At 41.6% G+C, this 72,089-nt stretch overlaps 1 protein-coding gene and 1 pseudogene across 1 annotated transcript in view; one reads left to right on the forward strand and one right to left on the reverse strand.

Moving 5' to 3' along the window:
- Positions 1–32,803: 32,803 nt before the first annotated feature.
- On the reverse strand, positions 32,804–33,475 carry LOC118653410 (annotated as a pseudogene).
- Positions 33,476–67,861: 34,386 nt separating this feature from the next.
- SERPINA7 (serpin family A member 7) overlaps positions 67,862–72,089 on the forward strand; it is a 5,212-nt gene continuing 984 nt past the window's right edge. Inside the window, exons 1-4 of the mRNA XM_036305807.1 lie at positions 67,862–67,903; positions 69,360–69,995; positions 70,991–71,264; positions 71,999–72,089. The exon at positions 71,999–72,089 is cut by the window's right edge and continues 57 nt beyond it. Of these exons, the coding sequence (XP_036161700.1) occupies positions 67,897–67,903; positions 69,360–69,995; positions 70,991–71,264; positions 71,999–72,089 (1,008 nt within the window). The 5' untranslated portion in view covers positions 67,862–67,896. The remainder of the gene's footprint in view (positions 67,904–69,359; positions 69,996–70,990; positions 71,265–71,998) is intronic.

Here is a 72,089-nt window from a genome sequence, read left to right on the forward strand (position 1 = left end):
ACACACAGAGCAGGGCCCATGGGGCGGGAGGTTTGGGGCGCCGCACCCTGTCACACACAAAGCCGCAGGGCGATCAGGGGCTTTGGGCGTTGACCCCTGTCATGCTGATCCTGGTGCCGGGAGGCCTCGCAGCTCCGCTGATCTCTGTCCTTGGAGGCATATTACCCTTTTACTATATAGGATAGAGGCCCGGTGCACGGGTGGGGGCCGGCTGGTTTGCCCTGAAGGGTGTCCTGGATCAGGGTGGGGGTCCCCACTGGGGTGCCTGGCCAGCCTGGGTGAGGGGATGATGGCAGTTTGCAGCTGGTCACACACCCTTCAGGGTTGGGGTCCCCACTGGGGTGCCTGGCCAGTCTGGGTGAGTGGCTGAGGGCAGTTTTCAGTCTGGTGGGTGACTGAAGCTCCCAACCACTCCTTTTTTCCTTTTTTTTTTTTTATTCTGGGCCAGCTTTAGCTTGAGGCTTGGCTCCAGCTCTTAGGCCTCCGCTGCTGAAAGTAGGTTTCTGGCCTTTGCTTACAATGTTGCAATCCTGCTGGCTGAAGTCCTGTATTTGTTACATAGTTTCTTAAACTGCAGGCTCAGAGGCCTGCAGCCGCAGGCGGGGAACGTTGGTTTCCTCCGTCACTGAGGCAAGCAAGCCTCATGTTAGTTTCAAGCTGCCTGGCTGCTGGCTGCAATCTTGGCTGTCAGTTAATTTGCATATCTCGCTGATTAGCCAATGGGAAGTGTAGCGGTTGTATGCCAATTACCATGTTTCTCTTTTATTAGTGTAGATAAGTTTCCTGATTAAGCACTTCTTCTTACCCCACCCACCCCCACCTTCCCTTTGAAATTCTTCAGTCTGTTCCATGCTTCTCCAGTACTATGTTGAATAAGAGTGGTGATAGGGGACATCCCTGTCTTATTCCTGACCTTAAAGAAATGCTTTAAGTTTTTCCTTATTGAGTATGATGTGAGCTGTAAGGTATTCAGAAATTACTTTGTTATGTTGAGGTATGTTCCCTCTATCACACTTTACTGATAATTGTTATCATAAATGGATGCTGGATTTTTCAAATATTTTTTCTGCAGCCATTAATATAACCATATGATTTTTATCCTTTGTTTATGTGGGTATATTATTTTAATTGATTTGTAGATGTGCTTGTATGCCAGGAATAAATACCATTGATCATGGTGTATGATCTTTTTAATGTATTGCTGAATTTGATTTGCTAATACTTTGTTGAGGATTTTTGTGTCTATGTTTATCAGGGATATTGGCCTATACTTTTATTTCTTTTTTAGTGTTTTATCTGGTTTGGAATTATGATAATGCTGGCTTTGTATAATAAAGTTGGGCATTTAATTGTTTTCTAGAATATTTTGAAATAATTTGAGAAGGATGTGTGTTAATTCTTTGAATGTTTGGCAAAATTCACGAGCAAAGCCACCAGGGACAAGACTTTTGTTGTTTGAGAGTATTTCCATTACTGTTTCAATTTCATTCCTGGTACTTGGTATGTCCATATTTTTTGTTTCTTCTTGATTCAGTTTTGTAATATTGTATGTTTCTAGGAATTTATATGTTTTTTTCTAGACTGTGTAATTTGCTGCCAGATAGTTGTTCATAATACTTTTTTTAAATACTACCTTTTGTATTTCTGTGGTGTCAACTATTATTTCTCCACTTTCATTTCTGATTTTATTTATTTGGGTTTGCTATTTTTTTCTTGATAAACATTGTTAAAGGTTTATCAATCTTGTTTCTCTTTTCAAAGAACCAGCTCATGGTTTTATTTTTATATTGTTTTATAGATTGTATTTCATTTATTTCTGCTTTGAGATTTATTATTTCCTTCCTTCTACTCACTTTGGGCTTTGTTGTTTCTTTTCTAGATACTTTAGGTGTGAGGTTAGATTGTTTATTTGAAATTTTTTCTGTTTCTTGAGGTAGACCTGTAATGCTAATAATTTCCCTCAGGAATGCTTTTACTGTGTCCCTTGACTTTGGGTTGTAGTGTTTTCATTTTAATTTATCTCAAGGTATGTATCTTTTGATTTCATCATTGATCTCATTGTTAACTCCTTCATTTTTAAAAAAATCTTTATTGTTCAGATTATTACAGATGTTCCTCTTTTTTCCCCCCATAGCTCCCCTCCACCCATTTCCCACCCCAACCCAGGCCTTCTGCCCCTCCACTGACTTCATCCATAGGCGTAAGCTCTTTGTCCAATCTCTACGAGCACCCCCCACACCCCCTTCCCCTGAGAATTGTCAGTCTGCTCCCTTTCCATGCGCCTGATTATATTACATTCACCAGCCTGTTCTGTTCATAAGGTTTTTTATTCATTTGATTTTTAGGTTCACTTGTTGATAGATATGTATTTGTTGTCACTTTGTTGTTAATAATTTTTTATTTTTAACTTTTTCTTCTCCTTCCTCTTCTTAAAGAATACCATTCAGCATTTCATATAATACTGGTTTGGTGATGATGAGCTCCTTTAGCTTTTTCTTGTCTGTGAAGCTCTTTATGTGACCTTCAATTCTAAATGATAGCTTTGCTGGGTAGAGTAATCTTGGTTGTAGGTTCTTGGTATTCATCACTTTGTATACTTCTTGCCACTCCCTTCTGGCCTGCATAGTTTCTGTTGAGAAATCAGATGACAGTCATATAGGTACTCCCTTGTAGGTAACTAACTGCTTTTCTCTTGCTGCTTTTAAGATTCTCTCTTTGTCTTTTGCCCTTGGCACTTTAATTATGATGTGTCTTGGTGTGGTCCTCTTTGGATTCCTCTTGTTTGGGGTTCTCTGCACTTCCTGGACTTGTAAGTCTATTTCTTTCACCAGGTAGGGAAAGTTTCCTGTCATTATTTCTTCAAATAGGTTTTCGATATCTTGCTCTCTCTCTTCTTCTGGCACCCCCATAATTTGGATGTTGGTACTCTTGAAGTCGTCCCACAGGCTCCTTATATTATCTTCATATTTTTGGGTTCTTTTTCTTTTTGCTTTTCCAGTTGGGTGTTTTTTTTGCTTCTTCGTATTTCAAATCTTTGACTTGATTCTTCGGATCCTCTAGTCAATTGTTAAATCCCTGTATATTATTCTTTATTTCAGTCAGTGTATGCTAATTTCTGAGTGGCCCTTTTTCATATCCTTGAGGGTCTCACTAAATTTCTCGGAAGTTTCTAGAAGATTCTTGAGTAACCTTATAACCATGGTTTTGAACTCTATATCCAGTATTTTGCTTTCATCCATTCCTTTCATTTGTGACTTGTTTCTTTGCACATTTTGGCTGGTTCCCTGTGTTTGTTTCTATGTACTGGGTAGCTGCTAAGTCTCCTTGAGTTGATAGAGTGGCCTTGTGTGGTAAGTGTCCTATAGGGTGCAGTGGCTCCGCTTCCCAAGTCACCTGAGATGGACTCCCTTGGTGCACCCCTTTGTGGGCTGTGAGCACAGTCTTGTTGTAGGTAAACCTTGATTGCTCTTGGTACCACTTGGAGGAATTGACCTCCAGGCCAATTGGCTGTTATGACCAGCTGTGTCTATACTGGAAGATATGTTGAGCAGGAGACACCCTTATAGGGCAGGACTTGCTTCAGTGGGGCTTTGGTGCTCACTGAGTCTGTCCCTTTAGTGTGTCTCTTATGGATGTGAAGAGTTGTAATCTGGTATGGTCTCACTCTGACCACTGGGTACACTGGTTCTTGGATCTCTAAGGAGATGCAAGGTCAGCCACTGTCGGGCTGCCCATCTGGAGCTAAAGAGACATATGCATATTCCTCCTCTTTGTATGGAGTTTTGAAGTGCCCAAATGAGGCCCAGCTGTGAAGCAAGTCAGGCTGCTGTTGCCAGTCCTTGGGCCTTCTTTTGGAAGCTCTGGGGCTCTCTGACCCAGCTACTGTTTGACAGGTTTTAGGTGGAGAAAGGACTGGCCATTCATATGCAAAAGTTGCTGTGCACAGCTTGGGTGGGGTTGTAAATTGGGTGGGGCGGGATCTCTGGGAATCACCACAGTAGAGCAAACAGGAATGGCTGCCAGTCAGCCCTGCACCAGAGAAGTCCCCAAGTCTCCACATCCTGCGCCCCATGCAGGAACAATGATCTCTGCGAGCACCTCTGAGAGAAAGCTGCCCTTGCTTCCTGTCCCAATGACAGACAGTCCCATTTCTCCCCATATGTATCTGGGTCCCCCAGAGTCTCAGCTGGAACTGTAGTTCAGAGCAAGCAGGAGCTTGTATCTCCCTCCCGATTAAAAGAGCAGCACATCCAAGTACCAGCACTTTCCGCACCTCGGCACCTCTTACCAGCCTCAATGTACTTTCTTCACCTCTCTAGTTGTGGAACTTCCACTCAGCCTGATTTCCCATGGTTCTGCATGGTAGTTGTTCTGCCTTTTAGTTGTAATTTTGATGTGGTTGTGAGAAGCAGCAAGTATAGGTGTTTACCTATGCCGCCATCTTGGTTCTCCCAGGAGACAATCAACTCCTTCATTTGTTAACCTCCATGTCTTTATGTGTTTCTTAGATTATTTTTTATAATTGATTTCTAGTTTCTTACCATTGTGTTCAAAGAATATGCTTGTTATGATTTCAATCTTTATAAATGTATTGAGATATGTGATCAATCTTAGAAAATGTACCATGTGAACTCGAAAAGAAGTACTTTGGGTGAAATGCTCTGAAGCTATTAATTAAATTCATGATTATGTAATGTCCTTCTTTGTCTCATTATATTCTTTGTTTTTTAGTTTATTTTTTTGATATATTAAGTATTGCTGTCTCAGCTATTTTCTGTTTTCATTTGCATGCAATATCTTTTTCTATTCCTTTACTTCTAGTCTCTGTGTTTTTTTCATTCTGAAGTGTATCTCTTGTAGACAGCATCTATATGGGTTTTGTTTAGTTATACATTCAGCTACCCTATGTCTTTTGAGTAGAACATTTAATTTATTTGCGTTTAAAGTAATTATTGATAGTTTCACATTTATTGACATTTTATTCTTTATAATTATCTTCCTCTCTTTTTCTTTCTTCTTCTTAAGGAAGTCACTTAACATTTCCTGTAATATTGGTTTGGTGGTAATGAAGTCCTTTAACTTTTTCTTGTCTGGAAAGCTCTTTATTTCTCCTTCAATTTTAAATGATAGCCTTGCGGGGTAGTCAGATGTAGGTCTTTGCTTTCATCATTTTGAATATTTAATGCCATTACCTTCTTGCTTGAAATATTTCCATTGAGAAATCAATTGACAGTCATGGGTGCTTCCATGTAGGTAACTAAATTCCTTTTTTTGTGGGGGGGAGATTCTATCTTTGTCTTTAACCTTTGACCTTTTGATTATAATGTATCTTGATATAGGCCTGTTTGGGTTCATCTTGTTCAGGACTCTCTGTACTTTTTGGAATTGTGTGTCTTTTTCCTTTTTACTTCCTGGATTTGTGTGCCTTTTTTCTTCTCTCTTTCAGTCATTATTTTTTCAAATAGATTCTCAATCTCTTGCTTTCTCTTCTCCTTCTGGTGCCCCTATGATATGGATACTGTTACACTTAATATTGTCCTAGAAGTCCCTTAAACTATGTTAATTTTTAGAAATTCTTTTTACATTTTGATATTTTGATTGCTTTCTGCTACCTTGACTTCCAAATCACTGATTTGACTCTTGGCTTCAGTTACCTTGCTGTTATTTGATTCCTTCTAGTGTGCTTTTTGTTTTGTTTTAGATATTGCATTCTACATTTCTGACTGTTTCTTTCATTGGGTTCTATGTCTTTTTTATGCTTATTATCTCATTATTTAAGCTTTTACTGAGTTCATTGATTCTCCCTCTAAGTTCCTTGAGCATCCTTCTAACCATTGTCTTTAATTCTGTATTTGGTAGATTTCCTGTCTTCATTTCTTTTCATTCTTTTTCTGGGAACTTATCCTATTCTTTCATTTGTGGTATCTTTATTTGTCTCCCTATTTTGGCTGCTCCTTTGTATTTGTTTCTGTGTATTAGGTAGACCTGCTATTTCTCCCAGTTTTTCTATGTAGGCCTTATGTAGTAGGAATCCGGTAGGTCTCAGTGGCACATACTCTCTGATCATCTGAGTTAGGCATGCAGTGATGGCGAACCTTTTGAGATTGGCATGTCAGCATTTTGAAAAACCCTAACTTAACTCTGGTGCTGTGTCACATATAGAAATTTTTGATATTTGCAACCAGAGTAAAACAAAGATGTATATTTTTGATATTTATTTTATATATTTAAATGCCATTTAACAAAGAAAAGTCAACCAAAAAAATGAATTTGCATGTCACCTCTGACACGCGTGTCATAGGTTCGCCAACACTGTACTAGAGGAACGTCTTTTGTGCGGATTATGTGACCTTTCCTGTTTTAGTTGAGCCTTGATTGTTGTTGGCCCATCCATGTATGTTGTTGATCCTCAGGTTATCTGTCTATGAGTACTGACCCAGATCACAACGTACATACTGCTGTGTGGGGGTCGACCTCATGATGCAGAACTCACCCCAGCAGTGTCTGGTGCCTGCTGAAATCCCCCTTTGGATGTGTTGCCTGTGAAGCCTATTGGGTCCTATTCTGATGTGGTCTGAAGCCCACCACTGGATGCGTTGGTTCTAAGGCATCTTGCAAGGGACTCTGGTGCAGTTCAATGCAAGGTGCTGCCTGTGACCAGTTCTGGGCTACCTGTTTAGAGCTACAAAGCAATCCACTGTTTATGGCTGTCTCTTCTTGGCCAAGCTACATAACAAGGCTGCTTCCACCAGCACCGTGTAGAGTTTGGTCAGCAAAAAGCGCAAGACACCCCAACATCCACGTCTGCCTGCTAACTGCCTATTTAAGGCTCAGTCAGCAAAATAGCCCCTGGCAGCATGCAAATTACACAAGGCAGATTCTCAGTAAGTCACAGGAAAGGGTGAGTGGGTTCACCAAATTGATACAGGTTCAACCTTGGTGCCTGTGTTGGGTGTGAGACCACTCAGTAAAAGTCTCAGGATACACCAATGTCATCCACCATCTTTTGGGGACCTGTGGACATTTGTCTTGGGGGGGTGTTGTCTCAGGGAATTTTCAGGGTGAGGTCAGAAGAGTCCATCAAGCCAAAACAACCAATATTTTTCCTTGTGCATGGAAGGATCTGCAAAGGAATGGTAGAGTTAATGAGCAGTGCAAGAGAAAAATGACTGCTGCCCTAGAGCTGCACATCTCTGTGTTGGTCTCTGCCACCCTGAGTCTGCCCACCCCTTTTTTTGAGAGCCTAAAAAGAAGTCTACACGGAAGGCCTAGGCTGGCCGTAGCCAGTAGACTCATCTGAAAGGCATGAGCTCATCAGGGTGGGGCAACAGGAAATTGGGAGGGTGAAGGTAGTACATTTCCTCAAGCTGGTAACATTTGGAGTGGCATGCTTGATCCAGGAAAGATGTCATCTATGGCCAGTGTGAAAGAGACTCAGCACAGGGACCTTGATGCCTACCTCTACAGCCTTCTCCCCATAGTCAGCTACCCAGGCTTTCCCTGTATAATTGCAGTCTGCTCTGTGCCGCCATCTCTGTGATGGATCCCAGAGTGAGTGGTCACAAATGAGATTTTGTTCATGAGCTTTTTAAGAGAGTGCTTGGGTTTCTAGCAGACTATTTGCTGATTTTCACAGCCAGATATTATGTGGGCGCTTTTTCTAGCTCTGATGATCCAGGATGGTGAGCCTGGCATGGGGTGTGACTCCTCACTCCTCAGGGTGGACATTTGAAACTGAGATATCCCTCTGGATTCTCAATTGGTGGACATGGGTATAGGGCCAACCTTTTTCTAGTCTCTGCCCTTTCTAACATAAGAAGTCTCTATGTGGCTTCTTCTGTAAATTGTTGCTTATACGATTTCTGTTCAGCTAGTCTTCAGGTTATTCAGGTTGATTGTTCTGTAATTTAGTTGTAATTTGGGTTTGGTCTGAGAAGAGGTGGATATAACTTCCAGCTACTTCACTACCATCTAAGATCTACACCAATGTACTTTTTTTAATCCTCACCCAAGGGTATTTTTTCCGTTGATTTTCGGAAAGAGTGGAAATGAGAGGAAAGGAGAGAGAGAGAGAGAGAGAGAGAGAGAGAGAGAGAGAGAGAGAGAGAGAAATTAATTGGTTGCCTCCTGCATTGAACCTGCAACCCAGGTACATGGCCTTGACCAGAATTGAACCCATGACCCTTTATCTCACAGACCAACACTCTAAACACTGAGCAACACCAGCCAGGGCTCTATCACTGTACTTTTAAGATCAGCTTATGGTTTGATGCTGAACTCTATAACAAATTGAATGTTTGACCATGGGCCACCAAAAAAGTCATGTGACCTGAAATTCCCATGATGAACTGAATATTGCTTAACACACTCAAACATAATGTCATGGGCAAACAGTAGCACTTCTTCAATAAATGACAGTGGTATAACAAAAAAGTAGATTAGGCTTGTGCAAGTCCTGAAAAAACAAGAAAATTGAACAAGTGTGATATAATAGGAAATATATATTTAGTCTTTATTCCTAGTTCCTGGTGCTGAAATCCTTGGCAGTAAATGTTTAATAGATATATTGATATCCCATCTATTTGGATCTTTAGAAAAGGATAAGAGGATATGGAATGCCCTTGCAGGGTATGATACAAGAGAACAAAATGCCAATATTATAAAAGAAATGCATTCAATTGAAGGAAGGATGCAGACAGCCTGATTAAATATATGGAACAAATTACAAGTGTCCCTTTATAGAATTACTGTGTTGAAACTCCAAATGATTAACTTGGCATATGTAATCCAAGCTGGGATTATCCTGCCCCATCTCATCTACTACTTAAGCCTGTCCTTTAATTGTCTTTTAAATTGTGTAATCATTTGTGTGGCTTGGGAGTAATATGAAGAACTGAGATTGCATCATATACGAAATGATGGGGTCCACTGATGTGTATTTAGGGTCACCAATCTGGAGCAAATTGTTAGATGCAATGTGTTCAAGAAACCTGAACAGGGATCAAACATGGTTTTGTAGATCTTGGATAATGTGGCATAAGTCAGTGGAATACATAGGAAACGCTAGAACAGATGACAAAGTGTCAACAGCAGTCAGGATCCAATGAAACCCTCTAGATGGGACCAGAGGCTAAATGTGATTAACATATTAAGTATGTCATGGTCCATTGAGTTATAGAATTATTCTTAAACAGTTTTTGTAGCCTTGCCAGAGTTTGGTGGCTGTAACAGCTTTACCACGATGCTTTAGCATTTTCTTTTTAAAAAATCTTTTTTAAAAAATTATCTTTATTGTTGAAAGTATTGCAGGTGTTTTCTTTGTGTGTTTCATTTTCTGATTGACCCCCTCCACCCTGCACCTGCCCTTCCCAGGCCTTCAACACTCTATTGTCTGTGTCCTTGGGCTACTCATATATGCATATAAGTTCCTGGTTAATCACTACGCCCACCCTCACCTGTACCTTCCCTCTGAAATTCATCAGTCTGTTTCATGCTTCTATGACTCTGGACCTATTTTGTTCATCAGTTTATTTTTTTTTTCAGATATGAGTGAGATCATGTGATACTTATATTTCTCTGATTGCCTTATTTCACTTAGCATAATACTCTCCAGGTCCTTCCATGCTGTATAAAAGGGTAAGATATTTTTCTTTTTTAAAATTTTGTTTTATTGCTTAAAATATGACAAAGAGTAGTACATATGTCTCCTCCTTTTTTTCCTTTGACCTTCCCCCGGCCTCCCCTACCCCCCAGTGACTTGTGTCCATTGGTTATGCTTATATGCATGCATACAAGTCCTTTGGTTGATCTCTTACCTCCCCCCCCCCCAACCTCCCCGGCCTTCCCACTGTAGTTTGACAGTCTGTTCAATGCTGCTCTGCCTCTGTATCTATTTTTGTTCACCAGTTTATAATGGTCTTTATTATCCATAAATGAGTGAGATCATGTGGTATTTTTCTTTCATTGACTGGCTTATTTCACTTAGCATAATGCTCTCCAGTTCCATCCATGCTGTTGCAAATGGCAAGGATTCCTTCTTTTTTACAGCAGCATAGTATTCCATTGTGTAGATGTACCACTGTTTTCTAATCCATTCATCTGTTGATGGGCACTTAGGTGGATTCCAAATATTAGCTATTGTAAATTGTGCTGCTATGAACATAGGGGTGCATATATCCTTTCTGATTGGTGTTTCTAGTTTCTTAGGATATATTCCTAGATGTGGGATCACTGGGTCAAATGGGAGTTCCATTTTTAGTTTTTTGAGGAAACTCCATACTGTTCTCCACAGTGGCTATATCATTCTGCATTCCCACCAGCAGTACACGAGGGTTCCTTTTTCTCCACATCCTCGCCAGTACTTGTCATTTGTTAATTTGATGATGATGGCCATTCTGACAGGTGTGAGATGGTAGCTCATTGTTATTTTGATTTGCATCTCTGGGATGATTAGTGACTTTGAGCATGTTTTCATATGTCTCTTGGCCTTCCTTATGTCTTCTTTCGAAAAGTATCTACTTAAGTCCATTGCCTATTTTTGATTGGATTGTTTATCTTCCTTTTGTTAAGTTGTATGAGTTCCCTATAAATGTTGGAGATTAAACCCTTATCGGTGATAACATTGGCAAATATGTTCTCCCATGCGGTGGGCTTTCTTGCTGTTTTGTTGATGGTTTGTTTTGCTATGCAGAAGCTTTTTATTTTGATGTAGTCCCATTTGTTTATTTTCTCTTTAGTTCCCATTGCCCTAGGAGCTGTATCAGTGAAGGTATTGCTTCCACATATGTTTGAGATTTTGCTGCCTGTGGATTCCTCTAAAATTGTTATGGTTTCCCATCTTACGTTTAAGTCCGTTATCCATTTTGAATTTATTTTTGTATATGGTGTAAGTTGGTGATCTAGTTTCATTTTTTTTGCATGTGTCTGACCAAATTTCCCAGCACCATTTATTGAAGAGACTGTCTTAACTCCATTGTATGTTCTTGCCTCCTTTGTCAAATATTAATTGAGCATAATGGTTTGGGTCAATTTCTGGGTTCTCTATTTTATTCCATTGGTCTATATGTCTGTTCTTGTGCCAGTACCAGGCATTTTTGAGAACAGTGGCTTTGTAATACATCTTGATATCTGGTATTGAGATCCCTCCTTCTTTGTTCTTCTTTCTCAGGATTGCTGCAGCTATTCAGGTTCTTTTTTTCAAAAAAAAAATATATATATATTTTATTGATTTTTTACAGAGAGGAAGAGAGAGGGATAGAGAGCTAGAAACATCAATGAGAGAGAAACATCGATGAGCTGCCTCCTGCACACCCCCTACTGGGGATGTGCCAGCAACCAAGGTACATGCCCTTGACCAGAATCGAACCTGAGACCCTTCAGTCCACAGGTCGACGTTCTATCCACTGAGCCAAGCTGGCTAGGGCTCAGGTACTTTTTTTATTCCAGATGAACTTTTGGAGAGTTCTTTCTAGGTCTATGAAATATGCTGTTGGTATTTTAATGGGGAGTGCATTGAATCTATAGATTGCTTTGGGTAGTATGGACATTTTAATGATATTGATTATAACAATCCATGAATATGGTATTTTCTTCCATCTGTTTATGTCTTCCTCTATCTCATTTTTTAATGTCCTGTAGTTTTCTGAGTAGAGATCTTTTACCTCCTTAGTTAAGTTTATTCCTAGGTATTTTAATGTTTTTTTTGTGCAATGGTAAATGGGATTGTTTTTCTTTTAATCTCTCTTTCTGTAAGTTCACTATGGGTGTATAAAAATGCAATAGATTTCATGGCATTAATTTTGTATCTTGCTACATTGCCAAATTCATTTAAGTCTAATAATTTTTTGATGGAGTGTTTAGGGTTTTCTATGTACAATATGATGTCATCTGTGAATAATGACAATTTTACTTCTTTTCCAATTTGGATGCCTTTATTTCTTCTTCTTGTCTGTTTGCTTTAGCTAGCACTTCCAGTATATGTTGAACAGAAGTGGTGAAAGCAGGCATACCTGTCTTGTTCCTGTTCTTAAGGGAAATGGTTTTAGTTTTTGCCCATTGACTATGATGTTGGCTGTAGGTTTGTTTAATAAGGATTTTATTATGTTGAGGTATGATCCTTCTATTCCCACCTTGCTGAGTATTTTTATCAAGAAAGCATGTTGGATTTTGTCAAATGCTTTTTCTGCACCAATTTATATGTTTATTTGATTTTTGTCTCTCAATTTGATTATGTGATGTATCACGTTTATTGATTTACAGATATTGTATCAGCCTTGCATCCCCAGAATAAATCCCACTTGGTCATGGTGCATGATCTTTCTAATATAATGCTGGATCCGGTTTGCTAGAATTTTGTTGAGAATTTTAACATCTATTTTCATCAGGGCTATGGTCCTGTAATTCTCTTTCTTTGTGGTGTCTTTATCTGGTCTTGAGATTAGGGTAATGCTGGCTTTATAGAAAGAGCTTGGAAGTGTGCTGTCCTCTTTTTTGGAATAGTTTTAGAAGGACTGCTTTTAGTTATTTGAATGTTCGGTAAAGCACCCCTGTGAAGCCATCTGGTCCAGGGCCTTTGTTTGCTGGAAGATTTTTGATTACTTTTTCAATTACATCAATAGTCATCAGCTTTTTCATGTTTTTTATTCTTCCTAATTGAGTTTTGGAAGCTTTTATTTTTCTAGGAATGTGTCCTTATCGTTGAGGTTGTCCAGTTTGTTGGAGTAGAGTTGTTCGTAGTATTTTTTTTTTTTTTTTACAATCCTTTGTATATCAGTAGGATCAGTTGTTACTTCACCTCTTTCATTTCTGATTTTCTTTATTTTGGTCCTTTATCTTTGTTTCTTGGTGAGCCTGGCTAGAGGTTCATCAATCTTTTTTATCCTTTCAAAGAACCCACTATTGGTTTCATTGATCTTTTGTATTTTGTTTGTTTGTTTGTTTTTGTGGGGGTTTTTTTTTTTTTTTTTTTTTTTTTTTTTTGTTTTTTTTTTGGTTTTTTTTTTTTTTTTGTCTCTATGTCATTTATTTTTGCTCTGATTGTTATTATCTCCTTCCTTCTGGTTAATGTAGGCTTTTCTTTTTGTTCTCTTTCTAATTCTTTAAGTTTCAAGGTTAGATATTTTATTACCAGTGTTTCCTGTTTTTTGAGGTAAGCCTGTAGAACTATGAACTTCCCTCTCAGGACTGTTTTCATTGTGTCCCATAGAGTTTGGATTGTGTTTTCATTGTCATTTGTTTCCAGGATGCTTTTTATTTCTTCTTAGATCTCTTTGGTAACCCACTCATTCTTTAATAGCATGCTATTTCGCCTCCAAGTGTTTGATTTTTTTCATTTTTTTTATTGTAGTTGATTGCTAGTTTTATGCCATTGTGATCCAAGAAGATGCTTGTTATGATTTCTATCCTCTTAAATTTGAAGAGACTTTGCCTGTGTCTTAATATGTGATCTATCTTTGAAAATGCCCCCTATGCGCTGGTACACAATGTATATTCTGTAGCTTTGGGGTGAAATATTCTGAAGATGTCAATTAAGTCCATCTGACCCAGTGAGCCATTTAGGTTTGCTGTTTCCTTGCTGATTTTTTGTTTAGAGGATTTATCCAGTGGTTTCAGTGGGGTATTAAAGTCCCCCACTATGACTGTATTACTATCAATTTCTCCCATGCTATCTTCCAGAAGTTGGTTTTTGTTTTTATGTATTTGGGTGCTCCTGTATTGGGTGCATATATGTTTATCATAGTTATATCCTCTTGTTGAATTGCTCCCTTTAGTATTATGTAGTGGCCTTCCTTATCTCTTTTATGGCCTTTACTTTAAGGTCTATTTTGTCAGATATAAATATTGCAATCCCAGCTTTTTTTCTCATTTCCATTTGCCTGAAAATTTTTTTTCCATCCCTTCAACTTTCAGTCTGTGTGAATCTTTTGTTCTGAGTAGGTCTCTTGCAGACAGCAAATATATGGGTCAAGTTTTCTTATCCATTCAGCTACCCTGTGTCTGTTGATTGGAACATTTAATCCATTTACATTTAATGTTATTATTGATAGGTACTTATTTGTAATCATTTTTATTTTATTTTTTTTCTATTGCTTAAAGTATTACAAAGAGTATTACATATGTCTCCTTTTTTTCCCCAGCCCTTGACAATCCCCTGGCTTCCCCTACCCCCAGTGTCTTATGTCCATTGGTAATGTTTGTGTTTCTTCTTGCCTTTCTGTTTCTTCTTTTTACAGCAGTACCTTTAGCACTTCTTGCATTGCTGGCTTGGTGGTAATAAACTCTCTTAGTCCTTTGTGTTTTTTTTATGAGAAGCTCCTGATTCTACCTTCAATTTTGAATGATAACCTTGCTGGTATAGTATTCTTGGATTCAGTACCTTGCTTTGCATAACTCTGTATATTTCATTCCATTCCCTTCTGGACTCGTGTGTTTCTGTTGAGAAATCAGTTGGTATTCTAATGGGAGATCTCTTGTAGGTAACTTTCTGTCTCTCTCTCTTGTAGCCTTTAAGATTCTTACTTTGTCTTTGACGTTTGCCAATTTAATTATGATGTGTTTTGGTGTTGGTCTCTTTGGGTTCATCTTGTTTGGAAATCTATGTGCTTCTTGGACTTGCATAGTTTTTTTCTGCCAATATCAGGAAAGTTTTCTCTCATTATTTCTTCAAACAGGTTTTTCTATTCCTTGCTTCTCTTCCTCTCCTTCTGCTACCCCTATTATGCAGATGTTTTTTCATTTTGTGGTGTCCCAAAGCTCCATTAGGCTCTCCTGTTGTTATTTTTTTATATTTTCTTTCCAGTTGCTGCTGAATTTGTGTCTTTTCTCCTACCTTGTCTTCTAATTTGCTGATGTGGTACTCAGCCTCTTCTAGTCTACTGTTTAAGCTTTCTGTTGTGTTCTTTATTGTAGCTATGTCATTCTTCATTTCCTCTTAGTTCCTTTTCATGTTTGTGACATTCCCCTTCAGCTCCTTATAATTCTCATTGAGTTGTGTGTATTTGTTATGCTGCCATTTGAGCATCCTTATAACCATTACTCTGAATTCTTTCTCTCATATATTACTTGCTTCCATTTCATTTTTCTCCCTTTCTGGTAATTCCTATTTTTCTTTCCTTTGTGGATTGCTTTTTGTCTCCCCATGTTTTGCTGTAATGTTTCAATTGTTTCTCTGTCCTAGATCTGACTGCTTTGCTACCCTGGTTCTTTTGGGGATGATGCTACTGCTGTGATCTCTCAGGTCTCCTGGGCTTGGTAATCTAGCATAGCTCCCTACTTGAGCTATTTGGGTTCTCTTAATGTAGACCTATGAGCTGGAAAGGCACAACTGTGGTGTCCTGAAGTCACCAGCTGGGGAGGAGCATGTCTCGATTTTTGTTGCCTTGTGCTCTTGGTTGAAATCGCATGTGCCCAGCCGGGGCTCATAGAGGCACCCAGGAGTCACCTTTCAGGGTGGTGGGGCTCAAGTGGCCTGTGCTCTGGGAAGGCGCAACTGTGATGTCCAGAATTCTGTAGCTGTAGGGTGGGAAGACTCAGGTTTTTTTGCTATTTCCATGGTTGGATATGCACACACCCAGTGGAGGCTCACAGGGGCACCTGCGGTGCGTTTGCCAGCATGGCGCACTGATGTAATCTGAGGGGCCCTGGCGCTGAAGCCGCTTGATCAAGGTGTCTGTGGGCAGGTATCCAGGAAAAGGGAATCCAGAATTTTTTTAAAAAAATATATTTTATTGATTTTTTACAGAGAGGAAGGGAGAGAGATAGAGAGTTAGAAACATCGATGAGAGAGAAACATCGATCAGCTGCCTCCAGCACATCTCCTACTGGGGATGTGCCCACAACCCAGGTACATGCCCTTGACCGGAATCGAACCTGGGACCTTTCAGTCCGCAGGCCAACGCTCTATCCACTGAGCCAAACCGGTTTCGGCGGGAATCCAGAATTTATACTGTGGGGCAGTGCATCCTTGTTTGGATAACAGCATGCCCAGCGGGGGCTCACAGTGGCACCCAAGAGCTGCCTGTGGAGCGGTGTGCTCGGGAGGACTGCGTGCTGGAAAAGCACTACTGTAGCGCCCAGAGTTCTACAGCTGTGGGTTGGGAAGACTCAGTTTTTGCTGCTGCTCTGTGGTTGGATATGTGCTCCCAGTGGCAGCTTACAGGGGTACCCACAGTGTGTTTGCCAGTGCGGTGCACTGATGCACTCCAAGGGGCCCTGGTGTTGAAGCTGTGCAATTGAGGTGTCTGTGGGCAGGTATCCAGGAAGGGGAATTCAGAATTTCTACTGCGGGGCAGTGCTTCCTTGTTTGTATAATATCGCACCCAGTGGGGGCTCACAGTGGCCCCCAAGAGTGACCTGTGGAGCGATGGGCTCAGGAGGCTTGCACGCTGGAAACACATGACTGTGGCAGTGCATTTGCTGGCTCGGAGCTCTGACACACTCTGAGAGGCCCTGGCACTGAAGGTGTGTGACCGAAGTGTCTGTGGGCAGTTATTCAGGAAGAGGGAATTCAGAATTTCTACTGCAGGGCAGTGTGCTCTTGTTTGTACAAGATTGCACCCAGTGGGGTCTCACAGTGGCATCCAAGAGCTGCCTGTGGAGTAGTGGGCTCAGGAGGCCTGCACTCTGGAAATGTGTGACTGTGGTGTCTGGAGGTCCGCCGCTGGGGAGGGGGGAAGTTGCACTTACTGCTGTGGGAGTGGTGCACCTTTGGAGGTGGAGGTCCTAGGTTCTGCAGGACTGCAGGTGGGGCAGCAGGATTTGGGCTGGAGTGGCTGCTGAGTCACGGGCAGTGTCCAAGGGCTATCTGGGTGGTGGTGCTGATGAGTTCTTAGAAGAGGCTGCTCTCCCCTTCAAGATGGCGTGGGCTCCGTGAGGAGTCCCAGCGCCTGGGGAGTGTCCGCAGCGGTGGTAGGCTCTCACTGTCCAAGGGAGCCTGGTCTGCCAGCCCCTGCTTCTCCTGCTGCATTTAACTGTCCTTCACTCACTCACACACACCACACACATCCACACTTCTTTCACCCCCCTCACTCACTCACATCCTCTCCCTCACCTCCATCCTGCCAGCTGCCATCTTTGGAATCCCCAACATGGATGGATTTCAAGGTATTATGCTAAGTGATATAAATCAGGCAGAAACAAAACAAGTACTGTTCAATCCCGTTTATATGTGGAATATAAAAACAAAAATAAATAAAACCCAAAACAAGCTCATAGTAGATACAGAGAACAAATTGGTGGTTGCCAAAGGCAGTGTGTGGAGGGTGGGATAAATAGGTGAAGGGGTATAAAGGTACAATTTTTCAGTTATAAAATAAATAGGTCATGGAGATATAATGTACTGCATGGTAATGATAATTAATAATACTGTATTGCATATTTTAAAGTTGCTTAGAAAATAAATGTTAAAATTTTGCATCACAAGTAATTTTTAACTATATAAAGTGACAAATGTTAACTAGACTTATTGTGGTGATTGTTTCACAATGCATACAAATATTGAATTGTATTGCATGTCTGAAACTAATATAATGTTATATGCCATTTATATCTCAATTAAAAAAAGAAAGAAAGTTGAGAAGTCTAGACAAAATCCGCTGGGCCTTTTGATCTATTACCATGCAAACAGAGATGGAGTAGAAGGAAAGAGACCTGTGTTAGTTGCAGGGGCTGTTAATGTGCATATCCCAGCAGGACCATCTGCCTGGATTTAGCCACAAATTTTCTAGAGAGGGAGAGGATGGAGCTGAGAGCAAGATAAGCAACTGGCTGGGGTAGACAGCTGTTTCCTGGCTGGGATTCCCAGGGGCATGCAGGGTGGGCCTATTCAAGCAGAGCCTGGGCTTCTTTGGAGAGAGTAGCAACCATAAGGCTGCAGCTGCTGTTCCTGCTGCTGTTTGTATTTTGTTATCCTGGCAACGGCTGCTGTAAGGGCACTTTGTAGGAGGCGTTTTATAGTATCATACCCCAATGCTGTACCACTATCCCTTTATTACCTTTAGCCAGATTACTTCTGAGGGATCTAATTATGTTTCTAAGTTCTCTCCAGAGCTGCTAGGCAAAGCAATCTTAAAATGTCCTATACTATTTTTCTCTTAAAATTTCAATAACTTGTTAACTGCAGGCTCTTTCTTGGCACCAGGAACATACTTACTCAGCTTGTACAAGGCCCCCCTTCAACTCTAGTCCTATTGTTGGAGAGCCCTATGCAGTGGCTAGGATACTGCTTCCCTAGTTTTCTTTGAATGCCTCTGTTGGATCACTTATCTTACCAGCCAGATGAAATCAACTAGGTCAGTGGTCGGCAAACTCATTAGTCAACAGAGCCAAATATCAACAGTACAACGATTGAAATTTCTTTTGAGAACCAAATTTTTTAAACTTAAACTCTATAGGTAGGTACATTGTAATTAATTTAATTAGGGTACTCCTAAACTGGCCTTTGCTAAAAACGTCCTCAATCTGATTGAGGTACACTCGCTGAGGTCGACCCCTTCCAACTCTCCCATCCACACTTGTCTTGTATATTTGTTTTGTCTATCTCCTTTCGTTCATCCTCTCTATATGTCCACCCCCTACTTCTTCTAACGCCACTTCTTCAAAATAGACTCGCCCAGGCTGAAAACCGACTTCTGCGCATGGGCCACGAATTTTCAATCGCACTGTACTTGCGCGCCTGCACATGGTATTTTGTGGACGAGCCACAATCAAGGGGCCAAAGAGCTGCATGTGGCTCGTGAGCCACGGTTTGCTGACCACTGAACTAGGTAGTTAGGGACTAAAGAGGGCCAGATATCCCCTTCTCAGAACTGAAAAGTTTACATTAAGAATCTACTAACAACTTCTAAGAATGCCCCATGGCTTCCTCTAGCATTTCCCAAGGCTCATATGCATGGCTGGCAAAATGCCCCACACGACATTCAGACCCTTTCAGATAATCTAATATCACCTTTATAATGTAGCCTGCAGACTCTATTAATAACTTGTAAAGGTACTTCATGGGATCTTCAGGATTTTTGCTTATTCAGAATGGCATTGTGGTTAATCAATTACTTGCCTCACTATACCAATTTATTGAGAGCCTTGTTGAGCTGGAGAGAAATCTGATCTGCCCATTGTCAGAGTAGCTGCTTAAGACAACAAGCCAGAAATAAAGTAACACTCAAGCTTTAAATCACTTACTGCAATAAGATAAAACGCTAAAGTGGAGAAAGTGCTGAATCTCCTCTATTATGTTTCTGCCCATGAACCAGTACCTGTATAAGGTAAGATGGATGAACACAGACCTAAGGGTTTTTTTCCTGTGGAGGGAGACATAAACAAAATGTTTCAACAGTTTCATGGACCGAGGAGCTTGGGAATAAGAGAGGGAGAAGTGCTAAGAATATAAGGAATACCAATTTAGATAGTAAAAAAAAAAAAAAAAAAAATGTGTCTTCAGTGTTCCTTCCCTCTCCATCAATCCCACTCCCCAAGGATATTTCAGCAGACACCCCTGAGGAATGCCTCTGTCAAAGGCACTTAATAAAGAGGTCTCCAAATGGAGGCAACTGGGTTAGGAAAACAGCTACGTGTAAGAGCACGGCCATTCAGGGGATCCTGATTCCTTGCCAGCAACTCCCTTCAGATAGTTCAAAGCATTGGTTATACAAGTCTGATATGGGAAGAACAGCATTCTCTGTGAGGTTTGCCAGGTAAAACCTATGCAATTATCTATGATCAGACCTGAAAAATAGAATACATAATTTTTAAGACAGAAGCCAAACTCGATTTCACTATGTTTTTAAAGTATTTTTTTAGTATTTACTCTAAAGATTGACATATACATCTTAACTTTTCAGAACCAGCTTCAGAATTATATTAACTTAATTTCAGATAGATATTGAAATATTACTTCTAAATAACTGTACTCCCTTTACCCTATTTTGTGGTATTATTGTACATGTTAAATAATAAATGTTACAAACCCAAGAATACATTGTTATAATTATGAATTTATATAATTTTAAGTTTTTTAAAGAATCTGAGATTCTGTTAACTTGTGGTTATTCATTTTCTTTCTGTTATTTTATCAATCTATCTTCATGTTTGCTATTTAGTCTAAATTTTTAAAATCAATTGTTTAATCCCTCAAATGAATTTTTCACTTTGTTTATTGTATTTTTTCAACTCCAAAATTTACATTTAGTTCTTTTTTAATAATTTTTGTCTCTTCATTGGTACTCTCTCTTTGATGAGACACTGTTATTATACCTTCCTTTAGTTCTTTAAACATACTTATATCAACTAATTTGAAAAAAAAGCATTCATCAAATCTGATATATGGTTACCCTCCTAGAGAGTTCCTCTTTTAAAACATTATGTACACTTTTTTCAAGGACAGAATATAAAATCCTAAGAATGACTAGATGTCTTAATGATAAATACATTTCAATGATTCTTATTGAAATAAATTTGTAATATTATTTTCTGAAAGCAAAATACCTTTTGTTAAGTACAAAACAACAGCACAGTATTTTGAATTACAAATAATTTTATTTTTTGCAGAAAAAGATGCTATGATTATTTTTAAGTAAATTAGAATTTTCCACAAAATAAAGTCGTTCAACTTGCTAATTTTTAAATAGTTAAGTATACAACATGCTAACTATATACATAATAGATAATAAAGAAAATGCTCAACCTTATGAAATGTTTAAAATTTTCATTAATATCTTGAAAATTGCCATAATCCATCTATACTAATAGACAAATATGTAAACTGACCACCCCTTTGTGACACCCACAGCCAATCAGGAGTGAGTATGCAAATTAACCCTACAAAGATGGCAGGCCTGTGGGCAGCGCACTTGCGCCAAGCCTGCAGGCATCGAGTGGCCAGGGGTGGTGTGGGACACCCGCCCACCCGCTGTAGAGCCTGGGTGACAAAGAGGGCATCCCTGTGACCCCGCCTGCCCAGAGCCTGCTGTGGCCAATCTGCAGGGGCCTGCTTGGCCGCTCCCCGGTCACCATGGTGACGTCCCCGGACCCCGCCCGCTCCGAGCCTGTGGCCAGCACATGCACGCGTGCTTGTGTCGAGCAGCCAGGGTCCTGGGGACGCCACAGGAGTGTCCAGTCCGGTCAGCCTGGCCTGGGGGCAGCTGAAGTTCCCAGTCCTTTTGGTTTCTGCAGCCCCTGGATTGGAAGCAGAAGCCCAGAGCACAGGGAGCACGAGGAATCTTAGTTCTGGTGGCAGATGTGTTGCAGGATCTCCTAGATACTAGAGCAGTGGTTCTCAACCTTCCTAATGCCTTGACCCTTTAATATAGTTCCTCATGTTGTGGTGACCCCCAACCATAAAATTATTTTTGTTGTTACTTCATAACTAATTTTGCTACTGTAAACAATATGTAATTATATATGTGTATTCCAATGGTCTTAGGCGACCCCTGTGAAAGGGTCATTTGACCCCCAATGGGGTCGAGACCACAGGTTGAGAACCGTTGCACTAGAGCAAAGTGCCTGGAGCAAGTGATGTTGCAGTGGGGAATGGAGGGAAAGCAAAGGTGAGAGACATAAGTAAAGTCAGTGTCAAGGAAAAATTAAAAGGAAGATATCCTGCAACTTCTAGGAACTCTCCACCAATGGAGCAAAGAAAAAAAAAAGACCTCTATTATTCTATGAGCACCAAACCAAACTGGGTTGGGGTCTCAGACAATTTGCTGATATGATTGCAAAGACAGACAGAAACTCCCAGATTGGAGAGGGCTCCCCTGAAGGCTCCCAGATTGGAGAGGGTGCATGTCTGGCTGAGGGACCCACTCCCACCCCCCATGCATGAATTTTGTGCACCGGGCCCCTCGTAGCTTTATAATAAACTAGAAGCCCAGTGTGTGAAATCGTGTGGCCCCGCACAACTGTGAATGCCCCGCCCACCCACCCACCATCCTGCCACACTCACAGTACCCACCCACCCACCGCCCCACCGGCACACTGGCCACAAGGCACCAGGGACCCAGGCTGCTTCTCTCCAGCCACCACCACCAACAGGCACCCAGGACCTGGGCTGCTTCACTCTGGCTGCTGCCTGGCACCCACCCGGGACCTGGGCTGCTTTGCTCTGGCCACCACCACCAGACACACTGGACCCGGGCTGCTTCTCTCCGGCTGCCACCGCCAGGGACTCGGGACCTGAGCTGCTTTGCTCTGGCTGCTGCCATGCACCCACCCGGTTCCCCATGGTTCCCTGTCCCTGGTTGTTGGTCATTATGGTGTTACAGCCACAGGTCCTTTATAATATAGACTTGAGGCTGGGAGTTTCCCTCAGCCTAGCCAGCACCCTCTCCCATCTAGGACCCCTTGGGGGATGTCCAACTGTGGGATTGGGCCTAAACTGGCAGACGGACATCCCTCTCATAATCTGGGACTGCTGGCTCCTAACTGCTTGCCTGCCTGCCTGCCTGATTGCCCCTAACCGTTTCTTCCTGCCAGCCTGATTGCCCCCTAACTGCTCCCCTGCCAGCCCAATTGCTCCCAACTGCCATCCCCTGCAGGCCTAGTCACCTCAAAGTGTCCTCCTTTGCCAGCCCGATCTTCCCCTACTGCCCTCCCCTGCTGGCCTGGTTGCCCCCAACTGCCCTCCTCTGCCAGACTGATATTACCCCCAACAGCCCTCCCCTGCTGGCCTGGTCTCCCTCAACTGCCCTCCCCTGCTGGAGACTAATTCTAGCATGACAGCAGGCTGCATCTGGGAATGGCTAAAGGCATTTCTCCAAACCTGAATAGGATACAGTAAATTGATTTCTTGGCTGCCTTAAGGCATCTTAATCTACATGTTATTGCCTCCTACTGGCCAAACACCTGAACAGCCTTAGGCTAATTCCCCCATTCTGACAATGTTTTTGTATACCCTTTGAAGTGTATATTTCTTCCTAGCCTCAGGACAAGTTGTGTTAATAAAAAGCATGGGGTCTTGGGGACCAGGAGAACCTAAGACTTTAGACTTTAAAACCTTAGAACTTAGCTCCTTTAGCTAAGCTCCTCTGACCCCCAAATGCCTTTCAAAATTATATTCTTCTCCAGACTGTTTATTAGTCTCTGGGCTCTTATGTAATCAAAGTGAAAGGGTGAGGACTACGCCCTCCACCTTGCCCCAGGGTAAGGGCTATGCCCTCCATCTTAACTTGGCCAGGTGCTCAGCAAGCTTCTTCCCGGAAGATAGTCAAGGGAAGTGCATGCCATCACTATGACCACATCCTGTGTAATGAGACACCGACTCGCACCTGGCCAATCGGCAGGGCCCACAGTCCTTTCTCCTCCCCTTACCCCAAACCCCTATAAAACCTCTCTCCACACAGAGTTTTCTCTCTCTCGGCCACTGGAGCTTACCATTGCATCGGTGAGTGTGGCAGGGGAGCCAAACCTAGGTTTGAAATGAATGACTCTTTGCTTTTGCATCGGACTCGCTGGCTCCCTGTGGGTTCTTGGGAATCATGAAATCTAGGCACAACATTTGGGGGCTCTTCCAGGATTCCCAAGACCATCGAGGGACCCCCGATCCGAAGAGTCTGACTGACCGCGGTATGTGTGTGTCGTTGTATGTTCTGTTCAGTGTGAGCTCGTTTCTGGAATCTGTAATTGCCTGAGGGGTCTAGGCGGACGCGCCATGAACGACCACAGGTGGGGGAGAGTTGGAAGACGTTCCGCTCCCCAGGAGGGATGGATATGCCCCTCACCCCAGGAGGGATGGATATGCCCCTCGCGGATTTGAGACGAGGCAAGTCACTCCTGCCGGTTTGGCGTAAGGCCAAGGTCTAGTTGCTTCCATGGAGTTGGAAGCCTGTATTTTCGGGCCCTGTTTAGTGTTCTGTGTTTGTACTGGACGGATGTTATGGGATGGACTCAGACTGCTCCTTTGGGTATTGTGATTGATCATTTCAAGGAGATTGGGGGAGGCTTTAGAGCTCCCTCAGGAGTTGGGAAGTTGTTAGGAATTGAATGGATTGTTTAAAGTCTGAATGAATGTCTGGTGAAAGTGTGGGAGTGTGGAGGGAGGGGGATTGCCCTCCCCCCTCCTTTGTGTGGCGGTCGGGTGGCCGCCTGAGTGAGGGTCTGTGGAAACAGGTCACCCCCTCCCCAAGTAAATGCGTCTGGGATTTCTGTGCACGTGTTAGGAGAAAAGCTGGCTTAAAACTAATGTGCGCACCGTCTGTTTTTGGATAGGGTTTTGGGCTAGCGTATTTAATTTGCTACCTAAGATTTTAAAAAGTTTTGCAATATAATGTTGGCCATCTATCTTTTAGGGGTTTTGGTTTGCTCTTCCCTTGTTTATTGCGAGAATGAGGAAATCATCTTTTCTGTCAGAGAACAGTTTAGACCGCCACAATGTTGAGCTGCCTGACTTGGCAGCCGCCATGTTGGCCGCATGGCATGCCGTGCCCCTGGGGGCCACCATCTTGGAACAGCAGGCCCCTCCCTCTGACTTAGTCAATCACAAAAGGAATGTCTGCTCACGGAGGCAGGATGGGATTTCAGGGGTGGAGTTTTAAGGCAGAGTTTTACTAAGGAAATGCAGATGGGGCAGAAAGTGTGCTGCCTCTCAGATTTATTTAATACTAAATTAGCAATCACAATCTTAATATAATTTTAGTGATATGATAGACCAATGTTTTGAGCAGTTGGCTTTATAAGGGCCGACAATAGAGCTTGTATTTCTTAAAGGGCTTGTAGATAGAGAATTGAAAAGCTTTTACAAATTCATAAATGCATCCAGGATTTCTGTGCACATGTAAAGGAAAAGGCCAGTTTAAAAACGAGTGTGCATAGTTTTGAACTGAACTTGACCTTTTGCTGTGTACAGAATAAAAACCCGAGACTGTTTTGGCCTTAATAGTTATGGGTTTGCTTCTTGAATTCCCCAGCAGGAAAATTGTGACCATTTTGAAATTTAGCAGCTATGCCAGGATAGCAGTAACCCAATTTCTAAAGTAAAGTACAATTATTTCAGGTAGAAACTGTGGTTTAAAAGTTCTAGCTACCTTGGTATGCATGGAAAGCATGGCCTTGGTATGATAGGAGGAAAAAGAAATATTAAATGAATGGTAAACCAGTGAACTGGGACTTGTCACTGATGGTGGATTGTGAAAAGGGCTGGACGTGGCCTAACTTCTCCTTCCTTGGTACCCCTGAAACGTCTGAGGGTACTTCTGGCCTTGGTTTTCCAATGTGTTAAATCTGTCGATTTTGTTGTTTCGCCGAAATCCTCTTGAAGGACATTGAATGGTTCTTTCCTTCTTCTTTAACTTTTGGGGGATTGTGTGAATGGATTACTGATGTAGATTATCAAGAATCTCTAAGGTACTTGTCCTGTATCTGGAGGAATGGCTTCTAGATGGTATTCACCGTCTCTGGGACTTCTGGAGGGAAGTCAAAGCTCGGACTGGCTAAGGGTTCGGATCTGGCCTATCTTTTAAAAAGGTAGAAAAGAAGCATTCCTAGGCAGTTTTCTACTGCCTCTGTTCAGGGACTTGTTCTGTATCTCGACACAACTGAAACTGATTTGTTGGTATTTTGTGGTATAAATGTGGCATGCACCTCGAAGTTCTTAATGGGGAATGTATCTAGTTATCGTGTCTATTTAGTCTTGATTTCCTTGTTCAATATGAGTACCGCTTCTATCTGGATGAGACATAGGTCAAAAGTCCTGTCCTGGGATGTGGGAAAGGGAGGCCTCCACATCTGTTCCTGTCTGCTCACTGAAAGGGTGTAAGTTGGATGTTTATTTGATGTTTGTATGTCTACTTGGGTATAATTATTTGTTCATGTAAGTGTGGAAGTATATTCTGTGCTAGGTTGGGATTTTGGAATTCTGGGGTAGATTTAAAAGGTATGTGTGGCTTTTCTAGTCTGATTGGGACATTTAAGGGTGGGGCTCACAGTTCCTCAGGGCAGAGATTTCATGGGCCCTTCCCCCTGCCTGTGCTGAATTAAATAATACAGGCCAGTGTCATTTGGCTTGCTGGTTAAAGGAAGACAATAGGCCTTAGAATCTGTAAAGGTGAGCAGGAATGAAGCTGGTCAAATGTACTGAAAGGGTTTGGTACCTGTTGCTGCTGTAACTGATAAACAGGGTTACCTAGAAGCCATCAGGACTTTGAAGTTCTCCAAGAGAGGAGGAATCTGTCTGACTCGGAGACTGGCGAGGACTGGGTGGCTTTTCTTTAACAATCTCTTTCCTTGAGAGGGCTCCAGAGGGCACACGAGGACATTTGGCCACGCCTCCGCGCCATCTATGAGACCAGCCCAACCCCAACTCCTCATCAGCACAGACCAGGAGATTGGGTCTACGTCAGAAGGCACCGCCGGGAGACCCTAGGGCCACGTTGGAAGGATCCCTACATTGTGGTGCTGACGACCTCCACCGCTCTCAAGGTAGACAGCGTCGCGACCTGGGTCCATCCGGAAAGACTTCATCACCAAATGGAGCATCGATCGAGATCAATGCAACCCGCTCAAGCTCAAGCTACAGCGTGCTCGACCTGCCTGATGCCAGTAACATGACTCGCGATCACTCCTGTCACCAGGAGCCCCCACAATACTGTGTAATACATTTAGATAATGCTGGCATCTTCATGGACATGGCTCCAAAGAGACAAGGACAATTTATAGGATCACATGTTTGGTAGCAGAAGATTTGGCTGCCTGAAGCAGCCATGATGCCAATATTATGTTTCATTGTATTGATATGTTATATTAACCTTTGATTCTTTTGCAGGTTTGAATGTATGTTGGTTATCCTGAAAGGGGACTGTGTGGGGTGACCCCCAAAAGTAAAGGGTGCCTAGCTGCCAAGAGGGCAGGTGCCCAACTGGGCAGGGAAGGGTGCCCATCAGGTTTTGGTCTCTTTTGAGAGACAGCTAACAGTTGGCAGCCTGTAATACTGTCTTGCAGGCCTGAGTCACCATGCCATGTCAGGGGTAGTAAAGCTGGAAAAAGCCTGTTTAGAATAGAAGGTCTGAGGCATGGTTATGCATAGAAAGAAGGTTTTATGCCAACAGTTACTGTTTTGTTTTAAATCCATGAAAAGGAATTAGCAAGGAAAGTCAGAAAATCTTAGAGTAGATCAGTATGTTTTTCTCCTTATGTAATTCCTCCGAAATCTGGCAATGCTAAATAAGTACGTTTCTTTGCATAGATTCAGTAAGACTGGTTCCTAATAGTGGTTTTATTAACGGAAAACTTTGACTGGAGTATCATGTTTTGAAGAGCCCTATCTGAGCTCTAAAGACTTGAAGCCACTAAGAATGCCACGAAGAAAGCCTGGTATCCTGCTTGGGAGCCCTGAAGATGGCTGGCGCTGGAGCGTCAGGCTGATGCCCTACCATCGCTGGCGGTTGGTAAGAGTAGAAGGGGAGCAGTAAAGATGCCTCTGTATCCCTGCAGAACCCACACACACTCTGGGCTGCAACGAGTAGGAGGGCTACTGAGATGGGCCTTAAAGCCTGGAGCGTGGGCTCAGGTGGAGTTGCTACAGGTGAGGGATTCACCTAACTCAGCAGATACTGCAGGCAGGCCTGATGGCAGCTGGATGGCTTGGCTTCCTGGCCCTACGGGGCACATTAAGGTTCAACCATGAAATTCCAGCAAAGGTAGTCAGTTACCATTCTTGTTGTGTTTATGCAAACATCAGGAATCTTGATTTGGCTTTTTTGATAGCCATGGAGGAATTTTAAGAAGAAAAATCCTGTTTCAATAGAAGTTGTTCTTTCCCTTCCACCAGGCCATTTGTTAAGCTTATAGGGATAGTTCAGTTGATAGTTCTGTGTGCCCAGTATGGGCCTCTAGCAACGGTGGAATAGAAATGCAGTCCGTCTCATGATTGAGCCGGAAGTTCCAAGACAAGGGGGGAATGAAAGGGTGAGGACTACGCCCTCCACCTTGCCCCAGGGTAAGGGCTATGCCCTCCATATTAACTTGGCCAGGTGCTCAGCAAGCTTCTTCCCGGAAGATAGTCAAGGGAAGTGCACGCCATCACTATGACCACATCCTGTGTAATGAGACACCGACTCGCGCCTGGCCAATCGGCAGGGCCCACAGTCCTTTCTCCTCCCCTTACCCCAAACCCCTATAAAACCTCTCTCCACACAGAGTTTTCTCTCTCTCGGCCACTGGAGCTTACCATTGCATCGGTGAGTGTGGCAGGGGAGCCAAACCTAGGTTTGAAATGAATGACTCTTTGCTTTTGCATCGGACTCGCTGGCTCCCTGTGGGTTCTTGGGAATCATGAAATCTGGGCACAACAAAAGCACAGCATTCTCCAGATTGCTGAACACTTCTTGATGCTGGGACAAGAACCTTGGCACGCTCTTGCAGGCCTGTTCATCTCCAACTGCCCTCCCCTGCTGGCCATCTTGTGGTAACGATCTTGTGATGACATAAGGGTGTCGCGCAAGGACGCCAGGGCCACCTAGGCTTTTATTAGTATAGATACTGCAAAGTAAAATGTTTTACTTGTTTTAAGGATTCATTTGAAAATTAAGCTGCATCTAGAATGTAAACTGCACAAGTTGTACTACTAAACAAGTAATATACATAAAAATGAATTAACTTCTCAATTATCAATGTTCGCATTTAATTTCTAATACTGTACTTTCTTAGCAAGCATAGAAAATATTAAAGTTTTCTTTATAGAAAAGGATCATTCTTTGACATTCTTTGCACAAAAACAGTCTGAGTCTGTGATAAGTTAATGCAGTTGACAGGCAAAGCATGCTAAGTTTTACATTTTATACCTTCCATAAAAATGCCTTCCCAAAAGAAGATCACATATTACTATATTTATTTTATTTATTTTTTATTTATTTATTTTTATTTTTTATTTTTTAATTTTTTTAATTAAATCTTTATTGTTCAGATTATTACATTTGTTCCTCTTTTTTTCCCCCCCATAACTCCCCTCCTCCCAGTTCCCGCCCCACCCTCCGCCCTCACTCCCCACCCACTGTCCTCATCCATAGGTGCACGATTTTTGTCCAGTCTCTTCCCGCATCTCCCACACCCCTTTCCCCCCCAGGAATAGTCAGTCCATTCCCTTTCTAAGTCCCTGATTCTATTATAATCAACAGTTCATTCTGTTCATCAGATTATTTATTCACTTGATTCTTAGATTCACTTGTTGATAGATGCATATTTGTTGTTCATAATTTGTATCTTTACCTTTTTCTTCCTCTTCCTCTTCTTAAAGGATACCTTTCAGCATTTCATATAATCCTGGTTTGGTGGTGATGAACTCCTTTAGCTTTTCCTTGTCTGTGAAGCTCTTTATCTGACCTTCAATTTTGAATGATAGCTTTGCTGGATAAAGTAATCTTGGTTGTAGGTTCTTGGTATTCATCACTTTGAATATTTCTTGCCACTCCCTTCTGGCCTGCAAAGTTTCTGTTGAGAAATCAGCTGACAGTCGTATGGGTATTCCCTTGTAGGTAACTGAGTTTCTTTCTCTTGCTGTTTTTAAGATTCTCTCTTTATCTTTTGCTCTTGGCATTTTAATTATGATGTGTCTTGGTGTGGTCCTCTTTGGATTCCTTTTGTTTGGGGTTCTCTGCGCTTCTTGGACCTGTAAGTCCATTTCTTTCACCAGGTGGGGGAAGTTTTCTGTCATTATTTCTTCAAATAGGTTTTCAATATCTTGCTCTCTCTCATCTTCTGGCACCCCTATAATTCTGATGTTGGTACGCTTGAAGCTGTCCCAGAGGCTCCTTACACTATCCTCGCATTTTTGGATTCTTTTTTCATTTTGCTTTTCCGGTTGGGTGTTTTTTGCTTCCTCGCATTTCAAATCATTGACTTGATTCTTGCGCTCCTCTGGTCTTCTGTCGGGAGTCTGTATAATATTCGTTATTTCAGTCCGTGTATTCTTAATTTCTAGTTGGTTCCCCAATATAAGATCGAGGGTCTCATTAGTTTTCTTGTAGATCTCATTAAGTTTATAGGCGGCTTCTAAACAGTTCTTGAGAGACCTTAAAAGTGTGGTTCTGAACTCTATATCTTCCATTGACAATTTTGTCCTGTTTCTTTGTCTCCGCATTTTGTTATGCTTCCTTGGTGCACCCCCTAGTGGTCTTTGTTCACAGTCTTATAGTTAAATCTTGATTGTTGTAGCTAATTCCAGGGAGGGTTTGACCTCCAGGCCAAGTGGCTATGAGAATCAGCTGTGTCAGCAGTGAGAGAACTTCTGTCCTCTAGGGAGGTGCTAATCTAGCCTTTGCCTGAGGCTATCTGACAAATGCCTGTGTGCAGGGCTTGGGTGGGGTGGGTCGCACAGGATCAACAGGGTGGGCCGGAGAGAGCAGTTATGGCGGCTCTCAGTCCTGTCCCCAGGGGCTCTGCCTCTCTGAGTCCCAGCACCCGCTGCAAAGCTCAGAGAGAAAGCTGCACTCGCTCTGACCGAAGCCAGACAGACCCACTTCTCCCGTTTGAGTCTGGGTCCCTAGAGACTCGCCCGGATCTGGAGCTCAGAGTCTGCGACTCCCTCCCGATTGAAAACGCCAACCGCGCCCTCCGCCGCCAGCCTGCTCCGCGCACTCCGCACCTCAGAATTTGACTTCAGCACTGTGCCTCCTCTGAGTGTCCGTATGCGTTTCTCTTTCCTCCTAGTTGTAGGACTTCCACTCAGCCAGCGTTCCTGTGGTTCTGGGTGATGTCCCTTCCGTTTTTTGGTTTCACTTTTGAAGTAGTTGTTCAAAGCAGCAAACTCTGGCGTTAACCTATGCCGCCATCTTGGTTCCCACATATTACTATAAAAACATCAATCTCTTATGGTAGATTTGTTGGTGAATTGAGCCTTAAAGACTGCTTTCATATAGCATAGAAAACCACTGTGACAACATATTAACTGTATTGTTGGCTTGAATGTCTATTATGGCACATAATTATGTACAGCTACTGTCAGTTACCAGAATTATTACACAGAGTACTTTTATTATTTAAATTTTTATTGTTGAAAGTATTGCAGATGTCCCCTATATTTCTTCCCTTTGCCATCCTCCACTTCCCCACACCCTTCCCTTTGCTCTCCACACACTATTGTCTGTGTCCTTGGGCTATGCCTATATGTTCTTTAGCTAATTCCTTCACCTTCCTTTATCCAGTCCCCTCCCACCTTCATCCCCTCTGACATTTATAAGTCTGTTTCATGTATCCATGCCTCTGGTTCTATTTTGTTTATCAGCTTATTTTGTTCGTTAGATTCAACATATTAGTGAGGTCATATGGTACTTGTCTTTTCTGGTACTTGTCTTTTCCTGACTGCCTTATTTTGCTTAGCATCATAATCTTCAGGTCCATCCATGCTGTTGCAAAGGGTAAGAGTTCCTTCTTTTTTATAACTGCATACTATTGCATTGGTTACCAGAGTTTTAAGTTGATGATAACCAAGGATATAACAGAGGTACTACAAGACCATGCAAAATAACTACAAATATTGAGTTACTGTGCTGAATACTTCATTACTAGAGAAAACTAAAGGCTATAGTAAGCAAATCAAGGAAAAAAGGTGGCCAAACTCATTCTCCTTAAAGATCTGTGAGCACAGTGAAGTCTTTGGTATACCTTTACCCATTATATCTCTGGTGTGGCTCAGTGGTTGAGCATCAACCTGTGAACTAAGATTCCTGCTTGGGGCACATACTTGGTTTGTGGGTTTGATCCTCAGTAGGGGGTGGGTGGGAAGGACCAAATCAATGATTCTCATCATTGATGTTTCTATCTCTCACTCCCTCTCCCTTCCTTTCTGAAATCAATAAAAATATATTTTTAAAAAAATTCTGTTTGTCATTGCAAGATATTATCATTTGTAATAATTGTAATCTTAATGTTTTAAATTTTTAAGTATTATTCATATATTCTTATCTACACAGTCTCTTCATTTTTAAAAATATCACACCTACAATAGAACATTAAGGAAACAAAATATAAATGCATATATTTCTAAGTGAAATTAAAATAGACTGAAAGTAGAGATTATTTTAAAACAAATATGCAACAAATAGCAGAAAAAGTAAGAGAATAGCATTTTAATGTTTAATAAAAAATTTAAAAATGATTATTTCCTAGAAATTATGAAATTCTCCATTTAAAAGGAATAAATAATTAAATTTTAACCTAATACAGATACAAAATGTAAAATGGTTATAAACCTTAAAAAGGAGAATAAAAACAAATTTTACTGGCAATTTATATTGAGATGAGACTCTTAAAAATAACATCAAAGTTGTATTAAACCCACTTAGAACAGCAAACAGCAAAAAAATACAAGCCCATTTTAATCTTTTTTTTTAAAATATATTTTATTGATTTTTTACAGAGAGGAAAAGAGAGAGGTAGAGAGTCAGAAACATCGATGAAAGAGAACCATCGATCAGTCGCCTCCTGCACATCCCCCACCGGGGATGTTTCTGCAACCCAGGTACATGCCCTTGACCGGAATCGAACCTGGGACCTTTCAGTCCGCAGGCCGATGCTCTATCCACTGAGCCAAACCGGTTTCGGCTAATCATTTTTTTAATTACAAAATCTTGTGGGACTGCAGGTCAAAACTACTTGTGGTAGAAATATAATTCTTTATAACTTACAGATGTCCTGTACACAAAAAATTTCACTGGAGTTCTAAATATTATTCTGTTTTAGCCTACTTACTCTATGTAGTCAGTCTAAGACAGATAAAGTCTCTTTTTGTAACAATTGATTATTACTAGCTACCAAAAATAAGAAAATCAAGATAGAGTACAAAATATAACATTTTTAATAATGATGATGATATTTTTATCTTAGTCTAAAAGGGCCCTGCATTCTCTCTTCCTTCAGTGATTTTACAAATCTTCAGATGTAACCTGAGGCCAGAAAATGATGCAAGCAAAAATCTTTCTCTGATGTGAGGTTGAACATCTTTATTCAGTTCTACAAGCTTCTCCAGAAATGAAATCAATATTAGGAATTCATTGACATTTTTTCTAAAACTGACTTTCTATAGGGATTTAATTAAAAAGCTGATCATCAAAAGCTTGTGGTGAGTTGTCAATTATTATAATTTTTGACAGATCTCTTCCAAGGATATTAAAGTCTTTTGTATAGTTTTCTTGTGTTCACAGAAAGGCCAGTGCCTGATGATTTGTTTTTAGATTCTAATATGTTCATTAAATTATCTGCATATATCATCTTTAGGAGCAGTAAAAGGAATGCTCTCATACATCTCAGAAACTGTTTTCAAGAATTTTCTGAACTTCAGTCTTACTCTCAGATAAATCTGACAAATAATGTCTTAGAAAGGACTAGATAGGTGCTGCATCTTCTATCTATCTCATTTAGACTCAATGGACTAGTGTTTTATACAGATCTAAAAGAAGAAAGAATTCTGATGTGTTTCTTGTTATAATGAAAAAGCAGATTACTTATTTAATTGTTCTGTGAGTAATAGAACAATTGTCATGAAATAATTGGGGCCAAATATTTTTCAGTCTTATTTACAAGTGACCTATACATGATCTGATGGATAAGTACTAACTAGAGTTATCAGTACTTCAAGGATGGGATATCCCAATGAATTTTTTCTTGCTTCTTCAAACTATTATTTATCAACTAGAGGCCCAGTGCATGAAATTTGTGCATGGGTAAGGTCCCCAGGCCTGGCCAGTGTTCAGGGCCAATTGGGGCCATCTGACTGCTGACCAGGGCCTTCCTTCCCCAGCAGCCGGCTTCCAGGTGCCGGCCAGGGCTTCCTTCATTCCATGCCACCCCCTGGTGTTCAGCACGTGTCATAGCAAGCGATTGAACTCCGTGTCTGCTGGTTGGACTCCTGAGGGGGAAATTTGCATATTAGGCTTTTATATATATAGACTAGAGGCCCGATACACTAAAATTCATGCAAGAGTAGGCCTTCCTTCCCCCGCCTGCTGGCACTGGCTTCCCTCTGGCACCCGGGACCCGGGTTTCCCTCCTTCAGCTGCCAGAAGGCACCCGGGATCCTTCTGGCTTCCCTCCAGCCCCAGCTTTGTCAGGAAGGATGTCTGGAATGACATCTGGAAGACATCCAGTCTAATTAGCATATTACCCTTTTATTATTATAGATAGCCTCACTTGAACCACTCAATTTGAATAAACTGCTCTATTAGTTGATTCAGTAATTTTGGTAATGATCTCATATCTACTTGTCCCATATCAAGTGGATTTACTATCTCTTTAGTTTCCATAGTCTGTCCTGGAGAGTCTGATACTAATGTGTCATGTTTATTCAATGGTGAAAAAAAGTTGAAGACAGGAGAATATGGACCCAACAATGTAGTTTTCAGGGGACTTTTAGAGGAAAGATTATCTTCTAACTTTCTATTTTGCTTTATGTGTTGCTATGTCATTTCATAACTACTAGCTTTTGAGATATTTGTTAGGCTTTTCTCCTGCTCTTGGTGTTGATGTGATCAAATTATTATCCATATCACATCCAATTCTACTTTGTTTTAACAGCTTTTATTTCCTTTGAATGTGCTCCCTTTAAGGATTTTATACCTTTAAGTCAATAAGCTAGTTTCATTCTTTAGTAGATTTTCTCTTCCCAAAAGCCATCTATCACTAAACAATATTTCCTCTTTGCTAGCAGGACATTGTGTTTGAATTTGATTGATTAAGAAGCTTACTTTGTTCTCAGCCTCATCTGTTATGGGTGCCTCATGTAAAACTGTGATGACGGAAAAGTGCTGTAAGGTTCTGGCAATGGTCTTCACTACTCAATGTAGGTGGTTTTTCCTGCTTAGCCCATAGCAACATCAGAACCAGCTTTTTCAGCCAGGCACAATTTCTCACCTACTGACTGTTCTACTATACAAATAGCCTCACATGAAAAGCCAGGCATTTTCTTTTCACCACTTTTCCCCAGTCAATGGGCATATATTGTAAAGCTGCAAAGTTCATGTGCTGCCCTGACATCTTTGAGCCTCATATGGCCTCAAAAGCCTAGTTATGAGTCCCTCTGTTCTTGCCTAATATGTGTCCCAGCCAGGGGGAAAGCCTACCCAACCAAGTACTTTCTTTAAGAACCAGTCCAGCTGACTCCACCCAGTACTCAGACTAATGGGTTTCACTTCCTTGCCAGGCTGCAAAATTACATTTCAGCACAGCTAAGAATATTGGGGCCAAAATTTTGTAAAAGGCTCCACACTGGTAGAGTCAAGCCAAGAAGACCTGAAACTACTGTCCCCTTTCATTGAATGTCAAGTTCCTAAGGCAAGATTATCACTCTGTGAAAAGTTCAGCCTTGTTCCCATTCCCAGGTCCAGACCCATAGTTCAGAGATGTTACATTTCTTTTCATGACAAATGTATCTTTAAATGACCTAATAGGTCAGGTGTAAGTTAAAATCCCTAGACTGCCCTATTTTTTGTTTCTTCAGTGTGAAAAGAACTACCACCACTCCTCCCAGCTCATGGCCCCAGATTAGGCCTTAAGTACTAGCCAGTCCTCTTCTTCCAACCCTGAATTCTGTCTTTCACCTTTGGAGGCTCATGTGTGTGCATGTGGGTACTCCAGCCCATTCATAACTTGTTCCTCAGGTACAACCACCCCATAACCACCAGCAGAGTAAAAACACACCCAATGGAGACCATGCTGGTGATGGAAGTTTATTTGGGGGTATTTGGATAAAGAGTTCAGGCATTCCAGGATCTCAAGGATGATCTGGAGGGGGCTAGGACTCTGCGTGTGCACATATCCCTCTGGCCCCACACACTGGGCTCTTGACCCCGTGGGAAGGGCATAAAGGAAAAGGAGCCAAAGACAATCTCCAAACATGGAGTTCAGGATAAGAGCCCCTCTTGATAGAGTGTGAGAGAAATGCTATATTTAACAATTGGTACAGCATAAAACAGTAACCAATCAGAAAATAATTGAGGGCCTTCAAATGGCACTACATGAATAGCTGTCTACTTACCTTGCCCTTCTATATGAAAAATGGTAATTAAGGTCCCTCTACCTTCAGTCTCACCATGTGGTTCTAGCCATAAGGACTACCACATGAAAACACATTTTAAAATGCTAACACTGGTGAGAAAAAAGGATTATGGATGCATTGTATTTACTTCATTTAAATGGATATCAATTGAGCACCAATAAAGGGGTGAAACAGAGTACTTGATGGTTTGGGAAATAGGGAGAAATAAAACCTTTTAAGGTTGAAATTATTCATAATATCACAGTCTGTAGAGTGCCCAAACTGGTGAAGATACACATGTGTAAATAATTGTAATATTAGTTAGAAAATGAGATGTGCTACCATAGGACATGAAAGAAAGAGGTATTAATATGAGCTAGGGAGTACCTAGGCAGCCTTACCTACATGTAGAAATAGTCTTCTACTGTGAAATCCCTGGTCTTTACTGTTATCTGATCTTCTACTCTGGTAAACCATGACTTCATTTTCCTTAAATAGCTTCCAGGTATTAGACCCTTTTTCTCTCTTTTTCTTGTCATTTTAAATTGGGAAATGTTTCAGGCCTACACAAACAGCTTATAGTACAAAGAATAATATATCCATGTACCCACCACCCAACCAAAGGAATACAACATTACAAATACATTTGAGCCCCACTGTGTATCTGTAGTGGATTAAATCACATCTTCCAAAAAATAAATTTTCAAATCCTAATCTCTTGTACCTATAAATGTGACCTTATTTGGAAACAGGGACTTTGCATATATTAGTCTAAAGAATGGAAGATGAAATCATCTTGGATTTAGGGTGACAATGACTGTTGTAATTATAAAAAAAAGGAAAGGAAGAATTAATACACAGACACAGGGAAGGTTATATGAAAATGGAAGCTGAGATTTGCATTATGGTGCCACAAACCAAGAATTCTTGGAGCCACCAGCATCTGAAAGAGGCAAGTATTCTCCCTAGACCTTCAGAGGGAGAGTGGCTATTTTAAGCTTGACTTCTTTCTGAAGTCAGAACTCCAGACCTCTAAAACTGTCAGAATCAGCCTCCAGAACTTTAAGGGTATACATTTTTATTTTATTTTTTTAATATATTTTTTATTGATTAAGATATTACATATGTGTCCTTGTCCCCACGTTACCCTCTACCTCCCCCCCCCCTCCGCTCATGCCCTCACCCCCCCGTTGTCCATGTCCATTGATTAGGCCTATATGCTTGCATACAAGTCCTTTGGTTGATCTTTCCCCCTTACCCCCACCCTCCCCTACCTTCCCTCCAAGGCCCGACAGTCCAATCAATGCCTCTCCGTCTCTGGATCAGTCCTTGTTCATCAGTTTATGTTGTTCATTATATTCCACAAATGAGTGAGATCATGTGGTATTTATCCGCTCTCCAGTTCCATCCATGCTGTGGCAAATGGTAAGAGTTCCTTTTTCTTCTTCCTCTTCTTAAAGAATACCTTTCAGCATTTCATATAATGCTGGTTTGGTGGTGATGAACTCCTTTAGCTTTTTCTTATCCGTGAAGCTCTTTATCTGACCTTCTATTCTGAATGATAGCTTTGCTGGATAAAGTAATCTTGGTTGCAGGTTCTTGCTATTCATCACTTTGAATATTTCTTGCCAGTCTCTTCTGGCCTGCATGGTTTCTGTTGAGAAATCAGCTGACAGTCATATGGGTACTCCCTTGTAGGTAACTGACTGTCTTCCTCTTGCTGCTTTTAAGATTCTCTCTTTATCTTTTGCTCTTGGCATTTTAATTATGATGTGTCTTGGTGTGGTCCTCTTTGGATTCCTTTTGTTTGGGGTTCTCTGTGCTTCCTGGACTTGTAAGTCCATTTCTTTCACCAGATAGGGGAAGTTTTCTGTCATTATTTCTTCAAAAAGGTTTTCAATATCTTGCCCTCTCTCTCCTTCTGGTACCCCTATAATTCTGATGTTGGTACGCTTGAAGTTGTCCCAGAGGTTCCTTACACTATCTTCATATTTTTGGAATCTCTTTTCTTTTTTCTTTTTCGGTTGGGTATTTTTTGTTTCTTTGTATTGCAAATCTTTGACTTGATTCTTGGGATCCTCTTGTCTGCTGTTGGATCTCTGTAAATTATTCTTTATTTCAGTCAGTGTATGCTTAATTTCTAGTTGGTCCTTTTTCATGTCCTCCATGGTCTCACTATACTTATTGAGGGATTCATTAAATTTATCGGCGGTTTCCATAAAATTCTTGAAAAACCTTATAAATGTGGCCTTGAACTCTATATCCAGTCATTTGCTTTCCTCCATTTCTGCCATTTGTGACCTGTTTCTTTGTCTCCGCATTTTGGCAGCTTCCCTGTGTTGATAGAGTGGCCCTGCGTGCCAGGTGTCCTATAGGGCCCAGTAGCTCAGCCTCCCCAGTTACCTGGGGTGGACACTCTTGGTGCACTCTTGGTGCCTTGGTTGTTGTAGGATCACTGGGAGGAATTGACCTCCAGGCCAATTGGCTGTGAGAATTAGCTGTGTCTAAAGTGGGAGAACTTATGTGCTGAAGACACCCTTCTGGGGCAAGACTTGCTTCAGTGGGGCTTTGGTGCTCACTGAGTCTGCTCCCTGAGTGTGTCCCTTATGGATCTGAGGAGTTGCAATCTGGATGGTCCCCCTCTGACCACTGGGTACAGTGGTTCCTGGATCTAAGGAGGTGCTAATTCAGCCTCTGCCTGAGGCCACACAGCAGGAGCCACGAAGAGGCTCAGCTGTGAAGCAATGCAAGCCGCTGCGGGGCCTTGGGCCTTCTCTTGGAAGTTCCGGGTCTGCCTGGCTTGGCTGCAGATAGGTACGTTCACATGCAAAAACCTCTGCCGCAGCCTGGGTGGGGCGGGGTTTCAGGGAATCAAAGGGCGGATCAAGGAGCTATGGCTGATTCTCCGCCCGGAGTCGCGGGTCTCAGTGACCCGCTAATTGCTGCAAGCACCTCTGAGGGAAAGCCGCCTTCAAGTCCGCCAGCTGCCGGACAGACCAGCTTCTCCCCGTATGAGTCCTGGGTCCCCAGAGACTTCCCGGAACCGGAGTTCAGAGCAGTCGGGAGCTTGTGATTCAAAAAGACAGCCGCGTCCTCAGGTGCCACCCCCTTTCCGCATGCGTGAGCCGCCGTACCTCTGCACTTCATCTCTGCAGCGCCTCTGGCTCTCAGCGTGCTTTTCTTTCCTTGTAGTTGTAGAATTTACACTCAGCCAGCCTTCCTGTTGTTCTGGATGATGTTTGCTCTGTCCTTTGCGGTAATTTCCAATTGTTGTGAGAGGCGGCAATTTCCCGGTGTTTACCTATGCCGCCATCTTAGTTTCTCCATTTTTATTGTTTTAAGCCATCATCTTGCTGTTATTTTGTTACACCAGAGGTAGAAAACTAAGAGGGCCTCTCCACAATTGAATTCTCCTCTCTGCCTCTGCACAAGACATAACCACTATGCTAGAGAAGGCCTTTATCTTTCCCCTACGTGCCTTTCTGCATGTTATATATGCATGCATTGCTCTATTTATTTTACCACATAAATATGTATCCATAATCAATATATGATTGATTTGCATGGTTGTTGTTTTTTAATATATTTTATTGATTTTTTACAGAGAGGAAGGGAGAGGGATAGAGAGTTAGAAACATCGATGAGAGAGAAACATTGATCAGCTGCCTGCTGCAAACTCCCCACTGGGGATGTGCCCACAACCAAGATACATGCCCTTGACTGGAATCGAACCTGGGACCCTTGAGTCTGCAGGCCGATGCTCTATCCACTGAGCCAAACCAGTTAGGGCTGGTTGTTTTGTTTTGTTTTTTTTTTTTAGTTCACATGCACGGTGCCATTTGTATCCTTCTGGAAAAAGCTTGTTCCCTTATCCATTTTTTATACTGCTACCACCCAAAGGTTGCCACTCAAGGAGGTCTTTCCCTTTGTCTCAAGCTCTTGAGAATTCTAGTCTCATTCCCAGTCCCAGTCCAGTTCCTACTGTCTTGATCAGTTTACCTGAATCAATCTCAAGTCAATGAATTAATGCTAGTCCTACCACAGATGAAGCTCAAAGTTTCACCTCATTGCTTTAAACAAGTGGTTCTCAAACTTTATTGAGATTCAGAATCAACCAAAGGACTTGTAAAACTATGAATGCTGGCCCAGCATCAGAATTTTTTTTGGTTAATCCTTTACCAAGGATAATTTTTCCATTCAATTTTAGAGAGAGTGGAAGGGATAGAGGGAGTGAGGGAAGGAGAAAAAAAGAGAGAGAGAAACATTGATGTGAGAGGTTGATTGGTTGCCTTCTGCATGCTGGCAACCCAGATATGAACCCTGGGTTCAAACCTGCAACCCAGATATGAACCCTTGACTGGGAATCAAACCCAAGACCCATTGGTAAGTGGGCTGATGCTCTAACCCAGTGGTTCTCAACCTTCCTAATGCCACGACCCTTTAATACAGTTCCTCATGTTGTGGTGACTCCCAACCATAAAATTATTTTCGTTGCTACGTCATAACTGTAATTTTGCTACTGTTATGAATCATCCTATCTAATAAAAGAGAAACATGGTAATTAACCATAACTTCACTACCCTTCCCATTAGGTAATCAGGGTGATATGCAAATTAACTGCCAACTAAGATGGTGGCTAATTTGCATATGCCCAATGATGGGAGGCAAAAGGGGAAGGACTGAAGAATGGTGACCGGCAACCCAGGTGGCAAGCAAGAGCTGGGGGGTGGGCAAAGGCTGCCTTTCCCCACCCCCCAGCCAGTGTTTGCCATTGGAAAGCCGGGTGGCAACCCCGACCCCAGGGGCTGGGGTTGCCGGCTGGCCTGCTGGAGTGATTGCCATGGCGATTGGAGGGTAGAAGGGCCAGGGCGCAGGCCAGGCAGCAACCCCAGAATGGGGGGGGGGGGGGCTGGCCTGTGGCTGGAGATCGCCATGGTGATCGGAGGGCTGGAGGGCCCCAGAGCAGGCCAGGCAGCAACCCCAGTCCCCCCAGGGGCGGGGTTGCCAGCTGGCCTGCGCCCAGCAATCACCATGGCGATCGGAGGGCAAGAGGGCCTGCACCCCACGATCAGAGGGCAGGAGGGCCAGGGCGCAGGCCAGGCCGCAACCACGGACTCCCGGGGCTGGCATCTGGCTTGCGGCCCGAGATCCCCATGGCGATCAGAGGGCAGGAGGGCCTGCGCCCCGCGATCAGAAGGTGGGAGGGCCCGGGAGCAGGCCAGGTGGCAACCCCGGACCCCCCAGAAGCCACCTGCCTGCTTCCCGTGACCCAATCCGGTCCTGGGTTGCAGGCCGGCGACCGTGTGCTGCCGCAGAAGCCGCCTGCCCACAGCGTGTGCAGCCACAGAAGCCGCCTGCCCATGCCCATGTGCGGCAGCAGAAGCCGCCTGCCCACACCTGCCCATGCCTACCCACGCCTGCCCATGCCTGCCCACGCCTGTGTACAGCCACAGAAGCTGCCTGCCCACAGCGTGCGCAGCCACAGAAGCTTCCTGCTCACGCCTGTGTACAGCCACAGGAGCCGCCTGCCCGCCGCCCATGACCCGATCCGGTCCCGGGTGCAGGCCGGCGCCCGTGTGTACCCGCAGAAGCCGCCTGCCCACATCGTGTGCAGCTGCAGAAACCTCGGGCCAGCGCCTGTGTGCAGTTGCAGGAGCCGCCTGCCTGCCTGCCGCATCCCACTATGATCCACTGAGTTATGAGGCCAGAGAGCAAGGAGAACTTCTGCCCCCGAGTCAAAGTGGGGAGCGGAGGACACGGCCTCCCCTCCTAAAGTCTCCAAAGGACAGGGCCTAACCTAAGCCACATCCTCTGAGACAGCCCGGCAGGCCAGGCACCCCTCCCCCTTCCCCTGTTCCTGCAGGGCTCCCATAGCTCCCCACTGGCTGAGTCAGGCACAACAGGTTTGCAGCCACGCCACGGGTGCGATTTAGCAGCTAATGAAAAATGCGAGAACGAACAAATGAAGCAGCTACTGCAGTGGGGAAAAGACGTTCACCAAATTCGTTGTCTCTGAGAAACTGAGGCAGCCAGCACAGGCCCCTGCACAGGATGAGGCTTCTGCTTCTAAAGAAACGTCCTGGGGTTAGAGGTGAGGGGGTGCTGCCTTTCCCATCTCAGAGCTCTAGGAGGAGTCTGTGCTCCCCCTCCTGGTATTCTTAACACCCAGAGACCCCTCCCCAGTCCAGGCAGGAATGTTCCACGCTGACCGCCTCCAGAAAGCAGAGAACAAAGGGGCACTTCTTGACTTCAGGCCTCTAAACCAGTGGTTCTCAACCTTGGCTGCACATTAGAATCACCTGGGAATCTTTTTAAAATCCTGATTTCTGGGCCTCATCCTCTGGAAATTCTGTTTCTTTGTTATGGGGTAGAGCCACAACATTAGTAACAAAGAAACAGAATTTCCGGAGGATGAGGCCCAGAAATCAGGATTTTGAAAAGATTCCCAGGTGATTCTAATGTGCAGCCAAGGTTGAAAACCACTGCTCTAAACAGACTTGACCACTGTGGGCAAAGACCTGCAGCTGAGAGGGGGCAGGTTCTGGGTGTCGAGGTCCAGAGCGTGGAAGACCTCCTGGGGGAGCAGTGGATCTGGAAGCCTGTGTGCTGGGTCAGAGACACGCCCGCCTCCCACCCTCCCCTGCCCTGCACATAGATGTGCCTGGACTGGGGTGAGGAGTAGAAGGAGAACTAGAGGGAAGGAACACTGAGTGTTTGTTGGCGGCCATGTAAAAAGGACTGTGCCCTCCCCTCCTGCTGAGTCACTCCCTAAGGCAGCAGGAGACGGGGGGTCTGAGAGCAGCCACACAGCTTTGTGGCCGTGACCAAGGCACCAGGATGGTGTCCGTGCAACGGGGCTGAGGAGGTGTCAGAGGACCTCACCCCAGAAAACCCAATAGCTCTTTGTGTGAGAGAGAGAAGGTGGCAGGGAGGGAGGGAGAGAGCAAATTGGACTCAAGAGGCCTCAAGGCCCAGATGAGGAGACTATACCAGGGATCAGCATGGACTTGAGCTCTGAGGTGAGGGTCAGGGGCAGCTGGGTGGGGGCCAGCCCAGACAGAAGACTGAGGTCCAGATGTCCTTGACCCTGCTCGGTTCTTTGGCACCTCTGCCTGAGATATAAACTGTCTGACATGGAAGTACAACTCCAGAGAAGGGGGTGGGGAACCTAAGTTAAATAATATTTTGTTTTCGTTTTTTCACTTGGCAGAATGGGGGCTGAAGTTGAAGTTAGGTTTGGTTTCTAACCAATAAAGAAAGCAACATTTCTCACACACCCGACTGTGTGGTCTGAGTTTGCTGCTGCCTATAAACCAAGACAAAGTTGTAAAATGAGGTACTAATCTCTAGGGTTTAGGTCAGACCGAGGAGTAGTGCCACTCAGCGAGAAGCTGGCTCATGGCTGGCCAGTGCGGAGGTGGTGGCAGGAGCTTCTCCCACATCCGTGGCAGCACTAAGAATGTCCAACTAACAGTTTAGGCCCGACCCTTGGGGGCCTAAGCCTTTAGTCGGACATCCCCCGAGGGTTCCCTGGCTGCCAGAAGGATGTCTGAATTCAAGCTTAAGCCTGATCCCCCGGGGAGTGGGCCTAAGTCAACAGGTGGACATCCCCCAAGGGGTCCTGGACTGCAAATGGGTGCAGGCTGGGCTGAGGGAAGCACCCCCCCCCCGAGTGCACAAATTTTGTGCACTGGGCCTCTAGTAATGTAAATATCTTACATGCAGGATGTATTTTCATTGTTACAAATTGAACATAATTAAAGCATAGTGGTTAATCACAAAAACAATATGTAATTATATATGTGTTTTCCGATGGTCTTAGGTGACCCCTGTGAAAGGGTTGTTCAACCCCCAAAGGGGTCGCGACCCACAGGTTGAGAACTGCTGCTCTAACCAATGAGCCACATAGACCAGGGGCCAGTGTTGGGATTTCTGAGTCAATAGCTCTGAAGTAGAGCCTAAGAACTTGTACTTCTTTTTTTAAAAATATATTTATTAATTTCAGAGAGCAAGGGAGAAGGAGACATAGATAGAAACATCAACGATGAGAGAATCTTTGGTCAGCTGCCTCCTGCATGCCCCAAAATACTTATATCGGACAAAATAGACCTCAAAGTGAAGGCCATAACAAGAGATAAGGAAGGCCAGTTCGTAATACTAAAGGGAATGATGCAATAAGAGAATTTTAACTCTGGTAAATATATATGCACCCAATACAGAAGCATCCGAATACATAAAAACTTCTGGAAGATATCAAGGGAGAGATCAACAGCAATAAAATCATAGTAGGGGACCTTAATACCCCATTGAAATCACTGGATAAATCCTCTGGACATAAAATCAGCAAAGAAACAGCAAGCCTAAATGACTCACTAGATCAGATGGACTTAACTGACATCTTCAAAACATTTCACCCCTAAGCTAGGGAATATACCTTCTTCTCAAGAGCACATGGACCATTTTTAAAGATAGATCACATATTAGAGCACAGGTTAAGTCTCTACAAGTTCAAAAATATTGAAATTAGAATAAGCATCTTCTCAGATTCCAATGGCATAAAATTAGCAATCAACAACAATAAAAAACTATCAAACACTTGGATGCTAAATAGCATGCTATTAAACAATGAATGGATTACCAAAGAGATCAGAGACAAAATAAAAAACATTCTGTAAACAAATGCAAATGAAAACACAACAATGCAAAATCTATGGGACACAATGAAAGCAGTCTTGAGAGGGAAGTTTATAGCAATAGAGGCCTATCTGAAGAAACAAGAAAAACTGGTAAAACAGTATCTAACCCTACCACTTAAAGAACTAGAAAGAGAGCAACAATAAAAGCCCATAGTAAGTAGAAGGAATCTACACTAATAAAAGACAAACATGCAAATTTACCATACCTTGGCTACACATTAAGCCACGCCCACCAGCCAATCAGTGCGACCATATGCAAATTAACCCAACCAAGATGAGCGGCCAGCAGCCATGGAGCTGGAGCAAGCAAGAGGCTTAGTTGCCCCAATGATGGAGGAAACCAAGCTTCCCACCTGCCGCGGCCAGCTCTGAGCTCCACTCAAAGCAACAAAGTTTCAATTATAGGAGGTAAATAAATCCCAGATACCTGCTTTCAGCCAGCCCTGGCCACGGAGCTGGAGTGAGCAGGAGGCCTGTGTTGGCCCTGGCGATGGAGGAAGCCAAGCTTCCCTCCCGCCTGCCCTGGCTGGCTCTAAGCTCCTCTCAAGGCTACAAAGTTTCAATTATAGAAGGTAAATAAATCCCAGAATTAAAGAAAAAAAGGAGAGGCTGGGAGTTTCTGTCGCTGGGAGGGCTTGGCCAGCCTGAAAATGGCCCTCAGCCCCTCATCCAGACTGGCCAGACACCCTAGTGGGGATTCCCCCACCCTAGAAGGAGTGTGGCCAGCCTGAAAACAGCCATGAGCCCCTCACCCAGGCTGGCCAAACCTCCATGGGGTGAGGGTCCCCACTGGGGGGGGGGGTTGACCAACCTGCAAACAACCATCATCCCCTCACTCAGGCTGGCCAGGAACCCCAGTGGGAACCCCTACCCTGAAGGGGGTGTGACTAACTGCAAACAGCCATCAGCCCCTTACCCAGGCTGGCCAGGCACCCCAGCAGACCCGCACCCTGATCCAGGACACCCTTCAGGGCAAACCAGCCAGCCCCTACCCGTGCACCAGGTCTCTATCCTATATAATAAAAGGGTAATATGCAAATTGACCCTAATAGCAGAACCACTGAGAATGACTGGTCACTATGACACACACTGACCACCAGAGGGCAGACACTCAATGCAGGAGCTGCCCCCTGGTGGTCAGTGCGCTTCCACAGGGAGAGCTCTGCTCAGCCACAAGCCAGGCTGATGGCTGCCAGTACAGTGGTGGTGGTTGGAGCCTCCCCCGCCTCCTCAGCATCACTATGGATGTCCGACTGCAGCTTAGGCCTGCCCCCCCTTGGCAAGTGGACATCCCCTGAGGGCTCCCGGGATGCCAGAGGGATGTCTAACTGCCAGCTTAGGCACAATCCTATGGGGAGCAGGCCTAAGTCAGCAGGTGGTCATCCTCCACGTGGTCCCAGACTGCCAGAGGACACAGGCCAGGCTGAGGCACCCCCCTGAGTGCACAAATTTTTGTGCACTGGGCCTCTAGTGAAATAATAAAGATCAGAGTAGAAATAAATGACATAGAGAAAACATACACACACACACACACACACACACACACACACACACACGATAAAAGATCAATGAAACCAAGAGCTGATTCTTTGAAAGGATTAACCACATTGATGAGCCTCTAGCCAGGCTAACCATGAAACAAAGTGAGAGGATCCAAATAAACAAAATCAGAAATGAAATAGGTGACGTATCAACTGACCCCACAGAAATACAAAGAATTGTAAAAAAAAATACTACGAACAACTCTATTCCAACAAACTGGACAACCTAGATGAAATGGACATATTCCTAGAAAAATACAATCTTCCAAAACTCAATCAGGAAGAATAAAAAACCTGAATAGGCTAATAACTACTGATGAAATTGAAGCAGTAATCAATAAACTTCCAGCACACAAAAACCCTGGTCTGGAGGGCTTCACAGGGGAGTTTTACCAAACATTCAAAGAAGAAGTAACACCAATCCTCCTCAGACTATTTCAAAAAGTTAAAGGGGAAGGAACACTTACAAGCTCTTTCTATGAAGCCAGCATTACCCTAATCCCAAAACCAGAAAAAACAACACAAAGAAAGAGAAATACAGGCCAATAACCCTGAAGAACATAGATGCTAACGTCCTCAACAAAGTATTAGCAAATCACATCCAATAATACAGTAAAAAGATCATACACCATGACCAAGTGGGATTTAATTCAGGGATTCAAGGCTGTTACAATATCCCCAAATCAATAAATGTGGTACAGCACATGAACAAATTGAAAGATAAAAACCTTATGACCATATCAATTGATGCAGAGAAAGCATTTGACAAAATCCAACAGCTTTCTTGATAAAAACTATCAGCAAAGTGGGAATTAATGGATCAAACCTCAACATAATAAAAGCCTTATATGACAAACCTATAACCAACATCATAGTCAATGGTCAAAAACTAAAACCAGTTCCCCTAAGAACAGGAAAAAGACAGGATGCCCACTTTTACCACTCCTATTCCACATTGTATTGGAATTGCTAGCCTTAGCAATCAGACAAGAAGAAATAAAAGGTATCCAAATTGGAAAAGAAGTAAAACTGTCATTATTCGCAGATGACATAATATTTTACATAGAAAATCCTAAAGACTCAATCCAAAAATTAATATATTTAATAAGTGAAAGATAAATGTCACATGATATCACTCATTTGTGGAATATAATTAACACAAATGGATGAACTAAAATAGATCCAGAGACAAAGAAGCATGGAACAGACCTTTGAGCCTTGGAGGGAAGGTAGGAGAGGGTGGGAGAATAACTAAAGGACTTGTGTGCATGCATATAATCCTAACCAAAGGACACAGGTTGTAGGAGAGCAGGGAAATGGGTTGTGGGTGGGGAATGGCTGGGGAGAGGTCAATGGAGGGAAAAGGAGACATATGTAATACTTTCAACAATAAAGAATTTAAAATAATAAAAAGAAAAGAAATGTCTGCACAGATAAAAACAACAACAAAAAGAATTTCAGAGGAAAAAAAAAAAGACCTAGAGACATAGAATCATGAACAGACTGTTGAACCTCAGAGTGAAGGCAGAGGAGGGTGGGTGGGAAGAGATCAATCAATTAACTTGTATGCATATATGCATAACCCACGGACACAGACAATGGGGTGTTTAGGGCCTGGGGCTGTGGGAGCAGGTTGGAAGAGATTAATGGGTGGAAAAAGGAGGACCTATATAATACTTTCAACAATAAAGCTTAAAAAATATATAAAAAATATATAAAAAATAAAATGCTATAATTTTTTAAAAAGCCAACGACCAAATTGAGTTGTGCCATTTATTTGCCCTTTTTCTTCTGGCTCTCTTTCCATTTCTTCCCAAGCTCCTTCCTGAACACCTACTTCCCACTGACATTCATCTTCCTCAGGCTCCTAAACTGCACCAATGATCTCAGATCTCTCAACAGAGGTTGGTAGAAAGCAGTATATCTTTTCTCAAGTTCATAAAGGTCTTTATAGAATTGGGCTTCTACTCCTGCATATTACATCTGAAGGTTTTTGGGAGCTTTGACCCTTAACAGCTAAAGGCAAGTGGTGAGCAAGGCCTGCCTTTGAGATGGATGCTCTAACAGGGAATGCTGTAAGGGCCTGAGGACTTGGCCTGGTCAGGTGCACAGGCCGTAGGCTCTGAGGACTCTGAGGCATCGGTTAGGTCCTCGCCCCCCAAACCTCAGCTGCCTCCCCTGGTTCTCATTTTCCTGAGTCTCTGGACCCTCTGTCCAGTCCTGCCTCATGAGGTGTGTGTGTGGGGGGGGGGGTAGGGGGGTCCCTCTCTGTGAAACTGCTTAGGGGAGCATCTCCTGACTACCACATGGCTTGCCTGGGGCTGGATAAGGGTAGGGTCATTATAACAGATGCAGCCCACAAAGGGAGTGTACCAGATCCTGAATCCATCTACCAAGGGGGTTACTGGGGTGGTTATGGACAAAGCAGATAAGATTCAGAAGGGCCTGAGATGGGAGCATAGAAGGGTCAACAAAGATCTGCTTCTTGCATTGTGAGCTCTAAGGTCATTTGCTGAGAGGCAAGGATTGACATGACCAGGGTACAATGATCAAGGCCCTTGGATTTCCTTGAGGCCTTAGTATCCAGAATTACCCTTTGAGTCCAAAAATTTTGGTCCTTTAAATTCTACTGTTGCCCACAAAACTGCAGTGTCCAGATTTGGCAGCACCCTGGGTTATACGAACTGTGAACTGTTCCCCAGTTTCACCTCGGCAAGGCTCGTGCCAGTAGAGACACAATTATTTAAACAAAAAAGGTATATATATATATATATATATATATATATATATATATATATATATAACATAAACAATGGTAAAAACTGAGAAAGATCAAAGGGGGGGAGAGGGAGAGAGAGAGAGAGAGAGAGAGAGAACAAATTTGGACATTTTAACATTATTAGTATTAAATTTGCTTAGAAATGAAAATTCAATGTTGAAATGAATTCAGTCAGAACAAAGAGTTGCAGAAGTCCTAAAAACAGGAGTTGTAATAAATATTACCAAATTCACTTATAGCTTCCAAAAAAGGAATAAGGAAAGAGAGATATATCTTTAAAAGTAACTATGGCCCTGACCGGTTTGACTCAGTGCATAGAGCGTCAGCCTGTGGACTGAAAGGTCCCAGGTTCAATTCCGGTCAAGTGCATGTACCTTGCTTGTGGGCACATCCCCAGTGGGAGGTGTGTAGGAGGCAGCTGATTGATGTTTCTCTCTCATTGATGTTTCTAGCTCTCAATCCCTCTCCCTTCCTCTCTGTAAAAAATCAATAAAATATATTTTTTAAAAAAGGTAACTATGGTACACATTAAAAAGAGCAGGGTTTTTCGATGATCTCTGAGTAAACAGTGAACTACTTTCTCTTGTATTCATCTGCACTAAACCAAGACCTCAAGTGTAAATAATTCTTAAAATTACAGAGAAATAAAACACTATTTCATTCTTATTCTGAAAATACTGGTTTTGCAAAAAATGCATAAAAAGTGATTTAAGAAATATCACATTTCAGAAAATTATTACTGATACATTTCTTTCATGATTCCAATCAAGTTTCAGTACTTTCCATTTTTCTCTGGTCACCCAAAAGAAGGGAACATAATGTTGTCATAAATTATTGGTTTCAATCTGGAATGAAATGTAGAAAACGTCTAATTTAATTCTTTCAAAAAGACAACAGCAGTAATCATAATTCTAAATTGGTGTCTTAAATTGGTTTCTTTAATTGCTCTTGGTGCCTTCCTTGTAATTTCTTGACCTTAGTTTTATCTGTCAATTTAGGGAAATGAACTAGAGACACAATATATGTCAATTTAAATAATTGTGTCTCTAGCTAACTCACAATGATGTTTTGGGAATCAAATGGCAAATTGAGCATAGAAGCACTTTTTAGAGCTTTATGTGTTATACTGGTATATGTAGAAATTTTATTAATAATAGCTTTGAAAAGATTCAAGATGGCTGCTGATGGGACGGCAGGCTGCAAAATAGTGTGTGAGTGAGAGAACAAAAGGAAAGTGCGTGGACGTGCGGGCAGTGTCTGTAATTGTGAGTGAGGGACAGCTATATTCCACAGGACAGTTGGGGACTGACGGACCAGGCTCCCCTGGCCAGGCACCTCTACTACTGCTAAAATCTCCCCCAGAGCAGCTGGCTCTGCTGCAGAGACTGTGCCATACTGCAGGGGAGAATGACAGTGATCAGAAGCCCAGCCTTATCTTCAACCTGGGAAACCTTGGATACCTCCTGGGACCCTACAACCACAAAGCACAGGGACCAACTGCCTCAGCTGCAAACCCACGAACATCAAGACTCCAACCTCCCTGGCCACCAGTGCCTAAAATGTCTATTCAGGGGGAGACTAAGGAGCACCAAATACGTGGAAGGGTCCTGTGCCTTCCCACAGTGCAGATAGAAGGAACAGCTGAATCAAATAACATCCATCTGAAATTGGTGAATTAAACAGCTGGTGAGGCAATCTGTGTACCGAAAGGTCAGACATCGCCTACAGAAAGGTGAGTTCTGGGATCCAGGCTGGAGAGAGAAACACACACACAGTGGGATCTAGAGACCCAGAGGGAGACTGAGCTCCACCAAACCCACAGCTGTTGGGGTCAGTGTAGCCCTTGAAAGTGGAAGGGGGTCCAAAGGGCTGCTGGCAGAAGGGGATGCTAGATATAAGCCCACAGCTGTGAGAATCTGTGCCCAGAAAGGCAGCCTGAAGTTCTATACCAGCCGCACAATGCCAGGGGGAAAAGCCATGAGTTGGCGCAGTTCCTTTGTCTTTTTTTCTTTTTACCTCCTTGCTTTTGTTTGCCAAGTCCAGTACATAGGATCTTCCAATTAAAAGCACTCTCCGAGACTGCAGGGGAAGGTTGTTTGTGTGGAAACTGGGGATCAGAATAAGGAGAGACAAGCAGGAAACCAGTCCTGGGGCAGTCCGTCCCTCCAACCCAGTATTAAGTGTGGCAGGGAAAGAAGAATCTAAATAGTGGGTAGAGGGACCTTTTAGCCCTGGATATTAATACAGAAACACTGCCACTCAGGGGTTGTGTCAGAAATTGACTCTTGTGTAAATACAACTGAAGGCAGGCTGAGAAACAAAGTGAGCGGAGAGATCCTGTCTACTTGAAAACAAAGTTGTTGCTTATGTCACAGAGGAGTGGTGGATCACAGCGAACATCAACACTGTGCTGACTACCTGAAAGGAAACAGACGTGCCAAGCAGAAAAGTAGAGGAAATCAATGACCTTCACTAATTCACTTTTTTATTTTTTGATCTTTTACTTAAGAAACTAAATTTTGCTTTTTCTCACTTGATTTTACTTCTTTATTATTATATTTTTAATTATTATTATTTCTACTATTTTACCTTTTGTAAAGTTTTATTTTATTTCATTTATTTATTTTATTTTGGGATTACTGTTCTACATTCTATTTTTCTTCTTTTAGCGTTGTTTTACTCTATCTCAATTTTTCCTTTATGCTAACACTCTCTTCCTCACTTTTCCCCTTTTCCATCCTGTTTGTATTACCCTGTTCCTGCTTTACTTTTTCTCTATCCTTTCCTTTTACTCCCTGTTAAAAATTGATCTTACTCGGAGAAACCAAGATGGCAGCATAGGTAAACACTGGAGATTGTTGCCTTGCACAACCACTTCAAAAATACAACTAAAAGATGGAACGGACATCATCCAGAACCACAGGAAAGCTGGATGAGTGGAAATTCTACAACTAGAAGGAAAGAGAAAAGCATACCGGGACTCAGAGGAGGTGCGGTGTGGAAGTAAAATACAAAGGTGCAGAGGTGCATGCAGAGAGGGCTGGCAGCTGAGGTCATGATTGCCTTTTTCAATCGGGAGGGAGTCTCAGGCTCTGAGCTCCAGTTCAGGGCGAGTCTCTGGGGACCCAGACTCATACGGGAGAAACGGGACTGTCTGGTATCGTTCGGAATTCGAGGGCAGCTTTCTCTCGGAAGCACATGCAGCAATTGCCGGGGCCTCTGAGGACAGGACTGAGAGCAGCCATACAGCTCGCTCCGCCCAACCAGTTGATCTCCTGGGGCTCCGCCCCGCCCAAGCCATGCATGGAGGCTTTTGCATATGAAAGGCCCGGCCTTTGTAATCTGAAAATTACTTAACAAACTGCAGCTTCCCAAGGCCCCAGGGCAACTTGCATTGCTTTACAGCTGGCTTCTGCAGGGTAGCCTCAGGCAGAGGCTAGATTAGCACCTCCTTAGATCCAAGAGCCAGTGTACCCAGTGGTCAGAGTGGGACCATCCAATTATAACTCCGCAGATCCATAAGGGACACACTCAGGGGGCAGACTCAGTGAGCACCAAAGTCCCACTGAAGCAAGTCTTGCCCCATAAGGGTGTCTTTAGCACAGAAGTTCTCCCATCATAGACACAGCTGATTCTCACAGCCAATTGGCCTGGAGGTCAAATCCTCCCAGTGTTACCTACAACAATCAAGGCTTAACTACAACAAGACTGTGCACAAAGCCTACAAGGGGGTGCACCAAGAGTGTCTACCTAAAGTAATTGGGGAGGCTGAGCCACCGGGCCCTATAGGACACTTAGCACAGAAAGCCACTCTATCGACACAGCGAAGCATAAAAAATGTGGAGACAACGAAACAGGACACAAATGACAGGAATGGAGAAAAGCAAAATACTAGATATAGAGTTTAAAACCACACTTTTAAGGTTTTTCAAGAACTTTCTAGAAACCACCGATAAATGTAGTGAGATCCTCAAGAAATCTAGTGAGACCCTCGATGTTGTGTAAAGGACCAACTAGAAATTAAGCATACACTGACTGAAATAAAGAATATTATACAGACTCCCAACAGCAGACAAGAGGATCCCAAGAATCAAGTCAAAGATTTGAAATGTGAAGAAGCAAAAAACACCCAACCGGAAAAGCAAAATGAAAAAAGAATCCAAAAATATGAAGATAGTGTAAGGAGCCTCTGGGATAGCTTCAAGCGTACCAACATCCGAATTATAGGGGTGCCAGAAGGAGAGAGACAGCAAGATATTGAAAACCTATTTGAAGAAATAATGACAGAAAACTTCCCCTACCTGGTGAAAGAAATAGACTTACAAGTCCAGGAAGCGCAGAGAACCCCAAACAAAAGGAATCCAAAGAGGACCACACCAAGACACATCATAATTAAAATGCCAAGAGCAAAAGACAAAGAGAGAATCTTAAAAGCAGCAAGAGAAAGAAAGTCAGTTACCTACAAGGGAATACCCATATGACTGTCAGCTGATTTCTCAACAGAAACTATGCAGGCCAGAAGGGAATGGCAAGAAATATTCAAAGTGATGAATAGCAAGAACCTACAACCAAGATTACTTTATCCAGGACAGCTATCATTCAGAATTGAAGGTCAGATAAAGAGCTTCACAGATAAGGAAAAGCTAAAGGAGTTCATCACCACCAAACCAGTATTAGATGAAATGCTGAAAGGTATCCTTTAAGAAGAGGAAGAAGAAGGAAAAGGTAAAGATACAAATTATGAACAACTAATACACATCTGTCAACAAGTGAATCTAAAAATCAAGTGAATAAATAATCTGGTGATAAACTGGTGATTATAATAGAATCAGGGACATAGAAAGGGAATGGACTGACTATTCTTGGGGGGGAAAGGGGTGTGGGGGATGCGGGAAGAGACTGAACAAAAATTGTGCACCTATGGATGAGGACAGTGGGTGGGGAGTGAGGGCGGAGGGTAGGGTGGAAACTGGGAGGAGGGGAGTTATGGGGGGAAAAATGAGGAACAAATGTAATAATCTGAACAATAAAGATTTAATTTAAAACAAAACAAAGAAAGGGGAGCAAAATGGTATCATCTCTGTATAGGGAGATTTGGCAATATCTACACAAATTTTTTTGACCAAAAAAAAAAAAAAAAGACTACACAAAGATATTTGTTGCATCACTATTTGTAATAGCAAAAGAAATACTGGAAACAACACAAATCGCCATCAGTTAGAGAATGGTTGAATAAAATATGATATATACACAAAATGAAATACCAAGCTGTTGAAAAAGAATGAGGAGTATTTCTAGATACTGTTATAAATGAGCTCCAGACAATACTATTAAGTGCAAAAAACAAGATAGAGAAATGTATATATTATATGTCACTGATTATCTGAGGAAGAGATATGGTGCATGAATTTTTGCTTTGCTTATTTAAAAAAATAAACCCCAACAGCAATGAAAGTTGTGGTAGGGAGAATTCTAGGATGGCTTCTAACATTCTTTCCTTCTAATATATATGACTTGTATTAACTTCTCTTGAGTGTGGTGGGATCTGTCAATATGATGCATTCTTGCTGGCTTGGAGGAAAGAAAAAAGCCATGTTGTGAATTGCATATGAGGGAACGCTGTTGCTTGGATCTGAGGGAGGCCTTTAGGAGGTGAGAGTAACCTCAGGCAATAGCTGCAAGAAAACAGGGATCTCAGTCCTCCAACCATAAGAACTGAAAGAGATTGGAAGATAATTGTGAGCTCTAAATGAGCATGCAATCCTGGCTGATACCTTATTTTCAGCTTTGTGATGTTTTCAACAGAAAACTCTGTTACAACAGAAAATTCTGACCCACAGACCCAGGAAATACTAAATATGCTTTGTTTTACATAAAAAAACTGATCTTACTCATACATCTAATTTCCTCTCTCCTGCTCCAAGTCAATGCACACTTCTCTCTTCTCTTTCTTCACTATACAAATTTTTTCTTTTTCTCCTTTTTTTCCCTTTTTCTTTCTGTCTATATTCTTGTTGTTTGTTTGATTGTTGGTTAGTTTGATTTTTTTCTTGCTTCTTTTTTCCTCTCCTCACTTGTTCTCTTCTTATACTAATAACTTAATTAATTTCAATAACCAAATCAGGCCTATCTACTCTATATTGTCCTTTTCCAATAATAGACAAATACATAGATCAATTAAAGAAAGGGGAAAATTTATATATATATAAATTTTTATATATTTTTAATATATATATTTTTCCCCTTTTTTGTATTTTGTTTTTGTACTTTTCATCTTATACACTCATTCTCTTTCTACCTTCTCTATATTAAATTGTGGATATTACTCCATTCATTCAATTCCTTGACCTACCTTCTGGAAATAAGCTCTGCCTCCTCAGATTCATCTGGGTGTTTGTTGTTTGGGTGTTTGTTGTCAGCATTTTGGGGATTAGTTGTTTGTTGTTTGCATTCATCTCTGCATGTTTGTTGTTTGCATTTTTGGGTTGTTTGTTGTGTTTTTGGAGTTTTCTCCTCATATACATATATTTTTCCCATTATTTTTTCTTCTCTTTTCTCTCTTACATTTTTTTCCTTTCCTCAATATCATTTTTTCACTCTTTTCTAACTCTTCATTGTATTTTCTTTGATGGTCAACTTTATTTGGGGTTATTAGTATCACATATGTATTTGGGTTTGGTGGCCTGTCCTGTTGTATTTTGTGCCTTTAAGTCAACATAGGAGAGAGAGAGCTAAGTAAACAGACACCCTGAAAGGAGCGGTCATGGGGAGACAAAGAGGAATCACTGGAAAAGGAAGTAAACAAAATGGAGGCAAGCAATATGTCAGAGAAATAATTTACAGCAATGGTCATAAGGACACTGAAAAGGATGGAAGACAAATTCAACAGTATATGAAAGAACCAAGAGGAAAGAAGAAGAACCAAGAAGAAATGAAAAATGACATCACTGTAATAAAACTCAATATAAAGCATCATGAGTTGACTAGAAAAAGCAGAGGGCCACATCAGTGAGCTAGAAGACAAGGTTGGAAAAAATACCCAAGCACAGCAGCATCTAGAAAAAAAAAAAACTTAAAAAAAATCAGGAGGAGAGCCTAAGGGAACTTTGGGATAACATGAAACGAAACAGCATCTGCATAATAGGGGTTCCAGAAGGAAAGGGAATTGAACAAGGAATAGAAAACTTGTTTGAAGAAATAATGACAGAAAACTTCCCTGATATTGGGAAGAAAAAACCCTCACAAATCCAAGAAGCTCACAGAGTCCCAAACAAGAGGAACCCCAAAAGACTGACACCAAGACACATTATAATTAAATTGGCAAACACCAAAAACAAAGTAAGAATCTTTACTGCCAGAGAGAAACAAAAAGTTACTGTAAGGGATCTATCATCAGACTATCGACTGATTTCTCAACAGAAACACATCAGGCTAGAAGGGAATGCAATGAAATATAAAAAGTGATGTAAAGCAAGGGTCTAAATCCAAGAATACTTTACCCAGCAAGGCTATCAATCAAAGTTGAGGGTGAAATAAGGAGCTTCACAGACAAAAAAGGACCAAACCAGCAATGCAAGAAATGCTAAAGGGACTGCTGTAAAAAGAAGAAAAAGAAAGGGAAGAAGAAACACCGGCATAAAGAATAAACATGGCAACAAACACCTATCAATAACAATCTTAAATGTAAATGAATTAAATGCACCAATCAAAAGACATAGGGTAGCTGAGTGGATAAGAACACATGACCCATATATATGCTGCCTACAGGAGACCCACCTCAGAACAAAGGACTCACACAGACTGATGGTGAAGGAATGGAAAAAGGTTTTTCAGGTGAATGAAAATGACAAAAGCTGTGGTAGCAATACTTATATCTGACAAATTAGACCTCAAAGTGAAGGTCATAATAAGAGAAAAGGAAGGCCACTTCATAATACTAAAGGGAGCAATTCAACAAGAAGATATAATGCTGGTAAACATATATGCACCCAATACAGGAGCACCCAAATACATAAAAAAAACACCTTCTGGAGGATATCAAGGGAGAGATTGACAGCAATACAGTCATATTAGGGGATATCAAGGGAGATATTCACAGCAATACAGTAATAGTAGGGGACTTTGATACCCCACTAACACCACTGGACAAATCTTCTGAACAAAAAATCAGCAGAGAAACAGCAATCCTAAATAACTCCCTAGATCAGATGGACTTAATTGGCATCTTCACAACATTCCACCCCCAAAGCCACAGAATATACATTTTTCTCAAGTGCACATGGGTCATTTTCAAAGATAGACCACATATTGGGACACAGGCAAAGTCTCTTCAAATTCAAGAGAATAAAAATCATAACAAGCATCTTCTCAGATCACAATGGCATAAAACTAGAAATCAAGTAAAATAAAAACATTGAAAAAAAATTGAATACTTGGAAGCTAAATAGCATGCTATTAAACAATGACTGGGTTACCAGAGAGATCAAAGTAAAAAGCATCCTGGAAACAAATGACAATGAAAACACAACAATCCAAAATCTATGGGATACAATGAGAGGGAAGTTCATAGCTCTACAGGCCTACCTCAAAACAAACAAACAAACAAACAAACAAACAAAAAACAAACAAAAAAAACACAAGAAAAACTGGCAATAAATGATCTAACCCTAAAACTCAAAGAGTTAGAAAGAGAGCAACAAGAAAAGCCCACAGTATCCAGAAGGAAGGAAATAATAAAGATCAGAGAAGAAATAAATGACATAGAGACCAAAAAAAAAAAAACCCAACAAAACAACAACAACAGCAAAAAACAATACAAAAGATCAACAAAACCAAGAACTTGTTCTTTGAAAAGATAAGCAAGATTGATGAACCTCTAGCCAGGCACACCAAGAACCAAAGAGAGAGGACCCAAATAAACAAAATCAGAAATGAAAGAGGTGAAGTAAAAACTGATCCCACAGAAATACAAAGGATTATGAAAAAATACTATAAACAACCCTATTCCAATTAAATGGACAACCTAGATGAAATGGAAGAATCAAAAGCCTGAATAGGTCGATAACTACCAAAGAAATTAAAGCAGTGATCATAAATCTTCCAGCAAACAAAAGCCCTGGTACAGATGGCTTTACAGGGGAGTTCTACCAAGCATTTGAAGAAGAACTAAAACCTATCGTCCTTAGACTATTCCAAAAAATTCAAGAGGAAGGCACACTTACAAGCTCTTTCTATGAAACCAGCATTACCCTAATCCCAAAACCAGATAAAGACACCACAAAAAAAAGAAAACTACAGGCCAATATACTTCATTAACATAGATGCTAAAATCCTCAGCAAAATTCTAGCATATCAGCTTCAGCATTACATTAGAAAGTTCTTACACTATGACCAAGTGGGATTTATTCTGTGGACGCGAGGATCATGCAATATCCGCAAATCAATAAATGTGATAAATCACATAAATAAATTGAGAGACAAAAATAACATAACCATATCAATTGATGCAGAAAAAGCATTTGACAAAATCCAACACCCTTTCTTGATAAAAACTCTCAGCAAAGTGGGAATCGAGGGATCATACCTCAACATAATAAAATCCTTATATGACAAACCTACAGCCAACATCATCCTTAACAGAAAAAAACTAAAATCATTTCTCCTAAGAATAGGGACAAGACAAGGATGCCCACTTTCACCACTCCTGTTTAACATAGTACTGGAAGTACTAGCCATAGCAATCAGACAAGAAGAAATAAAAGGAATCCAAATTGGAAAAGAAGAAGTAAAACTGTTCTTATTTGCTGATGACATGATACTATACATAGAAAACCCCAAAGACTCCATCAAAAAACTACTAGACCTACTGAATGAATTCGGCAATGTAGCAGTATACAAAATTAACACCCAAAATCTATGGCCTTTTTATACACCAATAATGAACTCACAGAAAGAGAAATAAAAAAAGCAATCCCATTTATCATTGCACCAAGAAAAATCAAGATGCCTAGGAATAAACTTAAGTAAGGATGTAAAAGACCTGTACTAGGAAAACTACAGGTCATTGAAAAAAAAAAAAGAGAGAGAAGTAGAGGAAGGCATAAACAGATAGAAGAACATACCATGTTCATGGATTGGTAGAATCAACATCATTAAAATGTCCATACTACCCAAAGCAATCTACAGATTCAATGCATTCCCCACTAAAATACCAACGGCATATTTCAAAGATCTAGAAGAAACTCTCCAAAAATTCATCTGGAATAAAAATAGATCCCAAATAGCCACAGCAATCCTAAGAAAGAAGGACAAAGTTGGAGGGATCACGATACCAGATATCAAGCTATATTACCAAGCTGTGGATCTCAAATCTGCCCAGTACTGGCACCAGAACAGACATATAGACCAATGGAACAGAACAGAGAACCCAGAAATCGACCCAAGCCATTATGCTCAATTAATATTTGATAAAGGAGGCAAGAACATATAATGGAGTCAAGACAGTCTCTTCAACAAATGGGATATTTGATCAGAAAATGCAAAAAAATGAAATTAGATCACCAACTTTCACCATACACAAAAAAACTCAAAATGGATAAAGGACTTAAATGTAAGATGGGAAACCATAAAAATCCTACAAGACTCCATAGGCAGCAAAATAGCAGACATGTGTTGTAGCAATATCTTTACAGACACAGCTCCTATGGAAATGGAGACTAAGAAGGAAATAAACAAATTGTACTACATCAAAATAACAATCTTCTGCACAGCAAAAGAAACCATCAACAAAACAACAAGAAAGCCCACTGCATGGGAGAACATATTTGCCAATGATATTTCAGATAAGGGTTTAATCTCCAAAATTTACAGAGAACTCATACAACTTAACAAAAGGAAGATGAACGATCCAATCAAAAAATGTGCAAAGGATCTAAATAGACACTTTTCAAAAGAGGACATACAAAAGGCCTAGAAATATATGAAAACATGCTCGAAGTCACTAATCATCCGAGAGATGCAAATCAAAACAACAATGAGATACCATCTCACACCTGTCATAATGGCTATCATCAACCAATCAACAAACGACAAGTGCTGGTGAGGATGTGGAGAAAAAGGAACTCTCCTGCACTGCTGGTGAGAATGCAGACTCGTGCAGCCACTGTGGAGAATAGTATGGAGTTTTTTCAAAAAGTTAAAAATGGAACTACCATTTGACCCAGTAATACCACTTACAGAACTATATCCCAAGAAACTAGAAACACCAATCAGAAATGATATATGCACCCCTATGTTCACAGCAGCACAATTTACAATAGCTAAGATTTGTAAATGGCCTAAGTGCCCATCAGCAGATGAGTGGATGAAAAAACTGTGGTACATCTCCACAATGGAATACTACGCTGCTATAAAAAAGAAGGAACTTTTACCATTTGCAACAGCATGGATGAAACTGGAGAGCATTATGCTAAGCGAAATAAGTCAGTCAGCGAAAGATAAATATGACATGATCTAACTCATATGTGGAATATAATGAGCAACATAATTTGATGAACAAGAATAGATCCAGAGACAAATGGCAGGGGAGGGTGGGTTTAGAGAGCAACCAAAGGACTTTTATGCATGCATCTTAGCATAACCAGTGGACACAGACACTTGGGAATTGGTGCTAGACCGGGTGGGAATGGCTGGAAAGGGGGGGGTGGTCAATTGGGGAAAAAGGAAACATATGTAAAACTTTAGACAATAAAAATTTTAAAAAAGATTAAAACAAAAATCCATAAAAAAAAAACTAAACAAAACAACATCTTTGGCCCATTCCTGAAATATTGAGAGACGCTACTGATTAGTATCCAGGGTCTTCATCATGAACATTCTAATTTGTTTTAGGAGGAATCATTTTTTCCCCTCAGATACATGGGGGTTTAATCGCTAATTTCCTGGCTGATTATGTTAAAAGGTATGTTTGGCTTTTATTTTAATTATCTGGGGGAAATAAGTATCTCAAAGAGACATTTGAACTCCCATGTTCATTGCAGCATTATTCACAATAGTCAAGACACACCAGTTATAAAAATGGACCCAGAGATATAAAGTACAGCATGGGGAATATAGTCAATAACACTGTAACAATTATGTATGGTGTCAGATGGGTACTAGACTTATTGCGGTGATCACTTCATAAGGTATATAAATGTTTAATCTCTGTTGTACACCTAAAACTAACATCATATTGTATGTCAAGTGTAATTGAAAAATAAATTAAAAAATATGAAAACTTCCTAGAGGTTGTCCATTAACAGATGTGTGGATAAAAAATGTGTGAGAGATAATATATATATTTCAGTCTTAAATAAGAAGGACTTCCTGACATTTTGACAACATGAACAAATACAGAGGGCATAAGGCTAAATGAAATAAGCCAGGAAAAATACACACAAATACTGTGTTATCACTTATATGTAAAATCTAGAGACATCTAATTCATAAAAGGTAGAATGGTGGTTGCCAGGTGCTGGGAAGTGGGGAAAGAGGGAGATGTTGATCAAAGGTTACAACATTTTAGTTTTAAGATGAATAATTTCTAGGGATCTAATGACAGAGTGACTAACTAATACTCAATTGCATGCTTGACGTTTGCTGAGAGTAAATCTTAAAGGCTCTCACCAGAAAACGAAAATAGTAACTATGTGAGGTGATGGATATGTTTATAAGTTAATCAACTTGATTGTGGTGATCCTTACACAATGTATTTCTATATCAAATCATCACCTTATATGCCTTAAATATATACAATTTTATTTGTCAATCATAACTCAATAAAGCAGGAATCAACAACAAAATGTAGCCAGGGACTGAGAAAGAGGTGCCATAGCCCCAGGAAATAAAGAGGACAAAGTCTGGCTGAGGGAATAGGCTGAATGTGAAGTTAATCTATAATTAAATCTTTACTTACATATAATATATTGACTACAGACAGTGTAGCTGAAAGAATCAAGAGAGATCATGGGAGGAGGGCTTTTCTGAAGAAAGGAGGGAGGATTTAAGGTGGACTTCAAATGACCCCTGACTGGGTAGGACAGTTTCTACTTTGCCCCTTCAAATGCTCTTGTCATCTCAGAGCATCCTTGACTATTTTTCTCTAGAATAAGGGGTTTATAATAGAGAGTTGACTTTACACTCTTATGAGAATGGGTAAAATAGTCTTGGTTCAGCTGTTCCTTTGGCTTCTGGTGCTGATCCTTAACTCATAGGACTTTTGGAAGAAAGAATGAATATGAACTGGGGAAATGTAGAGGAAATGGCAACATGAAAACAAGATAGAAGAAATATCTTTCCCTTTCCTCTTTGGAAATCATGTCGAAATATATCTCTCTTCAAGCTCAAAAATTTGCTGCTACGAATGACCTGTGGGAGAAGTAGATCACTTCCTACAAATTCCCTCCTGAATTTGACCTGAAAATTAGAGAAGTTGGAAATATACGACCGCAGTAGCTGAAGCTATGAGCCTGGCTACTGCCATTGCCAACAAGGGGAACAAGCACATGCACAAAAAACTGTGACCCACAACAGGGCTCCTGACCCACATTATCCTTTCAAGACTGAAACATGGTTACTGTTTCATTTCTACGTTCCAAAACTTAGGCAAAAGTTTATGGGTCCAAATCTAATTGGAAGCATTGAAGAATTATTGAAAATGTAGTTTTTTCTTAGTGAATTTAACATGGGACAGAACTTTCATGGTCCAGCCCTACAACTTTGCACAGATTTACACTCCCAACTAAAGAAAAGAGCAAAGCCTTGCTTCCACCTATCATGATGCAACTGTCCCATGAGAACACGCTAACCCTCTTCATAAAAGCAGGTACAAATCCTTTTATCAATTTTTGGTGATGTTTATGTTTCCTGAGTCTTCTTTGATATCTGTAAAGTGTACAATGACATAAAGTTAATGATAATGAACACATCTTGTGAAAATAGGAAATAATAGAGGGGAAGGAAGGTAAAAAACAACCCCGGTTAATATAAGCTAAGATAGATTGATATCAAAATAAGGAAGAAATACTGATGACTATTAGAGTCCTGTGTTTTGCAACTGGTCTGGTGGTCATAATTGGTGTTTTCAACTATCTTCATCCACTACCCAGTCCATATACTCACTGACCCCAGCAAGCCACTTAGCTGATTGAGATTCCTTACCTGGTTAAGTGACCCAAATTCTTCATTTCTAAAAGGTCTGGATCATTAGCAGTCCTGTTTGTATGGATTTCCATAGTTTTCCATTGATTTTATTCACAGGATATGGGAGTACTATGAGGTATCTGTGGGTAACTCCAGCATTACAAACTACCATTTTGTGCCGTAATGAAATTTTCTCTTGATAGTCAGGATCTACCAGCTCAATAGTATTCTAACCCCCATCTTTTCATATGGATTCAGTGCCATGAGTAATCTAAAGTGTCTAAGTGGTAATCTCAACTACACGTTCAATGGAATAACTTTTTGCTCCCATGGTGGAAGCATTCATTTATTTGAAAATTAAGCCATTTGAAGCAGGAGATCCTAGTTCATTGGGACAGGAAGCAAGAATTGCACTAGTGCTTTAGTAGGGAAATCATGAGAGTATACACACACACTTTCACTTCTTTATTCCTGATCCTTTGAATCTAAGTTATGGGAGAAAGAGTACCATATCTTGGATGCTGGTTTAGAGCACATACCACATGACAGAGGTCATTGTCCTTTTCTACTAGATGATGTCTAGCTGGCTTCTTTTGTTATTGTTAATCTTCACCCAAGTTTATTTTTCCCATTGATTTTTAGAGAGAGTGGACAGGAGGGAGAGAGAAAAACTTCAATGTAAGAGAGACACTTCAATTGGTTGTCTCCCAAATGTACGCGACTGGGACGGGAGATTGAAACTGCAACCCAGGTATGTGCTTTTGACTGGGAATCAAACCTGCAACCCATTCAGTGTGCGTGCCGATGCTCTAACTACTGAGAACAGTGGCCAGGGCTAGCTGGCTGCTAACTGGGTCATCCAAAAGGCCTTCCTACTCTCCATTAGGCCAGCTGTTTCACAGTGATGGAAAAAATATTCAGAACTGTCAATTTCATGAATATTAGCCCATTGCTATATTTTGGTGTGAAATAATTTTTTTGGTCAGGACGGATGCTATGTAGAATAGTAAGGTGATAGATATGATGGTTCAGAACTCCTTGGATAGTAGCTTTCACAAAAGCATTTCAGGAAAGTGAAGCTCTATTTAGAGTCTGTTTTTATTCCTGTGATAATAAAACAATGTCCCTTCCATGACAGATGTAGCCCATAGTAATCAAACTAAAACCACGTAGCTCATTAGATTCCTGAGAAATGGTGCCATATTGTATTGATATCTAATGTAACTGTAGTGAGGTCAGCCATGTTAAATGAAGGTCCATGTTTCTGAGCACAAGCATAACCTCCATCCCAGCTGGCATGGACAATTTTTCATGAACACATTAAATAAAGATGAGCATTGGGGAGGGGGGGATGCCCACTGACTTCCACAGAATGCATCATCTAATCCACCTAATAGTTAAACCTTTACTCTGCTGATGTTGCTCTTTGGCCAACATTTCATGGAACACAAATACCTTCACACTTTGTTCCCACTTGCATGGGTGTATACATACTTCTTCCCTACATCATTTTATTACCTGCTTTACAATTGTATTGCCCCCAGTGGAGGTTCAGATGAGTAATTAAATATCCATAAACAAGGTTAGATTTATAACTTTGTCTCCACTTCTACTTCCACATAAATTGAGCAAGATTCTCTTGTTAATTTTGCATAGAATTATGACCGAAAATAAATGCATTTTCTGTTATGGTTATCCAATGGCAGTTATTATTGTTTAGAGAGCTATAATTTCTGACTGATACAGATATTGATATGAGGAATTTGCTTTTATACAATAAAATTCAAAGAAATTAAGAACATTTGAAGTTGATTATCTGGTCTAGTAGGGGTAAAGGCAGCTAAAACCCAATTTGTATTCTAGAGGGGGAATATGAGATGAAATAATGAAATAAAACTCATAACATTAAATTAAATGACAAAACAACTAATTAAGTGGTCCTCTGAAATATAGAGCTTTTTGAAGACATGGCTGCCATGGAGAGAAGGCTGAAGGTTTCAAGAAATTCAGAGTTTGTGCCATGAGCTGAAAGCTTGTGATGGCATTAGAATGCTTAAGGAAAAGAATGCCATGATGAAAACCCTAAATTTCTGGCTCAAATGCTCAAAGCCTATACTGAAGCCAGTCAACATGCAGATAGAATTACTTATCTAATGCAGCTAGAGGATTAAATTAGCCAAATCTATACTCAGGACTTGATCCTGTGAATTACCAAATTTCATAAATAACTGATTTCCCAGCATTGACTGGTCACTTTTGTCAAAGTTAGTCACTGAAATAAAAAGTGAAAACTTAAGAATACGAAAATTGAGATAATTAAAGGCACCTCAAGCCCAGAATGCCCACTGAGCTTCCCTTGCTGACAGAACAGTTCTTCTCTTTGTTCAATTAGGATGTTTCTCTCTTGCTTAAATAGCCAGAATTTCCATGCTTGTGAAACTTAAATTTTAATATGAAGCCAGTTTTCCTAATGCCACTATTCCACATGCAATAATGTTTCCAAACATGTAACTAGACTCAGATCCCATAATTAACTCCCAGCCTAGGATGGATAATTAAATATCATGTCAAAAGTAATAAAAAAAAGTTTATATATTTCAAAAATGGTTGAACTTTGAACTGTGTAATTTCTAAAACAAAAGTCTGAGAAATATGTGTGGGAATGGATTATGATGTTGTTCATCCCAAGAAGGAGATATGTAATTTAGATCTGATCAAATATATTGATATAGTTACACTTTCTAGATATTCTGTAGTCAATGTGCTAGATCCAGCAGCTTTACACAAATCATAAAGCAGTGTTTTTAAGAAAATCTTACAAATTAGGAGTCAATTAATCTATTTCATCTTAGGGAGAATGCATTTTCAGAAAGCAGAACTGACGAGCAGCCAGTAATGGAGGTAGGGGTGGAGTACAGGGACTGTGGAGACTTGAGGTGGAAGAAGAGAATCAAGTTGGTAGTTGAAGGGGAAGAGAATTCCAGGTGCTGAATTTCTGCTATGTACAAGGCACTACATAGGAGCTTACAGACGCCACCTCTAAATATCACTTGATACTCCCAATAACCACAGGATGTGGAGATTGTTATCATTCCACTATAGACATGAGGAAACTGAGGTTCAGTGATATTAAGTAACTTGCCTCTGATTACACAGATACTAGGTAGCAAGTTATGACAGGTGCACAGGACTCCAGAACAAGGGATTCTTCAGGGGATGGGTGCCCTTCTGATAGGTGAGCAATAGATCCCTGCAATTACTACTGGCTAGCAAAGCTCACCTGAATCAGATGCAGCAGAAAACATGCTGTGCCATTGTCTGACTATGCCACCAGAGGGCACAGGCTTGGAAGATTGCTTTCCAGACTGTCTGCCTGTTTCTCCTGCAGCAACTGCCTACAGCTGAGAGAGCAGACAGTGTGTGGTACACCAGGAGAGAGCATGAACTGATTCGGTGTTGGGAGATCTGAGCTTTCCACTGCTGTGCTGTGGGATATGCTCCAGCGACCATTCCATAGGTGAAGTGTGCCCTTTGCTGTTTGGGCAGTGGGTGTCAGGTAGTTAGAATGTTCCCTTGGGCTCAGGGCTGATACTTAACATCACTTCAGAAATCGCAGTCCTGAGTGTGATACTTTCCACATAGTAGGAGCTCTGTCTATGTTTCTCTGAGAAGATGTAATGCCACAACACAATCATCCTCTGTCTAGTCACTGACGACAAACTCCCCTGGTGGCTTTCTAATGCCCTCATGGTAGAGTTGCACTATTTAATCTGGCTTCCAAATCCCACCATAGAATGTAGTCTAGGCTTCTCTCCAACCAGCCTAAATTCCTGAACCCCTGCCCCTCACTTAACATATACACATCCTTAATGAAGTCCTGAAGCAATCAGTGTCTGGAATTTGATTCTTCACATCGTGCCCATCACATGATAAAGCCTCAATAAGCAGGAATTGCTGTTACTACTACTGCTGCTACTGCTACTATTGGAGCTGGAAACTGGCAGAGGCAAGGTTGAACTGAGGTCTCCTGCCTGAGTCCAGCGCTCTTAGCTTCCATTGCTTCTTTGCAGCACACAGCTCAGTACTGTGAATACTGGACAGTGAAACCATTTTATTCCACTGGCCTTGTCTCCTCCTGCATTCCCTTCTGGAGTCCTGCTACCCAGGAGATAGCACAGGGGATTTTAGTGGCCAGAGAGCAAGACTGGTATCCTCCTTAGCAGACATAGATGTGTGCAGCATCAGAAGTCTAGGATTGCCAGCTACTTTGACATCATCCCTCCAAGCCAATACATAAATAATTTCTACAGCACCTGTTAGAAAGGCTCACCCAGCCTCTGTGTATGTGCACCATTCCATCAAAATGCTGATGATCCCAGCACTTTTTGGCTCTTTAGGGAGAACAGTCTTTGTCCTTTTGCCTCTTGGCTCTTTTTTTCCCTGGTCTCCATTTTTCCTGCTGAAAACACACATTTCCTAGCTCAAGCCTGGGTCCTTCCAGCTCTGAAAATACTTTCTCTTTTGTTATAGATGAAGGATCTGGCAGCCATAGCAATCATTTAAAGTTCCATCCACATCATTTTTTTACTTCCTTCTTTTGGCCTCGGTTTAGTGCAACGGCATTGAAAATATCATCCCAGGGTTGATGCTGGGGTTAATGAATAACTAAGATTGCTCTACTTTTGCAATACAGAACACTTTATAAAGATGGAAATATTTTTCTTTCTGAGAGATGCAAGTGGCTTCTTTGCTATGTGCTGTAAGTACTTTTTTTCTCTTTGGAAAATTTGAACATTTCTATCAGCAAGTCAGAATCCCAGATAACCATGGCATCCAAATTCCTAGCTCTACAGGTCAAGGTCTTAAAGTGGTCATCTGATAATTGACTTCTTACCAGCCTCTGTGACTGTTACAGGAAGAGGACTCTGGTGACAATGTGGAGATTGAATAGTAAAATTGAATAAGGAGAGTTCACGCCATGAACTGAGGCAGTGAAAGTAGAAAGGGAGAGCAGAGAGTTTTGATTGGTATTTAAGAGGTAGTACTCTCATTAGATGTGGGAAATGAGAATGAAGGAACCCCCTAGGATGACTCCTAGGTTTCTTGCCTGGGAGTCTCAGTAGAGAGTAATATAGAAAATGATGAAGAGCAGTATAGTATCCTAAACTAAGGAATGTGTGCAACTTTCTGGTGAATATATTCATTAGGTAGCTGGATAAATGGCTGAGAAAACAGAAAAACAATGTGGACTAGAGTATATTGTTTTGTGTGGTATTCCTGGGAGTGGATGAGATCACTCAGGAAGAGAATTGCGGGCTATGGAAGCATTATTACTTTGACTCCATGGATTATTTTCCTTCTGAACACATGTCCATGGTTGTTGGATTCCACAGCTGACTTCCTTACTCCTCAGCCTTGTAATCTTTTGGACTCATCGAATCTCTCATTATATTTCTAGTTTCTGGTTTAATAATTAAAAAGTAACATAAATGAGTGCAAAATAATGGTATAAGATGTCTTGCAATTTAGAGATTATTTTGTAGCTGATACTAATGGTGAGAGATATCTGAAATGCAAAATGTTATACTTTTATTTTTCTGTTGTTTGAAAACACTCCTGTGACTTCCATGTGTTACATTAATTTCAGCTTATGACCTTGTTTGTATACAGCTGTATAAACCACCACCCTTCCATTTCAACTGAATATATCTTGTGAAAATTATTGACTTTTGTCTTTTATCCAAATAATAGTATAGGTATTCTCTCATCTCATTTTACAGATTTTTATCTTAAGAAAAATGTTAAATCAAAAATACCCCAAATTCAAATTTACACAAAATAATGTAAGCAGAAGGAGTACTCTGCTAGTTTATCTGAGGATTCTCTCTCCAAAAGGTTTCCTCTGGTTCTAATAAGAAGTAATTCAATTTTCCTACATTTAATTTACTCAGAGTTTTCATATGTTGCGATTACATCTGAGTGACAGTTTATGCCATTAATTCTATGGCCCCAGCAAGCCACCTCTCCTACTCCCTGCTCCTAGATTTTTCCTCAGTTTTTCAGGGAAGAGAGACCTCAACAAGACCCCTGGTGAGCATGCCATCAAATATTTTATATTGTTTTACTAATCATAATTAGTGATTATTAAGTGTTTCTGGCTCAGAGTTTTCATTCAGCTAAGATCCACAATGGTTCTTTAACCTAATTTCTTATAGATTATCATCCTTCCAAAATGCCACTGTTCTTCTATCTGGTTCTCTTGGTACTTGGGCTTCATTGTGCACCACCTAACACCTCTGAAGGCAAAGTAACCACCTGCCATTCCTCCCAACAAAATGCCACTCTCTATAAGATGTCATCCATCAATGCTGACTTTGCATTCAACCTGTACCGGAGGTTCACTGTGGAGACCCCAGATCGGAACATTTTATTTTCCCCTGTGAGCATTTCTGCAGCTTTGGCCATGCTCTCCACTGGGGCCTGCTCCAGCACCCAAACTCAAATTCTGGAAAGTTTGGGGTTTAACCTCACAGATACCACAACAGCAGAGATCCAGCAGGGCTTTCAGCACCTGATCTGTTCACTGAATTTTCCAAAGAAGGAGCTGGAATTACAGATGGGAAATGCTCTCTTTATTGGGAAGCAGATGAAACCATCACCAAAGTTCTTGGATGATGTAAAAAACCTGTATGAGACTGAAGTCTTTTCTACCAACTTCTCCAATGTTTCTGCAGCCCTGCAGGCAGTCAATAGTCATGTGGAGAAGAAAACTAAAGGGAAAGTTGTTGGTCTTATCCAAGACCTCAAACCAAACACTATCATGGTCCTGGTGAACTATATTCACTTTAAAGGTAAGGCTCTAAGATGTCCATTTCAACTTCAGTGTTCTGATAATTTGGTACGGCACTAGGAGGAGCTCGTGGTCTCTTCGCACTAGCATCAGTAGGTTTCCTACCATAGTGATCGGCTCTACCAGACATAGCTGTGTGCAGTTTTGGATCTTCCAGGAGGAACACAGCTCTGTGGGTGAGACCAGGAATTTTCTAGGGAAAGAGCACTTTCAGAGAAGTTAGTGACAATGATATGATCATCCTGCTCACATATAACTAGAGAATTATGGTTTCCAAAAGATTTTGTGATTTTGCTGTGCATTCTTTGGCATGTTACATACATACTTCTATCATATACTATGCACTTACTATGTGTCAAGCATCATGCTATGTGTGTGGTATACACATATTGTCTCATCTCATCCCTACAAGTGCCCAAGTTCACAGAATTAATAACTTTCAGAGCTGTTATTCCTAAACAAGGTGGTCTGATTCTAAAGCTGGTGCTTGTAACAAGAGTCATGTGACTCTTTTCTGAAGGTGCTGTGCCCAAATGATATCCCCTGGTTCTAAAGCACATGTCAGCCACATTTGGTGGAGGAGTGAACAATTCTTGGCCACAAGCCACACACTTGTAGACAGATAAAACAGCAGAACAGATCTTTTGTCTCATTTCACCCTGTGTGTTGGATGTCCTTATATCTTCTTACGGAAGAGAAAACTGTGGCTCTGATGGGTTTAGTGTAAGTATAGTGGTTTTGAACACAGACGGAACATCTGTTGAATGTATAGTTCAACATTCCTGGGTGTGACTCTTGGCTCTGCCATTGGCTAACAATGAGATCATGTAAAGACACCTTCTCTCCATGAACCTTAGTTACTCACTTGTCAAATTGGTTAAAGGTTACCTACCTCTGTGGTGGTCTTAAATATTAGATAAAATGGCTGATAGAAAAGCTCACACTGATACTAATACTGGATTAAAACAAATAACTTTTGTCTTTCTGTATTTCAAGCCCAGTGGGCAAATCCTTTTGATCCATCCAAGACAGAAGAGGGTTCCAGCTTCTTAGTTGACAAGACTACAACAGTGCAAGTGCCCATGATGCACCAGACAGAGCAATACTATCACCTGGTGGATACGGAGCTGAACTGTACGGTGCTGCAAATGGACTATAGCAAGAATGCTCTGGCACTATTTGTCCTTCCCAAAGAGGGCCAGATGGAGTGGGTGGAAGGGGCCATGTCATCTAAAACACTGAAGAAGTGGAATCGCTTACTACAAAAGGGGTAAACATCTTAGATGATGTGGAAAGTTGAGGGTGGGCATAATGGTACAGGTAAGATTGAGTTCAGCAGAAACTCAAAGACAGGAAAATAATACTGAAGTACTTAACAGTTGTGTGATGAACGCAAAAATATACTGAGAAGATAATCTGTGCCAGTTCTTTTGCTGGGCACTTTACGTGCTTCATTTCATCCGAGCATGTCAACAAACAAGTGAAAACAATAGTATTATACGCATTTTTCAAATGAGGAAGTTAGGGCTACAAAGATAAAATTAACTCTTTGAAGTTAGCCAGCAAGCAAATTGATGCTTTCCCAGAGGCCAACTAGAGTTTGGGGGAAGGATAGGATTTACGTTAAGACATAGATGGATAGCCATACTGGGTTGGGAGTGAGATGGAAAACAATAAAATTATCCATGTGCTTTTACTATCCATTGAAATTCATGCCATTGGCCCCCCAACCTTGGGCAACATGCCAGATATGTTTCCTCTTGATTATAAGTGAATCATATCTCCCTACTTCTAGTGATGCAGTCCAATGTTGGCTGATCCAAAATGTATTCCTTCCAGGATAACTTCTATGGTTTTGGTGCCATGTATTAACTTACATAGCAATGGTTGTCAATATCTAGGGGAGGATCAGAGTTCAATATAATACCATGTCAACAAAGAGAGGAAGGGAATCATGAGTTTAGTGTGCTGATAGACATGTGTTCCCACCTCCTCCCCCCACAGGTGGATTGACTTGTTTGTTCCAAAGTTTTCCATTTCTTCCACATATGACCTTGGAACCATCCTTCTGAAGATGGGCATCCAGGATGCCTTT

Source organism: Myotis myotis, unplaced genomic scaffold, assembly GCF_014108235.1.
Source record: "Myotis myotis isolate mMyoMyo1 unplaced genomic scaffold, mMyoMyo1.p scaffold_m19_p_4, whole genome shotgun sequence".
NCBI classification, from domain to species: Eukaryota; Metazoa; Chordata; class Mammalia; order Chiroptera; family Vespertilionidae; genus Myotis; species Myotis myotis.